The sequence below is a fragment of the Ptychodera flava genome, chromosome 1 (assembly GCF_041260155.1).
Source record: "Ptychodera flava strain L36383 chromosome 1, AS_Pfla_20210202, whole genome shotgun sequence".
In the NCBI taxonomy this organism is placed as follows: Eukaryota; Metazoa; Hemichordata; class Enteropneusta; family Ptychoderidae; genus Ptychodera; species Ptychodera flava.
In genome coordinates this window covers 9,340,968-9,401,915 of record NC_091928.1, presented here as the reverse complement: position 1 = coordinate 9,401,915, position 60,948 = coordinate 9,340,968, and the positions used below count along the sequence as shown (strand labels likewise).

General features: G+C 37.8%; 3 protein-coding genes and 3 long non-coding RNA genes across 7 annotated transcripts; 3 read left to right on the top strand and 3 right to left on the bottom strand.

Annotated features, from left to right (window-relative positions):
• The first annotated feature begins 1,345 nt into the window (after window positions 1-1,345).
• Window positions 1,346-23,600, top strand: LOC139129558 (zinc phosphodiesterase ELAC protein 2-like). The gene is made up of 23 exons (XM_070695208.1): window positions 1,346-1,635; window positions 2,808-2,864; window positions 3,725-3,795; window positions 4,793-4,860; window positions 7,742-7,796; window positions 8,196-8,264; window positions 8,702-8,815; window positions 9,505-9,569; window positions 10,152-10,210; window positions 10,724-10,784; window positions 11,783-11,834; window positions 12,975-13,134; window positions 14,063-14,213; window positions 15,238-15,323; window positions 16,045-16,515; window positions 16,953-17,091; window positions 17,806-17,844; window positions 18,522-18,631; window positions 19,013-19,100; window positions 19,566-19,686; window positions 20,848-20,926; window positions 21,438-21,587; window positions 22,282-23,600. Exons 1-22 carry the CDS (start codon window positions 1,418-1,420, stop codon window positions 21,493-21,495), a joined length of 2,391 nt encoding a protein of 796 aa, XP_070551309.1. The 5' UTR covers window positions 1,346-1,417; the 3' UTR covers window positions 21,496-21,587; window positions 22,282-23,600.
• On the bottom strand, window positions 21,025-36,700 carry LOC139129586 (uncharacterized). Its single transcript, XR_011551621.1, has 3 exons — window positions 35,921-36,700; window positions 23,591-23,695; window positions 21,025-21,540 (listed from the first exon to the last, which is right to left on the bottom strand). It is a non-coding gene; the product is annotated as an uncharacterized lncRNA (long non-coding RNA).
• LOC139129571 (uncharacterized) lies at window positions 27,380-33,939 on the bottom strand. The gene is made up of 2 exons (XR_011551618.1): window positions 33,523-33,939; window positions 27,380-27,661 (listed from the first exon to the last, which is right to left on the bottom strand). It is a non-coding gene; the product is annotated as an uncharacterized lncRNA (long non-coding RNA).
• Window positions 30,231-33,136, bottom strand: LOC139129577 (uncharacterized). 2 transcript variants are annotated; one of them, XR_011551619.1, is made up of 4 exons: window positions 32,454-33,132; window positions 31,570-31,627; window positions 31,296-31,351; window positions 30,231-30,491 (listed from the first exon to the last, which is right to left on the bottom strand). It is a non-coding gene; the product is annotated as an uncharacterized lncRNA (long non-coding RNA). The 2 variants fall into 2 exon arrangements; XR_011551620.1 differs by having other exon boundaries at window positions 30,418-30,491; window positions 31,292-31,351; window positions 32,454-33,136.
• A 1,265-nt stretch (window positions 36,701-37,965) lies between the features above and the next one.
• On the top strand, window positions 37,966-47,880 carry LOC139142774 (serine/arginine-rich splicing factor 7-like). The gene is made up of 8 exons (XM_070712895.1): window positions 37,966-38,106; window positions 41,836-42,087; window positions 42,852-43,003; window positions 44,092-44,423; window positions 44,538-44,590; window positions 45,252-45,362; window positions 46,463-46,525; window positions 47,214-47,880. The coding sequence occupies exons 2-8, from the start codon at window positions 41,876-41,878 to the stop codon at window positions 47,293-47,295; spliced, it is 1,005 nt and encodes a 334-aa protein (XP_070568996.1). The 5' UTR covers window positions 37,966-38,106; window positions 41,836-41,875; the 3' UTR covers window positions 47,296-47,880.
• A 6,748-nt stretch (window positions 47,881-54,628) lies between these two features.
• On the top strand, window positions 54,629-60,723 carry LOC139129547 (uncharacterized). Its single transcript, XM_070695199.1, has 3 exons — window positions 54,629-54,838; window positions 56,062-56,709; window positions 59,155-60,723. The coding sequence occupies exons 2-3, from the start codon at window positions 56,079-56,081 to the stop codon at window positions 59,610-59,612; spliced, it is 1,089 nt and encodes a 362-aa protein (XP_070551300.1). The 5' UTR covers window positions 54,629-54,838; window positions 56,062-56,078; the 3' UTR covers window positions 59,613-60,723.
• Window positions 60,724-60,948: the final 225 nt, after the last annotated feature.

The following is a 60,948-nucleotide window of genomic DNA, read 5'->3' as shown; positions in this document are numbered from 1 at the left end:
CACACAAAAAATAATATGTACATATTATAGTATGTATGTAGGCCTAGGCTTAAAGACTGAAAATAGGATTGTAGGAGGGTTTAATTATGTCCTGTTTTACAGTTTTAACTCGCGTTATCTATAAAGAACTTGAGTCGGTCTCTGGCTATTCATGGTTAGCAAATATGTTTGCACTTCTGTCAATATCAGTATTATTTTAACTGCTTTACTTTGCATATGTTATTTGTGTAGACAAATGTAGTCCGAAGTTAACCAGTAAGAATATTTTTATTTTTCCAACTGAACAAAAGTTGGATCAATTCGATTTTTTGACGAAAAGTAAAAATGAAATTAGACGAAAAGATGGCAACATCCGATGATCAATCACTGGAGAGTTGGAACAAAACTGGAAATGTTAGAAAATGAACGACAATAACTGAAAATTCGAATGTTTGCAATGACACTGACGCAGTTATGATACAGGGGGGACAACGGATTAAACAGACAGCTAGATGGTTATACCACAGTGATATGAGGAAAAATACCAGAGATTTCTAAAAATCAAAAAGTTTGTTGATAACATAAGGAAAGAAGCGAGGTAAGGCAGACGAAGAATATCTAAAATAATTTGAAATTATAATATAAACATATAAATGCCTAGATCACGTAGCATATTATTTTCCATGCATTAACACGTACTGTCAACATTTCCGTCATAAAATTATCTCTCCAGATGAAAATGAGTGAACTGGTGTGTACATGAATTGAGTTTTGCCAGACTTTGTGAACGATTTACCAAAGCGAAAGCAATGGCTTATTAATTGATCGATGTTGAACGTTAAATCTCCTTTCCACGTTTTACCCTTTGAGCGCTGTAATTTTCTCCCACCAAACTTTAGTGCAAAATTTTACCAATTGTATGAATTTTCTGTAATTTTTTGATAATTTTGGACCAAATCGACATCACATTTCATTGGCTACAGGTTTTTCCCAATTTTTTTTGCAAAAATTGGAGAAAAATTGACAGGGGTTTATTATATAAAGGGGACAAAAATAGACTTTGGCGCTCAAAGGATTAAAGTTCACGCAATGCGCCTCCAATCTAATACTGAGGAAAACACCATGAAACGTTACGTGTTGTTGTCGCATGTCGCAGTTGTGAAGTCGCAGGTCGCAGTTTGACAAACACGCAGGTCGCTGTTGTGAAGTCGCAGGTTATACACCTAGGTCTAAATGCCGAAGTCGCAGGTCGCATGTTTCAAACTCGCGGGACGCAGGGTCGCAGTTTTGAATGTCGCATGTCGTGACCGGTCTTCCATAGGTCCGGGATAAAAGTTCGAGTCTTTTATAGAGGGCGCTACACGTAACCTTTGACCCGACATCATCTTCTGTGCAACACATGTGCAATCGTCGGTAACCTACGAAGACCGTTGTTTTAATGGCACTTTCATCAATTGTCAAGAACAGCCTCGCTTTTTCTACAATAAGACGCTGCTTGAAAAGTAAACGCTACGTTTCTTGGACCGTGTCATGTTTTTCTAGGCATCAAGCAGAAGACATGAGAACGCAGGGAGCGAGTAACTGTTACCTTCAAGTGGTGGGGTCAGGTCCTCCGCACTGTCCACCATCGTTGTTTCTCTATTCGGATTTTGCAGAGTAAGTATCGTCAACTTAACCCACCGACTGCCAAATAAACAGCCGGGCACCAATTGGGGGGGGGGGGGGTCAAGCTACGATCTAGCTCATGTGTTATCGGCTATAGGCCTCCTGTAGGCTAAAAGCCGGTAACACACAGCTCTGTGAGTGCCACGCAGAGCTGGGGGAGCCGTCATTATGTACGGCCGGGGGTTCGGGGGTCGAAGGAATTTCATCGGAAACTTCGGAAACCCAGAAATTTTGACTGACCCTATTTCCCAACGTAGAAGAGTTAAATACCAATAATGCATTTGTAAAATTTATAAAATACAGCAATAGTAAAGACCTTTCAAATACGTACCCTGCTAGATTATTATCGTTTATTTCAGGACGGTTGAAAAAGGTTAAACCAACAAAATGACATTCAAACGTGACAACAAAATACAGATATAAAAGCTCACGCTATACCCAGTAACCATCCATATAATATTGTTTAATTTTGATGTGTGCAATGGTACAATTTTGCACCAAAAATTGAGTAACCTCCTTCTAAATTCCTCTCCACATTTTGAGCATCCCCTCTTGAAGTTTTCAATTTTTTGAGTGACCCCCTCACATTCCTCCGACCCCCCTAGGTCATAAATAATGATGGCTCCCTAGCTACATTGATAATGATATGACTATTTCGTGACTTCGTCAATGCAGTTTTAGCTCCAAATAAGAAATTTACTGAACATGTATATGTACGAAGTCGTCTGTTGTATTGTACCAGGAGATACATGTATGGCACAGATGATAAACTCTTTTCCAGATCTGGTAGATGTACATGTACCATGAACTTGGAGATCCCTGAATGTCGTACAACTTGATAATAACAGTTACAAAATACTCGTGAATATGCCTGTGAATGGAGGCAGTGAGAGGGTATATTACCCAAGCAACGAATACACATTTTCCCTGTGTCACTAAAGCTTCTTCCTTTCTCAATATTGGTACAGATGTGATAGTTTCATGTGAGAAATTTTTAATACATTATAAAACTGCATAAAATTGTAGGATAATAGCAACATGAGACGTAAGTTATCTAGTGAGTGTCACTGCGTTATTCCTATCATGAATCTACCATGCATGCTCCTTTGTTCCACAAATGAAGACAAAACTAATTTCTGTGTGTTTGTATTTGGATTGCGCAGTTGTCGGTATCTGATCAATTGTGGTGAAGGAACTCAGAGGATGATGATGGAACATGGGTAAGTAACTGATTGTGTTTGGCTGATTTGAAGACTCACCAAATATGTAGAACAACTTAACCCTTTGAGTCCTGTAGTTTTTTCCACCAAAATTTAAGTGCAACATTTTACAAATTTTTATGAATTTTACTGTAATTTTTTTGATAATTTTTAACCAAATAAATACCGGTATGTATCACATTTCATTGGCTGATACAGTTGTTTATCAAAATTTTGGCAAAAACCTGAAAATTGGATTGTGATATGTTTCATAAAGGTGACAAAAATTGACTTTGACGCTGAAAAGGTTGAGAATAATGTGTGTGGAAAGGATGCTCCATAATTTTGTCTATATTTGATTTCAATCTTCATTTTGGGCGTCCTGGTGTGTAGATTGGTATCAGTATCTTCATATTTGTGTGATAAGTATTCAAACTACCGTATATGTGAAAATTAAGGACTACCATACTTTGAACATGTCAAGATTTAGTAGAATAAAATTCATTTTGATAGTTTAATGACACCTTTTCAATTGAACACCCTCTTATCAGTGAAGTCAAGTTCTGAGAGCATCTCTTGATTGCTCAGATCAATAGGATGTCAATTTTCAATCTGATTAAAATCTGATGTAGAGATCAGATGGGTTGGTATTTTACGCTGCCATATTGTGGTCTTTATTTTTTCGCAATGGCATAAAAGACCAACCCATCTCTACATCAGATTTTAATCAGATTGGTAAATTTACCAAATCATTGAAATGACGTCAGAGAGGAATTAAAGATCACGTAAAAATGATTTGAAATTCTTTGAGTGATCAGATACATGTATATGATCTGGTTACGTTGTGATGTAATGTGCTTTGTTGTTTATTTACATTTCAGAATGTGGCTTTCAAAAGTTGAGAGTGTTTTCCTGACGAGTCTTTCATGGAACAGCATAGGAGGGGTGGTCGGTATGTATCATTGAGTTGTGGTTTTACTATATGCAGATGATCAGTCATTGAAGAATTCTCTAAGTGTTAAAAAGTGTTCTCGCAAAAATTCCTCTAAATGAACAGTAGCTGTAACTTTTGAAAATTTTCGTCTAAATTGTTGTTGCCAATGTCAACTACTGTTTCCTGTTCAATTCCCAAAAGCATGTTTAGGTATGCCAGCTTGTCAACTCAGCCTGCAGTGTACATGTATAAATTGCAGTGTCATTGTTGACTGGTGAATTCTGCTCCAGACTAGAATTCAATTGTAAACAACAATAACTGTGCATGCTACTCATATTGATGTTATGACAAGCTAAACAGTTGGTGTTTGAACATGCTTTAAGGAGTAGAACAAGAACTTGTAGTTCACACAGGAAACAAAAAGGTGAAAAAATTCACAAATGTAACAGATCCTGGCCCTTAAATAAAGCCCAAATGATATTGTCGAAAATAATAATGAAACAAACTATCGAATACATAAATGGCAGCTATACTGACCTCATCATCAAATGCGTAGAGAAGTAGATCGCTGCTAACACTGAAAAAACAAGTTCAGGACATTCTGAAAAGTACACAGTTCCTAGTCTGACTCAATAGATGCTGACCTTTGAAGAGAAAGCATAAATGTATCAGCTAAATGTTATAAACTGGTAATGGGAAAGTTGTCTCTTCATGGCACTCTTTAATCAGGGCATCTTTTTTGTAAAGAACAAATTTTTCAATTCCAAATTCATAAGTTGAACAGACAATGTGTCCGTCATTTACGTACACCTCCCGCTTAATTGCTTCTTTGTCATTCTTAGCAAGAGTTTCATCATATTGAAGGTTGTGATACATTTCAGACTTTACCGTAGCGATCACAATGTGAAAATTTTAACCTCGGTCTTGATTTGACAAAGATGGTGCATCTAGGCTTGGATGGCACGTCGACAGCTGACATAAGTACATTAATGCAATCTGTGCATTTTATATACAGGTTTAACCTTGACATTGAGAGACATAGGAACATCAAAAAAAGTGACGTACTATGGTCCACCGGGATTGGTAGGTTGATTAAACCACTAAGAAGTTTGTGGAAAATTATTTAGATCTCTAATTCATGCCAGGAAAACCCAAGATGATTTGACCGGTTGACCTCGCTGTTAATTTTATGCAGGAAATTACAATAACAATGCTTGGTCGAATGACGCAGTGCCTTGAGGGTGGGATCGCCAGTGGTATAGGGGGAGGAGTACCTTCCCGATGGTGATAAGTGGTGCAGATTACCGTTGTGGCTGGCGTATACGTGTGCCAAAAGACACCTATGGTTGATTTCCTGTTGACCAGTCGGATGGCAGAGTTGCAAATACCTGGACTGGTTTTTTGTGGGTGTCGGTGGTACTTTGACAATAAAAGTAAAGATGCACAGATATTGAGTTTATTGTCTTGTTTATGAGCGGCCAGTATTTCCAACAGCAGAATTACGTGCATTTGCCCAAGAAGAAATAAATAATTTCGAATAAAACATCGCGAATGTAACCACATTCCCTAAGCTTGACGTACACTTAAGTGCCCCAAAGAACCATAGAATCACCCAACTTTCGATCGAAGAGATGAGTTTTGCCAAACCGCGTATACAGAAAAAGTGGCAGATGACTTTATTTTTAGAATCATAGACAGTATAGCGAGATGTAAAAAATGTGAAAGAGGCTCTCAACGTAACTATCCTAAATGTTTTTGTGTCGAGTTTGTGTTGGTTCGTTTCGAAATGTGTTCCTACATTCTTATCCGATTGCGTGTGTTAATGAAATGTTTGTTTCGCTTTGGATATTTGTAGAGAAGTTTGGATTAGTGTGTACGGTAATGTTTTGTTTGTGTGGGGAAAGCTTATGGCGAGACGCAGCCGGACCTATGTTGTTACAAAAGTTGATAGAGTCGCCCTTTGACGCTTGCGTTTCGAAACCCGAGTGTGGTTTCTCATCAGTCGCAGTGTAGATTCTTTCCTTTGTTTGTGTTTGTGAAAATTTATTTTAATGCATTTTAGTGGTCTTGCTTTCCGATTAGCGAGGCAAGTATATTAATTTTGGTCACGTTGTGAGTCCGTTTGGTGGTTCAGTTTGTTTGTTTGTTCTATATTTCTTTACTTCGGTAAATTTTGTTTTGACTGGTGTGTCTTTTAGATTTTTGCGGAGGTTTGTGAATTTTTAGGCAATAAGTACCACTGCGGGGTACGGATTTTATGTTTATTGGATCAAGATACTTACAAGTATCCTGGTTGATGTGCTTGTTCTCGTACATTTTGATTAATAGTTCGTTTACTTTGTTTACTGTTTGTTCTGGCTTGTTGTGTATAATACTGAGTGTTGCGTAATTGCCTTTCGCATTCGAGTACGTAATCGTTTGTGTTGACAATAACGAAAAACCGACCCTTGTCGAAGGGTTATTTTCCCGAAATTTGTCCATTCTTTGCAAGCTGGTTTATCGCGATTCTTTTGGCACGCGACATGTATTGTTTCCTTGTTTGAAAGGGTATTTTTGTTTTTTTGTTGTTCGTGGAGTCCAATTTGACTTTTCTTTGAATTGGTGTTGCGATTGTTTGTGTCTCACGATGTAGCGTAGTCACATTATACGACTTTATTTGTTGAAATCCTGAGGTGGTTTTATTCTGTTTGGTTTTGTTGGTGTCCGAATACGAATGAATTTTAAGGCTTTTGCCTAGTACTATTTTTCGGAGTTTCATAGTTTGAGCGATGATAGGTTGTTGTTGAATTTCATGTTGTTGTCGGCTTTTCTTTGGAAATAGCTGATTTATTTCCACGGCCATGTTTTCTGTTACGTTACGGTGATTGTTTATTTTGTATTTAATGTTGTGTTTCAGTTGTTTGTTATGTGTACGATTTTTGTTATTTCTTTTAAGTGTTTGTGTGTTCTATGTCATTTTATGGGGTTTTTTGGTAGTTCTCTTTTTGGAGTATTTGAAAAGGGCCGCTTGGTATGGGTTTTTGTTAGCGCTTGGCGCGTTTGTTTTGGCGATGAGCCTAGCTTTTTTATGCTTCTTTTCGCCGATTCGATGTGCTTGGTGAGTAGGTGTTTGCCGCCTTCTTGTCACTGTGTGTGCGTACATAGACCCTCGAGAAAGTTTTTCTCGAGAGTCTATGTGCGTACATGGACAGTCTGCATAGCCCTTGAATGTGGTCTCGATTTTGATCAAACTTACAATTTAGGAGTATATATCAAAACTGATAAATGATTTATGTGATTACTGTAGCTATAGATAGGCTACATTCAGGACGGGCAGCGACGGGCAGTAATTAGTAGGCAAAACAGGTGGTTTTTACCATGGGCAGAACTCGGTGCAATGAATGATACTGAACATTAATAGTAAGCCTGTCACCTTGAAGGTAATGCTGTAGGTGAAACAAGGACTTCAAACGCACGATGGTAAAAACAACACCACAAGTGAAACGTACACATAGAAATACACGCGTTCCTACGTTGTGCCCACCCGGGCCACGCGATTAAAATATGACTGATACTGCTGGGTGGTGTACAGTCAATTAATAGTTTAATTGACTACCTGGGTGATTGGCAGGTCGTGTCCAACGACGCATATGCAAAGCAGGCCAAAAGACAAAAGCCCCCAAAGATATTGACAGCTGGCCAGGGTCACCATGAATACGTAATGACGCTTCACTACGCAGAAACTGCGTAGTCAAGCCCTTCATAACCGGTCAAATCCTCTTGGCATTTTCCCTCATGATATTCACAAGATCTTTTGTAACAAATACAGGCACTCGGAACCATACGTAGGCAGTTTGTGGTCATGTGTGCAGATGCAATCAAATTACTTTGAAATATTTAGTGATCAGTATTCTACAAGTTCCTCTTCACCAATACATGTATTTTCAACAATTGGTTAACTAGTCACTGTTTAATTTTATTGCAGTCTGTGATCATGTCAGCGGTGAAGATATTTGCCCAACTTGATGGAATTAATATTGGTGAGTCACCCTTTGACCTTTGACTTGAATTTGGACAAGAGCACTGTCCACATTTACCGCATATAAAAATGTATTTTGAGATGCACCATGTACCGTAGTTCATGATGCCTCAAATTTGTCACTTACGATGTTCCAGGGACAAAGTCACTATCTTTTGGCAGTATTTTTGTAGTACACGTATACTTGTTCATGTGGGAATTACCTGATGAGTATTGACCATCTGTTACTGCATGATTTCAGGCTGTGAGGACATTGCTTCTGCAGAATGCAAAAGTAATGCATGATAGTAACAACTGATATAAATAAATAAATAAATAAATAAATAAATAAATAAATAAATAAATAAATAAAACCTTATTCACAGATACGCTAAATTGTTTTGTTTTACTTTATCATTAGTATGCAAGAGTTATGAAGAGCTGGCTTTGAAAGATGATGTAATGTCAGTGCAAGCAGTGCCCATCCACGGTAAGTACCGGTATGCTTCTTTACTGTTAGCAATTCTGCAAATGATGAAGGCAATCAAATCACCATCATTCTTCTTTACAGGATAAAGTTACACATTCAAAAATTCACTCAGAAATATGTATTTTTGATATTGCTCATACACTCAAGTGTTGCATTTCTGCAATTGCTAAAAGTCAGAAGACAGTCTGAAATTACTCCTGAGATTTCGAACACATGGTTGAAAAAATTATCCTGCCAAAGCCATTCATGATCATGGTCCATATGAGATGCCAAGATTGCCTGAAACATATAATTTGTGTTTGATGAAAGTTGATTGCCTATTAAATATATCAGTAGAAAAATCCCACTCGATGTTACAAGAGTTTTAAATGTGCCTGTTATTTATGTAAACACCGATCAGGGTTTTGTGTTGACCTTGCCTTGCAATCACTTGACAGGGAAACAAGGAGAAGAAAGCGGCTCTGACCAGTCTGAAGGAAGTGAAACTTTCCTGTTAGAAAATGTCATCCAGGGAATGAAAGTGGAACACAGTACATCATTTGGAAGTCCAAGTAAGTTATCTGTATATATCCAGGAATGAGCAAATCCACATTATAGCTTGTTGTCCTCCTCTGGACCATTTTCAAGAAAAATCTAGTGGTCCGTCTGATAGCAATGCAATCCAAGAGCATTCAGATCTTGCCATTGGAAAAACTGCAATACCTTGTCTTAGCAGTGATCCTTAGCCACTGGGTGTAAGGCACATCTTAAATTTTGTGGATTTTCATATCCTCAACTGACCAATTAAGTAGAATATGCCTTTGGGACAGATATTGGGACTATCAAACTTTTACGATAATTTGTATTTTGGTCTACCACTTTTGGGCTCATTTTGAAGCCCACTGAGTAAGTTTTCACAGGCTTATTTCTATGAAAATCAAAAATATGATTTTGCCCCACAGAGTTAACACAGGGGTTGGGGAGGGGCATTTTGATATAAAATGTCAGTAAATATTAGGTAATTTGTTGCTCCAGTGACAAACTTTGAACGGTAACCCTTGAGTTTAATTCTTGATTTCTGAAGGGAATGGTTTGAAGTTTCATTGAGGAAAGTATAAGCAAAAATTTAGACTTTCAACTTCATGTGAGTACTTACTGTACCTTAATGACCTACATATACCGGTATGTCCGGAGCCAAGTGGATTTCGACAACTGTATGAGTGATGTGTTGATAATTTACCGTCTGCTTGCTTTGTTACAGAACCTAAGAGAAGGAAGCTGAGTGAGATAGTTGAAGCTGATACAAGTGTTGCGTATATTTTTAAGGTACGTGTGAATTGAGTAAAAAAACAATTGAACCAACAAACCAAAGTTCATGAACAAAAATTAGATGGCCAACTTTAATCTGCTCACCCCAATTCCCTTTTAACAGGTCCACAATCACCATTTAAACAATGGCTTTGGGCTGAACTATTGTGGTGAAAGGGTTAAACTGAGCATACGAGTAAAATAAAACCGATGTAAATGTTCTCATTTACTCAGATACTTATTGATATCTGATGTATATCACAGGTTACCAAATCTGTTAAGTCAGATATGTGAAATAGCAAATGAGGTGTCTTTGCAATAAAGTGATGGATTGTCTTGACCTTGAAAAAGAATAGACAATTTGGGAAATAAGTGAACCTAAACATGTATGTGGCAGTAATTCATAGACAAATTGTAATAGCCATGACACATTTCATCCCAATTTGATGTATGATTTTCAACTTCACCAACTATGGCAAACAAAGTATGTACCAAACTATATACCCTGTCTGATCTTTTCTGTTAGTACCGATTACAAAGTGTCCAGAAAACAAAATCATTTCCTTGCGATTGATGATTTGTATTTGCTGTTGATTTCAGATGAACGATAAACCGGGCAACATTGTTGTGGAAAAAGCTGTAGCACTGGGCCTACCTCCGTAAGTAGAAAGAGTCACTGTTTATCAGTCTCAATCAATGTTATCGGTATTATTGCAGCAAGATGTTTTGCTGTGTTACTGTGTTTAGTACATGTCTTGTGAGTATGTGTGTAACTGGAATTTTTACAGGTATTTGAGATGTTGCTCCTGGTACCTTACAACACATTTGCCAGATTTCTCTAACTGTGTACCTGTTCACTCCTTACTATTTGTACACAGGTCCAACATAACTACACACATATGTAGCACTGAAAAGAAATCATATATAAAAAAGAGGCACAGTCCATAATTTCAATCAGAGTTCATTGTTTTTTGTTCGGAGGTTATTTTAGAAAAATAATCTTCCGACCCTTGTTTGGCAAGACTGAAGATTGGTGGACATAAAGAAATTTTGTTTGAATAATTGGTAACATAGGGAGTCCACTCACACCATTTAGAGCCCCCTAAGAAATTCCCAGTTGCGCAAGCAAAGCTTTGTCCACTAATCCTTAGTCACCCCCTTTATTATTTCAGAGGCCCAGCATATTCAGAACTAAAGAAAGGCAATTCTGTGAAAACACAGGATGGAAAAGAGGTAAACTATTCTTGTTTCTGTCACTCACAATCGGCAATATTGGCATTTTTAAAAGTATTTTTTCAATCAAGACATGCATACATCTAAGGGACTGTCTTCAGTAATTATTTTTGTTGAATCATATTTATTAGACCATTTATGTCACTGAAACAGTAGCTGTAACTTTTGATGACTTCTTTCACTAAATTTTGTTTTGTATGTAAATCGCAAGATCTTGTTCTACTCCCAAAAAATTTCGGAACACCTGTGTTTAACTTGTCATCATACCGGTAGTGTCTATATGTGTGAAAGATATTGTTATTGTCGATATTTGAATTATAGTCTGGATCAGAATTCACAGGTAAACAATAACATCGCAGTTTCGCATGTAGAGGCTGAGTTTACAAGCTCAATGTATCTCTCATCACTGAACTACCTTCATTCTGGTTTCTATGTACATTGCCATCCCCAAACGGTCTATATGTAAACAAAGCCAGCGCAAGATTAGAAAAACGTCTTCTAGATTTAAAATCAGAGCCTGACAGCATATTCAATATAATTTAAGATATTTTATTCTTTATTGGTAGATGCATGTTGCTTTGCAAGTTCTACACATAAACAATTGACATCATAATATTTATCAATCCATGATGGCATGCGGTCATTGCTTTTCTGAAAACTCGACACATATGACGATAATTTTTGATATTGCACACAGTTTTATCTCATTGCACAGAGTATTATCTCCAAAATTTTGCAGATTGTTATTTTAACTACATTTTTATCGTTCCACATGGTATATTATAAAATCTTTATAGCCTTGATACAGGTTTTTCTGCTCTTGAATGTGTGGCATACAGGCTCTTGCACATTCCAGCCCTTCTGTTATTGCTGTAATAACACAAATACAGACTTTCAAATTTTAAAATTCAAAAGAATTTTAATGAAGCAGTTTTGAATAGTCGTTGTCAGTTTCAATTAATTCAACAGTAATAAAATTGCTTTGTGTTTATAAACAGATTTTTCCATCAGATGTTTTAACACCAAAGATTCCAGGCCCAATTTTTATAGGTAGGTATGACTTGTTTTTTTCATCTTCCTTCTCATGAGCTGTTGAACATGCAGTGCTGCTTTTGAATGTAGCATCACTGGATTCAAGATAAAAGGAAATAGATATTTGAATTACTGCAAGAAAAGCGAGTCTACTGAAAATTGTCAACTTTCACACGATAGAAAAAAAATGTGGTTGTGATAGAAAAAAAACTATGGTCATGGTGTCTCAAACTGAAAGATTCAGATGTGTGCGGTGCTCCCAGCACCTCAGACCATACAGTCTGTCAGTTCAGTAGTGTCTTTGCAATGTTGGTACTTGACTTGCAGCAGACAATGTGAGATTATACACGATGTTTTGTAGCATTTAACTGTTCATAGCACTCTTTGATTACCAAATTCTAACACCAGCAGTTAATATTTAATCTTGCAATCATGTGCAGATTTAGTGAGATTCAATAAAAACTTGTGACTTTTTCTCACAAGCTTGCATTTTGATGGCCAGTGTATTTGAATTTCTGAAGATCAAATTTTCATTACGGGCACTCATATTATCGGAGCTTGGAAGTATGTTGTACAATATACAGTGTACCGGTACTTGTACAATACTTGCATGCGCATCTTATGGATACGCTAGAGTAGTATCAGTCAGAATTATATCTTTTAGAGTGTATCCAATCAAAATTGGGAATAGTCATGAAGTGTAGAATTTTAACTCTTTTCCTGCCAGACAGTATCACTTCCCCATCAGCCAAGTCAGTAAAAAGGGGTATTGTACCAAAACATGACACATTTTCACCCACTTGGCTTGATCTGTTTTAGCATCTTTAGTCCAAAAAAAAATAAAGTTTACAGTATTTATGTTTTCAACAGCTTTCAAATGTACAGTATTATGTTAAAATACACCATATGGAATATGTCGTGTTTCATTAATTTTAACCATCTTGACCTGATGGTGAAATATGGACTTGGCAGGAAAAGGGTTAAAGGGTTGCGGCCTCAAGTCCTGCTATTTTTGTCAATTTCAAACAATACTTTTGTCAAATCAGGATTCAATATTGACTGTAGAGATAAAAGTAAGATATATGTAAATGTCACTAACGAAAACAATGCCACTTTATGAACTAATCAGCTGATTTGTCGTGATTTTCCGTCATGTAGTTATGGAATGTCCATCTGAAGATTTCATGGACAGTCTGGAGAACTCAGCTGAACTTTGTCAGTTTCAACAAGAAGACATTGAAAAACCTGTGGCATTGATAGTTCATATAACACCAACCAAAGTGTTCAACACAACAAGATACCAAACATGGATGAAAAGGTAGTTATAAGTAAAGTTTTACTGAAAACATGCCTTGTCTTGCAAGCATCCTATTTCAGTCAATTTAACCACATCAGTCAGTACACTAATTTGAGGAAACATCTACCTCAATATGACAATAGAGATGTGATATTCTCATTCACTAGATTTTGAAAAGAGAAGTTGAGTTTATTGACCATTTACTTTCTTCCAAGAGACCTTGAAGTTCAAAATGTTATCAACGTCATAAACATATTCTATCATGGCTTTTGTTAAAGCTCCATAAGCTGTATCTATTTGCTATTTTTTCAGAACTTTTGTTTTGTAGTTTCCCTACACTTTCTACATTGAATCCCTAAACTGTAATTTAATGCCAAGTATTTAGCATATCAACACAACCTATATGAGTATAATCTACATTGTTATTGTTGAAAATTGTATTCAAGTCTGGACTAGAATTCATTTGTAAACAATAAACAATGATCACTACACACATACAAGCTGTGTTGACAAAAAATACTCAAAATTTCAGCATGACAAACGGATTAAGGTCAGACAAGGTTGTTGATATACAGAAGCAGAATACTGAAAAACTTGCCACAAGTTACAGCGTATGTCCCTTTAAAGTACCTTTACACAGCGTCCAATTAAACTTATAAATTACACAACTCTTCATGCAACATCATTTAATATTTACTACTCGCCATATGTTCTGAGACTTTGTGAATGATGTGCGGTCGCGATATAATAATTTCTTGCTTTCAAGCAAGAAAGCATTTTGACTTATGGAAATATTTTTCTTTATTTAAACAAAGGCATCTGAAATGTAAATCATTGGTATAGCTGATTTCAGAATCATTTAAAGTCTGCTATTTTGCTTTTTTCAATAGAAGGAGGTAGTTTGTTTAGAGATCAGTAAGTTATGCGTATTTCTTTTTGCACTATTTAGGTTTGGCAAGAAAACAGATCACATGATAATGAATGAAGACGCTGAAAGTCATGGCCTTTTGAAATCCATGATAAATCAAGCAAAACTCAACATGGTTCATCCAGACATTTTTCCAAACTTAAAAGTTAATTTTCCTATCTCGCAAGGAAAGGTAAAATTTCCCTTATATATCTCATCTCCTTCCTAAAATTAACTTCTCTCATTGTTAACATCACCACGGATGTTTGCAATCACGGTGGTCCTATCTATTGATGAAATTATTATTATATGTGTGAACTGCACTCAAATGTCTTCACGCAGACTGCTCTGTTTTATGTGTAAAGTAAACTGGTGAATCTGATCGTCTTCTGTCGTAACCTCCAAACTTTTAAGACGTTTTTGTCTTCCGTTCATAAAGATATTCTGACTTATAAAAGCTGTCAAGAAGTCAAGTAACAATGCAGAAAGATTTGAAACCGAAATTTTTGGTGAAATTGATGAAATTTTCTTTTATTGCAATTTTTTAAATCCTGAGGCAAATATTTGATGGACTGTTTTACACGATATTACCAACATTAAAAGGGACAAAGTCGGCCATTTTTCATGAATTTTGTTTGATACAAGATACTACTTATATTGTTTGACATGTTGGAAGATAATAATAATAATAATAATAATAATAAGATAATAATGCGAAAATGAATTAATGGTCATGACCATTAATTCATTTTCGCCGTGGTTTCATTTTATTTGTCTAAAACCAGGGTCGAATATATGCATTGTCACCCATTTATTCAGTATCTTCCAACATGTTAAGCAATATAAGTAGTATCTCATATCAGACAAAATTCATGAAAAATGACGACTTTGTCCCTTTAACATTCCATTGCATTGCAAATCTGATATGATGGCTCTCCCTAGTATATTTTGCGTTACATTATGCTAAAAATTCAACAATTTTTACATGAGCAAACTTTTACATTTTGCTATAAACAAAATGCATGAATTTGTCAGTACAGAATTCATCAAACATCCTTTGTTGTTTCAGTGTTGAATCAAACTGATGGAGTCATGCCAACAAATACTGAAGTAGTAAGCCAAAATAGTCAAAGGTATCTGACATACAGACCAGTCATTTTCTTTCGATGTTGAGTTCAAAACAGTTTTCATTTGTGTGTATCTGATTTCTTTCAAAGCCGGAGACAGAGGGTGAAGATGGCGCCACCAAGTTTGCAGAGTGTTTACTGAAGTACTCTCTCAGGCCACTTGGCAAATGGGACAGGTATAGACAGCATGAAATTATTTATCCCCCCCTTCCCCCTCCCCAGTCACTTACCTGTATCTTTCAAGACAGATATCTTCGGACCCTTCTGAAGAGATTTCCATGCTGTTACAGAAAGTGTGTATTGGTGTTTGACTTTGCTGACATGTATATCATTTTGCCTCATATTAGTCCAGTACACTGAGAGATCCATCACTCTAGGGTGCTGTCTACGCTCCTCATAGAGAGTGCCCCTGAGGCAACAAATCTTTCAGTCTATTTTTCCAGTTGATGTACCAATGACTCAAACAAGTCCTCTTTCTACTGTAGAAAATTTTGCATGTCATATTTATTGTCATAAGTCTGGCTCGAAGAAGTTTCAAAAAGTCATAAAACGACTCAAACAGTTTTGAACTTTTAAAAGTGAGAGGCTGATTTGATTCTAACATTGAGAATTAAAGTCCTTTGGAATTCTTTACCCCTTGACATAAAAATTTTTCCCAATGTCAAAAATTTCAAAACACACTAAAAAATTTACATCATTCAGAGAGCATATTTTATTTATCACTCAAAGCACCACTGACTTGAGCATTGTTTTACTTTGGATATTAGGTTTGGATATAATTTGTCAGATGGATATATAGATAGATAGGTAGATAGGAAGGTAGATAGATATTGGATATTTCAATTTTACATATTGTGCCGATGAGGCCACTCACTACATCCAAATTTGTTTTCTCAGGAGTTCAGTACCGGTGCTTGCAAGGGAAGACTTAGAAAAAGAAGTCCATTCCATTGAAGGATTTACTCAGCATTTACAAGAGTTTAAACAGTCTGTCAATTCAATTGGCCAGGAGGACAAAACTGCCACTGCATGTGAAAGTGAGTCAGGGGCAGATGGTGTTGCCAAGGAAACTGCCTCAGCAGACAATGTAACCACGGATACAGCAGCAAATGAAAACAGAGACTCTCTAATGAAAGTAGAACACGCTGATCAAATTCTGGAAACTGATAGGACAGAAAAATCTAAACTCTCTGATTGTTGTGTAAAAGGACAAAGTGACTTGTTAAACAGTGGAATTTCAAAGAGTCAACAAAGTGGAGCAATATCTGTTTTATATCAATGTCCATATCCTAAGGTTATTTTCCTAGGAACTGGATCAGCGTTACCAAGCAACACAAGAAATGTTAGCTCCATCTTGCTTCTAACAAGGTATGTAGATTGGATGTGTCAGAATTCCAGAGTTTAGACCCGTTCACATTGGAGTGTGCCTACCACCACTGTCCTTATAGGATGAACATTAGTGGAGAACATTTTTTCGTGTATTGCCCATGTATTAAAGGATAAGTTTACAGAACTCTGACCATAACTTTGAAATGATACCATATTTAATACCATATTTAATACCAGATCATTTGAATCCAAACTTGCGCTATCCTTTGGTAACAGTTGAGTATCTTACTCACAAAAATCCCAACAAGCACCCCTAAAGTTTGAATAAGAAAATTGTGATATTGTGCTACCATTGTTTCACTGACTGAAAGCCATAGCAAGTGTCTGTTACACTGGAGGATGTGATAGTACTACAAGCACATCAAAGTCCATTGTTTATACATGCATCTGACTTGAAATTTTTTTCACTTTGACAGTGAAAGTGCAGCAGTGTTGCTTGACTGTGGTGAGGGGACTCTGGGCCAGCTTTACCGTCACTATGGTAACCAGACAGTGGATGTTCTGACCCGGTTGCAGTGTATTTATGTATCTCATTTGCATGCGGATCATCACATGGTATATGATTATGAAATGATATCAATCAATAAGTGATCGATCAATCATTTTATGCTCAGTTCATCACCATAATGGTTATTGTTTCTTTAAAAACCAAACAGTTCTGTTACTCAATTTCACCTTTGGGCAGTGTCAAATATCTAGCAGGACCTCTTACTGAGTAATTTCACCTGAGAGGGCGCTGTTTAAAGTCCAGCAGAATATCCCAGAGTTGTTTACTTTGTCACATACTAACCTGCATCAAATCATTGTCGATATCCACTGTTCTCCGTAGCAATCACAGTTGAATTGAAAGGTATGATCACGATGCTCAAATGAAAGAAGATTGCTTGATGTGATCCGAGAAATTGTGTAAATGCATTCTGTCGAGCCATGTCTTGACATGTTCGGACGACATTGTGAAAGTACGAAGACTGAATCCTGAATGTAGGGCTTATGGCAATCTTGATGATCCCCTCAAACAATTAGACACATTTCAACTTTATCAATCTACTATCTAATTTAGTAATCTACTCACTGTGGCATTCTTGCTAGCTTATTCTTTCGACAATGAAACTTATTTTTCCTCAGCACAGTGAATGGTTGTGTAAGTGTTGATTTGGTTAACAAATTAAGTTGTTTGTAATACACTGTGCATTGATGACAAAATGGCTTTCCAGTTGATGATGCTACCTACCGCTGTTTACATAGATACCCAATTACTTTGACTTTCAGGGTTTAATCAATTTGCTACTTGAACGACAGAAAATTGCGGTAAGTGTGTAATATGTATGTCAACACGCCCAACATCTCATATTTCATCCACTTTAATTGTTTCAGTAAGTTTTGTAGAAAATCTCTGATTTAATATGCATACCTATCACGAGTCTGTAGCAGTTTCTTTGTAAGATGACACTAAAATTGTTAAAGAGGAGACTAACCAATTTATTAGAGGCACAAACCTGTAGGACTTTATATACTGTAGTAATTCTTCTAGCCATGTAGAACCTTTTCAAACCGTGGGAGGTTAGGACTAATGGAACATATTATGTGCAGAACATCAAGGGCAATGATACTGGCAGTGAAGCCCACAAATCAAATTTGCATATATATTAGTGGCTACAGGACAAAGTTATGGTATAATGCCGCCATGAGCTTGTTAATGAGCGTCTTGCAGTGAACATTTGTCTTTCTATCAGGAATCATTTTACAGACATTTCTGAACATACTTCATTTAAACTTGTCCCAAGGACAACTTTGACATGAGTTACATACGTACATGCTCAATTTGTTTTATGATGTGATCAAATGTGACTGCCTGAACTTTCTCACAAAATGTTTATATAATCCATATACCATAGGCTGCTGATTGGCGTTTAACATTTATTTTTCAATGTTCTGCTTGGTAATTGTGATTTGCTTAAGTGTATCCTTCACTTCTCTGTTTGCAGGAAGTCTCAGGAATTAATTTGAAACCACTGAATTTGGTGGTTCCTACAAAATTAATCACATGGTTAAACAAGTATAACAGGGAATTCCAACCAATATTGCAAAATAGCAGGTAAGATTTACGCTGATTTAACTTATAGGACAGACACCCCCTTGTCATTACCTACCATACTCTTAGCCTTAATTGCCATATCCATAATAACCCCAGTCCCAACTGATGTGTAGAATATGGCTGGTGTGAAATATCAGGGGGTAACCAACCTGAAATTGATTGGTAGCTGTGGAAAAGACAAAGTCGTCCACTCTTTCTTATCTTTGGTCTTGTTTCCTATCCATTCACCTCAAGATTTCTGAGTGAGACATGCAGGTTGAGTGTTACATTCCGGTAACTAAGAAACCCCCTCTTTGCATACCAGATTATACCACCCAGGTATCATTCATTGTGACTTTCACCTGAAAAATAACAGTATGATTTTTGTTTTTCTAATTACAGGTTTATCCCATGCAAAACTTTGTTGAGAGTTGGGACAGAGAGCAGTGAAGAGATAAACAAAATGCACACCCAGCTACAGCTCAGTAAAGTATGTGATATGCTATACAGTATGCTGTTCGATGAATTTTTTGGTGATTTTACAGTGCTTTTTGCTAAGATTTAAAAATTAAAGGCATCAATTTGGAAGACAGAGTAAAATATCTGCTGGCCCTAAAATTCTTAATGAATTTTTATGACTCGGTAAAGGATGTGGAGAGCTCAGGTAGTTGTACCAGGCTACAGCTCTTGCATACGGTACATGTAGACATGCCTCTTAATGCTGTATAATTATCCTGTTACTGTAGCAGATGTTCTTTCTGATCTGCCTATGAGAAATGCAACAGAATTGTTACACTGTGGTATAAAAGACAAAATCATAGGAAATGAGAATATTTTGGAGGATAAAAATATGATTCTAGATTATGGAATTAAACAGATATGGTATTGTGTATGAGGTTGTTTTATGATTAGAGCTAAATTTGACAGATTCCTATCTTTGTTTTGATCGTGTCAGATGGAGACAGTTGTGGTGAATCACTTTTCACAACCCCATGGTGTTGCCTTAACTCATCAAGACGGATGGAAGATTGTGTATTCTGGCGACACGATGCCATGTCACGGCTTGATTGATATCGGTGAGTAAGTCAGTCAAAGTTCAACTGACCAATAGTCTAATTCTAGCCACCCATGAACGTTAGCATTGCTTTGCCTCTGCTGTGTGGCAATGAGAACAACTGCAACATATGGTCCTGTATCTTAAAGTGATGGTGTCAGACAAGATGAAATAATTGCCCAGAGAAGACACTATCTGTTGAAAATCGCTCGTGCAAAGTTTAAATCAATTCAAATGGACAGCAGTCAGATAATATACCTTGGGGGGGGGGGGATACTGAGTTCATGTATGTAGAGGTTGTTGTATTGCAATGTTGTGTCATGTAATGTCACTGTGTGGGCAATATCACTTACCTGGAGGTGACACACAGTGGGCTAATGCACAGCTTCTTGAAAGGTTGCAGCTTATTGGCTGGCTGAATACTAGCCCTAATGAATCATTCCTAGAAAGTCAGTCAGCTACAACTTGTTTGGCCAATGACATTCTGTCTTGTTTACAAACAGCCAATCAGCTTCAAGATAGCCATTGCATATTCTATTTTATTTTGAAAAACAAACAATCGGCTACAATATATCGAACCATTGCACATTTTATTGTATTTTCAAATAGCCAATTGGCAACAACCTGTTGAGTTATCGCACGTTGCACCAACTTAGGTTATGGCCCACCAACTTTTTGGCCACTACCATAGATAGCCCATCAAAAATACTTATCACATTGGCAGTTTCAGCAACTGCTTGATGATGTACAATGTGGTCCTGGTATTTTTATCAGTATGAAACCTCCAGTACGGCAGAAACTCTGCAGCCAGTCAATTATATTCGCTGAACTCTGTGCATAAACGATGACTTGTTATCACACAGTTTCATATTCAAGTGAAAATTTGCATATTACTCATAGCTAGCAAAATGTGTACTTTTTGAATGCCAAATGCCACAATAATACCAGGATGTGATGCTTAACAGGTCATGTGGGTGTCATGAAAATAACCCACCATGTGTTTTAAGAATGCGTGTGGAACCATCACACTAGATTGCAGGTTGACACTGCCATAATTACAAAACTTATAGGCAATCACAGGGTTTACCTATATATTATGTTCAGTGTTGTTGGTTAAAACACTCTGATGAATTTTGTGTTTGTCATATAGCATAGTTCCTTTCAATGGTCCTTTCATTCACAGGTAGAGACGCCGACATCTTGATCCATGAAGGAACCTTTGAGGAAGGACTGGAAGAAGAAGCTCTGGAGAAGAGACACAGGTGTGTATGCAAGTTGTCAGGTGTGAGTGAGCTCACAGCGTCAAGTGCATTGGTTCATAGATAGATGGTAACTTCAAGAGTGTTGTCACAGTCAGGTGTGAGCGTACTCACAGAATCAAGTGCAATGGTTCGTGGATACATGGAAACTTCACGTCACACAGAATATTGTAAGAGTCAGGTTTTGACAACGTATGGGACAATGTCAATTGACTTTAGACAAAGGTATATAGTGATAAGAATACAGCTATCTCTCAATGAGAGCATGTGAGATGGTGTGCAAAATGCTTTAATATTACCCATAAACATGATGGCCTTTAGTTCCCAGTGATACAGATACAAATTGTATCATTTCATTGCTGAGCACTGCTGTGCTCCAGGTTGACTTCAACTTTGCCCCCTGATTGACCTCAATTGACCTCATTCTAATGCAGATAACATATTTTTAGTGTTTATTCATATGGCAATTTTTTTTTCTCATCTTGTTTTTGTCCTTCCACATCTGCGGTCTCAGTACCATACCACAAGCAGTTGACATCAGCAGGAAAATGAATGCGGCTTCCTGTTGCTGACGCACTTCAGCCAACGATATCCCAAGATTCCTATCATCAATACAGCTGATGAGGAAATGAAGAAAACGGGAATTGCATTTGACCACATGGAGGTATGTAAATTAGACTGTAATACGATGGCTTTCTCAGAACTGTACACTATACCAGAATGTGAATGGCAATTCAATCAACAATCGATCAATCAACAATCGATATCCCAGTACTGTGCAATATAGTTTTTGCAATAAACAATAAACAAACAACTCAAACTCTCTAAATGCGTTTACTTGTAGTACTTTGAATAATTTGCTGTTCAAGTGAAATGTACCGATATTAATATTGAATGCTTCAATACATCAAGCCATGAGTTTTCAGAGTGTTCATTTCAAAATGTGTAATTTACATGTAAACACTTATCATGCTTACTCATTACCATATCAATAGGTTAACAAGAAAGTCTATCAATGCATAATGCTACTAATGGGTATATTATTTAGCAGGATAAGTCGAGCAAATTTCTGTCAAGTGAAAACATCATATGGATTTTTTTCTAGGCACCAGGCTAATAAATATTTTTTAGGATTCCTCAGGTACACATCAACAGTCATGTATGTATTTTGCAATGATTGTTTTACATTTGAACTCTCAGTCAGAAATTACTGAGAACTGCTCTCAGTTATCGATTTGAAAAGTGTCTTGCTGCAGAAATCTTTGTTACAGCATACACATGTACACACGTCAATGTGAGATGACTTGCTTCATCTGAAAATGTGGTTTGACCTGGGAAATTTGTTATTTCATTCCCAGGTCACACTTGGCAACATGCGGATATTGCCGAAGTCCCTGCCCGTATTGCAGTGTCTGTTTGCCGAATCCATGGCTGATATGGAAATGAGGTCACAGAAGCGCTCGCTTAGACAAAATAGATCTCTGAAAAGTTAACAACATTCTGTAGCCTGATCCTGCTAAATACCATTAGTTTCCAGGAAATATGACAATCAATATTGACAGGGTTTCTGAAGTTCCAATTCATACCTTCTCTATGTGTCATATTGAAGTTCACATTGGGTCACAGTTTTCACGTAAACCCATCTAAATTAATCTGTTCACCCCTAATTTCCTGTAAACAGGTCCACACTCACCATTGATGACAATACGTTTGGGCCAAACCATGGTGGTGAAAGGGTTGAGAGATAAAGTCACCATGTTGGTATTATTTTAGTTGTTTCTCACATTTGTTTAGTTTGACAGCTGACATCTTAGTCTGGTGAGATACATCCTTACCATGAGTTAGGAGTTCAAACCTCATGGAAGATGATTCAATTCAGAACTTGAAATTTTTGAATGTCGGGAAGAAAAGTCTGTGATCTGTAACTTTCTGAAAATTCCACAGTCTAGTATCTTTAATGTTTATTTGGGGTTCTGTAAACACAAGACATTTGCTTTGAGTTTGAAATTAACACATAGATACCAGACAACTTTTTCAATATTTTGGTCTGGTGAATTTACTGGAGTTTCCTGAGTGACTGTAAATAACATGATGAAATATTCAGTATTTATTTATCAGCACACAGCCCTCTTTGAATATGAACATGTAAACTATGCAAATCACATAAATGAATTATTCAATAAAAATGTGTGAATATTAAATTGAATACCAATTAGTTGAAGTATTGATTTTAGTGAGCTTATAAGATTAACAGATCTAGAGATTTCAGAGCTTTTCTGCAAAATTAAAGGTATGTATTTTGATCCCTGGATCTAATTATACAATGGGAAATTCTTTTCCAATCATTAACCCTTTGAGCGCCAAAGTCAAATTTTGTTTTATAAAATGTACCCCGGTCATATTTTTTCAGGTTTTTGCCAAAATTTTGATGAAACACTGTAGCCAATGAAATGTGATGTCTGTTTGGTCCAAAATTGTTAATAAAATACAAAAATTCTTAAAACTTGGTAAAATGTTGCACTAAAATTTTGGTGGGAAAAATTACAGCACTCAAAGGGTTAAGTTTCCATTGTTTCTATTGCATGAATATCATCAGCAATTTTGAATGCATAAAACATGAAACACAAGTGTCTGTGTTCACTCTGAGAAAGCACTTTTAAAACGAACCTGTAGAGATGTACCAGTACACCAAAAACATTTGGTATTTGAGCAGTCTGGCCACCAAAGAATCTTGTTCTACTGGAGCTCTGTCATGTCAGTGTAGTCAAATCTCTGATGTAGGAATGTACAAGGAAGACTCGCCATTAGAATTCTTTAAAAGAAACACTTGTCTTGAAGAAAAAGATATGAAAGATAAAAAAATATCAAATGTAGAACAGAAACAGGATTAGTTCAAGACTATACGAAACCGCAATTATTACTCAACTCGTATACATTACCTCACACACTCAAAGTACCTGTCAATTAAGGCAGTATACAGTAGTGGATATAGGTAGAGAATGTCAAGACACATTACGGCCAGTAATTTGAGAAACCATCTGCGACTACACTTGTAAATATTTAATGCGGATGTCAAGTTTAAAATGAATTGTGAATTGGAATAAATGTACATTTTTCGGATGTCATGCTGTGTCAATTCAGTTGTGCTTTGTAGCTTTTTGTAACAGAGACAGAGACACAGAGACAGACATATATATATATATATATATATATATATATATATATATATATATATATATATATATATATATATATATATATATATATATATATTCACTTAGTACATGAATTGTGAATTGGAATAAATGTACATTTTTCGGATGTCATGCTGTGTCAATTCAGTTGTGCTTTGTAGCTTTTTGTAACAGAGACACAGAGAGAGACATATATATATATATATATATATATATATATATATATATTCACTTAGTACATAGAAAAAGTAACAGAAGACACGGAAATGCAAAACTTGGCAATACAACATATACATGGAATGGTCAAAGTTGTTGTGTTCTAAAAGCTGTCAGTGTTATAGCTGAAATTGAAGTGATCAATTCAAGTGTCAAACTGGATTGTTCCCTCCATGGGTTTTATTTCAAATCTGACATATTGAATGTTGAGTGCCCTGTAGAATTCAATGGTAGCTTGTTGATGATATATCTTGCTGTGTTGTTATAGCACTTGATTGAAAGTAACCCACAACTGTTTTAGTCTCCACAACTTTTGATTTTAAATGATCAAATTACATGTTTTACATAATCCATTTTTTGAAAATTTATGTAAATATTGATAAACTGCCAACTCAATGAAGCATTTGATGATGAAAATCGTTCTTTCTTTTGGAAAGATTTTTGTCTATCATGGAAACAAGGCATTGTCATATGCAAATTAACCTGAAACTTTAAGGAGTGAAACTTTGTATGGGAGGCATATGTACTAAAAACATAGCCAAAACAAGGGACTATGTACCCTCGAGGCAGGAGACTTTGCCCTCCTGATGTCAGGCAAATTTTCACCATACAGCAGGCACATTTAGTATGGTCCCTTGTTTGGGTAAAAGTGCAATATTTGTATGTGCTATACTATGCATGTACACATACATATTTAATTTACACACTAACTGTAACAGATAAACAGTATTGATCAATTCTTCCATGTAATATATCCCACTATGCAAAAGAAATAAATAAAAACAAGGCAGTATTGCTGAAGGCAATGAGTACTTGGGCCGTGATAGAGTAATTTTGAGGACAATATATACTACTATTCAAATATGGTCTTGAATTTCCTCCTGTCAATGAGGCATTTGATTAACTGGTTATTAAACGAAGCAATGGCATGACAACGGCAAAATATGTCTAGCAACTTTTGTGGAGTTTGAGGCAGGGGTTCTTTATTTATAGCGGGAATTGCTTAAACTCCTTAAATATTCAAATTACAGCAAATTTCTTTTGTTCTCGATGGTAGATGTCTAATATTTAGATGGGCATATTTAGATTTCTACCCTATAGTTATCCCTATATACCAAAAATCGGACATCCAGCTCTATTGGCTTGCTCAGAATTAGATATGCGCATAATTAATGAGGTACAATATGTGGTGTCATAAGGTGTCCCATCATACCATTTATGAAGGGTGTAGCACTTGTGGTTACTGAGTTGTGGACAAATATATATTTGAGGTCAAAGGTCATGGAGGTCACGTGACATTTTGTCAAAATAATTGTATTGCTAAGTTATTCCTAGATACCAAAAATCAGACCTCTAGCTCTATTGCGCGCTCAAAATTATATATGCGCATAATTAATGAGGTACAATATGTGGTGTCATAAGGTGTCTTATCATACCAAATATGAAGGATGTAGCAAAACTGTGATGTGACCTCAATGACCTTTGACCTCAAATATATATATTTGTCCAAATAATTGTATTGCTAAGTTATTCCTATATACCAAAAATCAGACCTCTAGCTCTATTGGCTCGCTCAAAATAAGATATGCACATAATTAATGAGGTACAATATATGGTGTCATAAGGTGTCCTTTCATACCAAATATGAAGGGTGTAGCACTTGTGGTTACTGAGTTGTGGACAAATATGTATATTTGAGGTCAAAGGTCATTGAGGTCACGTGAAGTTTTGTCAAACAAATTATATTGTTAACTTATCCCTATATACCAGAAATCAGACCTCTTGCTCTCTTGGCTTGCTCAAAATTAGATATGCACATAATTAATGGAGTACAATATGTGGCATCATAAGGTGTCCCGTCATACCAAATATGAAAGGTTTAGCACTTGTGGTTACTGAGTCATGGACAATAATGTATATTTGAGGTCAAAGGTCACCGAGGTCACATGATATTTTGTCAAAATGTCTGAGATATCTGCGTGAACCGATGGACTCACTGATGCACTCACTGACGGATATGAGCCAATCTATAAGCCCCCTGGACTTTATCCGTGGGGACAAAAAAAACTGTGTCACTGCATCCTTTAGGCAATATGAATACGATGAGAAACTAAATTTTTATTTTTCTTGGCATCATACATGCGAGTCTATGGAGAACTGCCTTATACATGGGAGTCTATGGAGGTGTAAACTAAAAAGTTCTCTAACACGGCCAAATTTGATAGCATTGTGAAACAAATCGACGTGCATCTGTATGGGGTTGGGTACTGTAGGCGTGAACGGACGGACGGACGCACGGACATGACCAAACCTATAAGTCCCCTCGGACTTCGTCCATGGTGATTAAAAACAACGCAACAGTTATTACAGCTACACCGGCGGTAGGTTCATATCCAGAGCCCCGTACGGTCTGCCGCCGTCGCTTGAAAACAATCTCATGCACCCGGCCATACCCTTACGAAAAAATATGGCTTCTGGCACATAGTTGTGCATGCTAACCCACAATAGTTGTGGATACCAAGCTGCAACTGTTTGTGGCTTATAAGCAGGTTATTCATATTTTATCATGCAAAGATCTGTTCTGGCACAGTTTTGCGGCATACAGGCCGCTGTGATTGCAGACGATATGCCGCAAAAAATGGGATGGGGCTTTTAGCGGCATATAAGCCGCTGTGATTGCAGACAATATGCCACAAAAAATGGTGGGGTAAAAGGTTTCATGGTAAAATGCTGCTATGCATGCTTCCTGCGCTACCCCCCCCCCCCAACCATACCTGCATTTGTACCTACCTGTTTTATACTAGCCAGGAGATTACCATACACTTCACATCTTCATTTGTTTTAAGGGACAGTAGCTGTAACTTATGATGTTGCTCTTTTAACTTTTGTGTGTTGAGGTAACTTTTCACTTTACTCACTTGGCAAAATAGGCAAAAATCAAGACACATAACAGTATAAAAATACTGCATAAAAATTAAGTTACAGCTATTGCCTTTTAAACCGCCTACTCACATATGCAAACAAAAAAAAACACTTACCACATATCTTCACGATAATACCCCATTGTTTATTTTGATATGTAAAACAATGATGTTGGTACACTAGGCTGGACCACTAAGAAATTAAAATAAAATCAAAATTCAATAATCTAATGAGGTTCATGTGAAAAACATAACAGAACACGTCTAAAAGTCTGCATTTGATTTTTCACATTATCCAAAGTTGTTTTCGATGCCATCCTAATGTTTACGATCTTGTTCTGAAACTTCAGATTGAATGTTCCTGTTGATCCATTGGTCTGTTCAGCTTCATGGCCTTTGCCCATACACTGAGAATAAAAATGATAAATAACAGACAAGGATATTATTACATGTGCAAAGTGAAATTGCTTGTATTTTGTCGACTACCCTTATATATATATTAATACAAAAATTCACGGAAAAGAGCATTCATGTGCTTGAAAGAAATTATAATAATTAATATTAAATAATTTACCCAATGATACAAACTCATGACATATCTATACATTATGTTATTGTGATTACCAATCATTGCTTTTCAGCCTCATTTTCACTATTTACTTGTGACACACCACTCAAACTACAACTATTGACCAGCGGTGATTGATTTCAGCACATCTCAAACAGAAGAATTGTAAATGGAAAACTGTCTCATAAATTGTTTTAAACAAAAAGTATCCCTTTATAATAGCGCAGTGCACGGCACAGTACGATATATTTCCCAGAATGCAAAACGCTTTGTTAACACGAGAATACGCTATGCGCGCAATACAGACATTTCAGCAACGCACTGCGCAGGTATTGTGAGCGTCCGCTCTATTTTCATATCAGCTTATGATCGCATCGAATACGGACGCGTATCGCGTATCCGCTGACGATTCTAATCAGAAAGACTGTGTTTGTGTGAAATCTCACTGCAAGTATTCAATTTTTAGATATTGAAACTTGTCTCTACTCTCAAATCATGCCGAAGTTTTCCAAACGACGAAGGCAATCACGTAAAGCTCGTGTCTGTGAGACTGATAGTGATTGTGAAGTCACTGGCCATGTTTCCACAGCGGCCACGTGTACTGAGGACGCGATCGTGACGAGCTCAACCGATAGCGATCGAGATCGAGCTCCCAGACTGGCTGACGATCGTTCTTATTATCATATCCTCGATCTTTCATCTGAAGTTTTAATGAAAATCTTTGGTTTTCTCTGTTATTTCATTGCTGATGACGATGATGGAGAGCAGTTTCAGAAGGTTAAAACTTTGTGTTCGTTACGCATGGTCTGTTCCCGATTTTATGCAGTTTGCTGTTGTGATATTTTCTTGACTAAAATGATTAAATGTTTTGACCCAAATACATCTAAGCCTAGTGTATCGAAATACTTATTTCGAAAGTTCAAACTCATGAAGGCAAGGGTTGCGGCTGGCAATGAACTCAGCAGCCATGTCAACGCTATAGTTTCCATGGGACAAAATCAAGTTCGAGCAGGGTTGCGGAAATTGCTGAACACGCAAACAGGTGGTCCCGATCGTGTTTACGTTGATGCGGCAACTTCTGTTTTGTTTAGTTCAAATCGATTACCGATATCAAAATCAAAGACTAAAGCCTATGTTTCCAGGATTGTTAATGAACACAAATCAATCGGAGTTAAGATATCGGGTAATGACGAAGTAGGGCTGTGGAAGGCACGTCTGAAAAATGACAAGGACTTTGCAAAAAATCTTTTGACTGTTGATTTTTTCAAGCAAGCTACGACCTCTAGCGAATTTGATGTGCTCCCTCTTCCAATTAAAATGGCTATTTTGAGAGGTGTAGACATTGACAATGCTGATAATAATGTACATGGAGATAGCACTGGATTTAATTTGTGGTCAGATAGAGAAGCCGAGCATATGTTCATTCATTTAGGGGGTGGATTATCAGAAAACGACTACAATTCTTTAGAAAAATCACTCAGGTCAAGTGAAAATGTGTCAAGAATTCCAAAACTCTCCAAACTTAAATCTAACCTTAGGCGTTTTTACGACTGTGTAATAGAAACTGCTAGTGGAAATAAAAAAGGATGGCGGGTAAAATCAATTGAGAAACAAATATTAGACCAATTGAGGGGAATTTCCAATGATTATAATTTGAACATTGATGTAAATAAAGAAACTGATTTTGACAAACTCGAAATTGTAGTTGGGGAGGGAGGGGACACATTCCAGGACACAAAGGGCATAACTCAAAATTTCAAGGTATTTGCAGTGAGTGCAGCCATCAGAATAATAAGATACGATGGCAAGGAGATATGGCGGGATCCAAATCCCCAGTCTGAGGACAGCCGTATTCCCTTGGCCATCATTAACGCCGCTGAATCTGACCAGGTCATGAAAGAGGAGATTCTGCCCATCTTTCAAGCCACAGAAAAAATGGCACAGTCTGGTCTTAGAGGCATCACATACAGACGAAAATTAGAAGGTGATGAGAAATACAAGTGCCTTGTTTTACAACGAAAAAGTACAAAATTCTTTTGTAATTTGTGCAATGCCACGGCAGACCAGTGTCATAATGTGAACCTCTCCTGGGACATGACAATAACATCATCAATCATGAAAGAATGGGCAGAATCTCATAAGTACGGTCAAACTGGTAATGCTATCATAAGCTATGACCCCAAAAATGAATATACTTTGGATCAATTGCATGCAAAGCTGCGGAATATGGGCAAATTCTTGATGAGTTGTTGATTGAAGCAAGTGTCCTTGACAAAAAAAACAGAGTACTTGCTAAAATTTGCTGAACTGCCGACTGAAATGCAAAATGATGTAAAGCGCATGAAGAACATCTTGCTGAGCAATTTAATTTAAAAATAGAACTTCACAATGAGGGTATGAAAAAGATCTGGCTCAAGGAAAGCAGCATGACATTAGTGACAAGCTGCAAAAAAAACTTGAAGCAGCTTCACAGGTCTTTTCCTTTACTATTAATGAAAATTTTGAACACGACACACAAGATTATGCTGAAAGATATATAGATACTTTAATAAACCAAACAAGTAAAAACAAAGAGTACAAATGCAATGTGTGTGAAAAAACCATATAAATCACGATCAGGAGTTATCAGCCATGTACAGTCTGCTCATGGGAAAATGACCCTGAAATCTCTGCAAGAGAAAAGGAAAGAGAATGAGTTAAACCTCTTTGACCAAAAAATGGAAATTTTACATGCAATTGAAAATGTCATAAAGACTGAGGACTCCAGTGCAAAACAATCATGTCAAATAAAATTAAAAATAACACATCCTGAAAAATTACAAAGTGTAGCAGCTGAGTTTGCTTCTATTGACATGGAAATGATGGAAAAAGGAAAAGCTGCTGATATACTGGCACTTGATTACCATAAAAGAGCTAAGTTAATTCATGACAATAACATTGAAAATACCATTCACTTATTAGTCACATACATAGTAAAGTTAAATATATTCCCCCGTCAAAAGATGATGCGGGAAAAGTAACAGAAAATACAGCAAGTGGACAACAACGGATCTCAGCAAATAAACAAAGGAAGGAAATTCAGGAGAAACTAACTAGCATTGATCAAGTTATGCAAAAAGAGAATGGTAAAGGAAGTAAACTCCAACAATTAAAAGCTTTTCTGAGAAGTAAATGTATTGTGAAAAAATATGGTGGTGGTTTTGAAGGTGGTGCTTGCACCCGTTTTATGGATGAAGATGTGCTAAGAGGGTGTGAAAGAATACTCTCTGAATCAGAACATGCACGTAAGATAACATCCATTGTCAGAGAGTACAGGGCACTTAACCATATAATGGGTATTACTCACTTTACTGATGATGCATTACAGAGTTTAAACAAGCAATATGGTATACAAGTAACTTGCTTTGACCAGCTCTGTCAAGCATTTGAACGTAAGTCAAAAATGTGGTTAAAGCAAATAGTCACTGACCTACCACACATAACACTAACTCACTACATGCACTTCGTTGCACACCATGGTCATCAACTCCTAAAGAGAGACAAGGGTATTAACATTCATAGTAGCTCTGGGATTGAAATGTCACATCAACGAATGAAGATGGATATTCGTCGCCACTTAGGGGGAGGATACTGGGCCAAAACATTATTGGTACGTTGGTTGATGAGGACTGACAGGGAAATCCTAGGAAATTCTCCCATTTCAGAGTGATGAAAAATCCTCTTACCACAAATAATTGATTAACTTACCTGAGACGTGATACGAAAATGGCCAAAACATCAAAATCCTCTTCAAGTTCAATTCATCCTGCAAACAAAGGTTTATAGTAGAGTTATATCATCAGCAATAGATCATTGTTTACATGTTGTACAATAAATAAAAGACACAGGAAAAAAAACAAAAAAAAATTGAAAAAAAGGTAAAAAAGCCAAAGATAAAAGTACATTCAGCATATAAAAAGCAGAGTATTTATTTTCAACACTATATTTTACGTAAATACTGCTGAAATTGTGAATACTATTACATCTCATGTGTTTGCTCTAAATGCCAGAGTATTTTGTACACAGAACCATATCCACAGAAAAATAAATGACTTGACAGACTGATGTGTTAAAATTACACATGAACATGGATGCAATAGTTTTTAGCGCTACTTTTTTCAGCAATGATTGATATTGTTTTCGTATGAAGTTTTCCTATATTTCTAGCATTTTTAACATTTTTCTACGTAAGTTATTATTTATTGTCGAGGTTTGTGTTTGTTTTCTGTTAAAATGCAGCAACCAAAGTCAAAATATAGCAAACAAGCGAAACGCCCCTATAGTGTATACAGTTAACGTTCAAACTGCACTGTCCATGATGACAAATTAAGCACTGCATTTTTCGGAATTCAATTTAGAAAATACATCGACTGTCTCTAATGCTATCTAGTCTGTGGAAACACATACGGAGTACCATGTGTCGTATACCGTTTGAAAGCTCCGATTTTACTCTGTAATAGTACGATCCGTATAAAAGAGTAACTGCCTTAGTATCGCAAAACAAACCCCTAATTTTGGGCGAAATCGTCGCTTTTTACGATTTTGTCTATTCTGAGATAATGAAGACATTGTAAACAACAAAATGATCGTACCTTGGTCGCCATTGCTCCAACCAGTCGAATCAGCTGACCTTTGCCGTGATTTAACTTAATTTGGCGAAGTAGATAGCAAAAAATGTCCAAAAATGGTGATTTTTACATACTTATTTGCATAACAATAGATCATCAACCCAAAAACGGAGAAGAAAGAGGCAAATATCGATAAAATCGGGAAAATCTCGTCCTTTCAAATCTTTTACTGTGAACGAGGTTACATGCAATCCCCTCTAAGTTAGCGCCAATTCTTTATGGACACCCCGGTTATGTGGCATTTTAACATGGCGCCCTCGTTTGACAGATCTGGGACATTCGTGTTAAGGATTTGTGATGCATGTTGGGATATATGGAGTCCAGTGCACGGTTACAGGTTTGTTACCGTAGCTGTACGCGCGCAATATCGGACACGCAGCTTGAAATGCGGACAAATTTTATCAATGTTGCATACATTGCTGTTTTTGCAGCTTGTACTCTGAGTCGTGGATATGCCTATTGGTATTCATTGATACACTAGCAGTTAGCCCACTAAGTTGTATTTTCGTCGTTCTTGCATTCGTAATTTTCAAAAGCGTAATCTAAAAATGCTGACGATGCTGTGTGTTGGCCGCTACAGCTAACACACAGCATCGTACGCAGGGCTAGCGAGAGTTGCCGACATCGACGGTTATTTACGAGAAGTGAATAAAAGATTGGCATTTTTGGAAGTGATCGAGTAGCTGAGGTAGGCAGGGATACGACTTGGGCCCAAGAACGCTGAATTTCGGCAGTAATTTGGCTTTTTACGTCAAGTCCCAAAATGGATTTGAAGTCACCGACCCTACCTACGCTATGGGTCTTTGCAGGGCTGTGGTGAGCGGGGCGATTAACTGTAGCGGAACACACAGCATCGTACGCAGGGCTACCAACCTCCATGATTAACTACCGGTATATTATTTTTGCCAATACCGTACGTTCATTTGGCATACTTGAACAGGGTTCGCCAAGAACAACATCAATATAGCACGACCAAAGACAGTGAAAACTGCGAAAATTATAGAGACAACTCGTGGTATTGAAAATTACTTACCGAATTTTTAAACGATCTGTCGCTCTTCGATCAAACTATGGGTGTGTCCGTGACCGTTGTTCTTCGGGACGATATCTCGGTCTCAGAATCGGTCATCCAAGGGCCATCAACGCATCGCAAACGCTGTTTGTTGGTTTTAAATTCATAGCTAACCTTACGTACCCTGAATGATAATGTCCTACGGTAATTTTACGCTAAACTGTACAAAAATCAGAGCGAAAAAAACAGCGACGATATACTCCTCGCTCAAACGTCCTAACGGCCTACCAGTGCATATCAGATTTAATTTGCCGCTCAGGATTTGACCCATGACCTTTTGGCAATCTGACCAATCATAAAGAAATGTTCACATGATCTACAACAATCTGACCAATCATAAAGAAGTCTTCACATGATATATGACATCATCAGGCGTGATTCTAGAGTTCAGGGTTCAAAGTCTGTTCTGACCCACGCATTGTTTCAGCAAGCAGCTTGATCCAAATCTCGCGAGCTTGCGTTTGAAAACCAAAACGACACAAATACATGGGAATAACCTTTCTAGATCAACACAAAACTCTACAAAAACGGCTCCGACATAGCAGTCTCGTGACTTACAAACTTTGCCCGACGATGACTTTCATCGCGCACGTCCGTATTTTGAAGCCCAGCGTGATCAATGTTGAAACTATGCGTACATTATTATACGCTGGGAAAGCTTTACCGTACGTACCTCCATGCCGTACGTACGCTTTCAAGACCTACTCCGTACTTGCAGTTCATTTAAAACCCGCGTGTGAAAAGGGCGTAAGAAAACACAAAAGAACAAGATATACGTTATTTTTGAGTTGCAGTTCTTTGAAAGACTAGTCTTTTCAAGGGAGATATGCACGTGTAAAGTTCATTATACGTCGATATTAGCCCTGCGTACGATGCTGTGTGTTCCGATCCGCTACAGCCAATCGCCCCGCTCACCACAATTAGCTGTAGCGGAACACACAGCATCGTACGCAGGGCTAACGTCGATATATGGTTCGCCAGAGTTAATATTTTGCAAAGCCTTTTTTTCTGTAGAAACAGTTACGCTGTCAGTGAGAACCAATCATTTGCAAAACGTACATAAAAAGTCAGTGATTGATTTATTGCACCGATCAAAGTCAAATGGTAGTTTTTCACACAATTTGTGAAAATCAAAGGTTTCCTGCTGTGCCAGCTGTAGTGTCACTGTCAATGGATATCTCATCTAAGATCAAGTGGAGTGTCAACTCAATGTTGTGGCTTATAGTGAGCAATATCTTGCTCAAACTGTGTTTATTTAAATATTTTAGCATATCTGCCACAAAAGATTTGACTGATTGTCTTTGTGTGCCTGTTAAGTGCCTCTAGTGGCACATATCGGCACATAATGAAAAATAAGTTCTGGCAGCCTTTTTTGTGTGTAGCTTATAAGCCGCAAGACACTGGGACATATGCCACAAAAAAAAAAAATTTCGTAAGGGTATGGGCAGCTGGCCGGATCACAGTCGCTCGAGAGCTATTCAGCTCTGGGACTATTCGCCCCATAGACGAGTATACAGAAGCGAGGTATTTCTCGCTTCTGTATACTCGTCTATGGGGCGAATAGTCCCAGAGCTGAATAGCTCTCGAGCGACTGTACATGTGGCCGGATGCATGACTTGCCGGAGAAGGCGAGCTGTCACGTTCAAGCTCAGGATTATTTGTCGATCAAATTTCAGTAAATTTACCTTACCTAGATGAAATTTTGTCTATAGGCTGAAATTTCGCCGAAGTTTGACAAAATTACATCGATTTTTCAGGTTCATATGCGACATTTTTGAGTTTTGAGTGCAGACAGAAATAAGTTTTGAGGCAACATGGCTGCGACCCCATGTTGACCCCTAGCCCTGCGTACGATGCCATGTGCTACAGCTAACACACAGCATCGTACGCAGGGCTAGCGAGAGAGTTGCCGACATCGACGGTTATTTACGAGAAGTGAATAAAAGACTGTCATTTTTGGAAGCGATCGAGTAGCTGAGGTAGGCTGGGATACGACTTGGGCCCAAGAACGCTGAATTTCGGCAGTAATTTGGCTTTTTACGTCAAGTCCCAAAATGGATTTGAAGTCACCGACCCAACGTACGGGTCTTTGCAGGGCTGTGGTGTGCGGGGCGGTTAGCTGTAGCGGAACACACAGCATCGTACGCAGGGCTAGTTGACCCCCAAGTGAAAATGTGTTCGCGATCAAATCTTCCTATATTTTTTTCAGAATTTTCAACAAAATCATTGCTTCTTACATCTTTTGTAAAATATAAAATACTAAAATAAAACTGCGATGTGCCATGTCTCCAGATTTCTAAAATATCGTTCGTTGACCGTTCGACGCAAACTTGTGACGCAGTTGAAATTCAATACTGACCGCCAAATAAATGAGACGAGATCAGTCTAGACATCCTCCAAATTATCCAACCATTCGCATTGGAGTTCAGCTCGCTTAGAGTATCATAACATTTTTCGGCCTTTTAGATCGACCCTAATATCTCCCATTTAGGAAATAAATACACAAGCTTCCTCGAGAAAACTTCGTGCACCATCCAAGACCAAACGCACTACAAATCTGTCTTGACGTCATCATCTCCTTACATGGTAATCGGCATACCGTATTTTTTAGCAAAGGGGACACAGAATACGTCGGGGTATTCAGTTTCAAAACGTATTACATTGTGTGATGTTGTCAAAAAAAAGTCATGTTACTGCAGTGGTATAAATTACAAAACACAAAAGTTCAAATCAGTTTATTTTGGACTGGCTTTACCCAACATTTCATATTGTTTCTTATGCCAGATTTGACCACGTGCTTACTGGCGACCCCTTTTCATGCAAATTTTGTGTCAAATGATGTGTTCCCCTGGAAAAACAAACGTACGATTTCTAAATGAAGGAGGCGAAATTTGCCCTCAAGACTCGAAACCACCCCTTATGGGGTGTACCTAGCTATTTTTAACGAGCTTCTCGAATCTGCAGCTCTATTTCGAAATGATGGTCTGGTTTTCTCAGCTCAAGGATAAGTGTTCTCCATCGCTGTGGGCGTTACTATTCTCAACCGGGGGTACAGTTTCCAGTCGTAATGTTTTTCATTGTGTCCGGGATATAAAACCTTTCCTTTTCAAACTTTCTCTTTGATTAACATTAATCCACATCTTGTCAGTGATTAAACATGTTTAAATGTTAAATTCTGGTCTCGAGCCCTCCTGTTCGACCAAACCGAAATTACCCCTCCCACTTTGGCTCGTCCAGTGGGTGTAGCAAGGGTCGTGCCATCGCCTAGTAAACGGAGGGTGCATTAATTGTTGCATTTCGATGCACATTTTGATTATATTCAGAAGATTTGTGGCAAAAACTCAGATAGAGAAGCATTTATATTCACATCTCACTTATTCAAGACTGGCTGAGAGCAGCACTTCCATTCAGTTAACATCATTACGCCATTTATTATGCCAAGAAAGATGAAGCCAATACATTTTGCCCTCCCTGGTCTCAGCCAGAAATGGTTATACCTTACAGTTTTTTCCCACGGAATGAAAACAAATGTACTTGGGCTGAGGCCAAGTACAATAATCAAGTGGCAAACAATTGTTCATGGCAAAAAAACTCTTACCTATCCCAGAGTGATTTTGTTGAATAGTTCAGTGTGAAATCCTACACAAACACAGTTTAAAGATATCATTGTCTGTTGCTTAATTTTCATCAGTTAATCTAAGTTATTGAAGGTGGCTTGCACCTTTGGGACAGAAAAATTCAATACAGCCTAATTATAGTAAGGCTGTATTGAATTTTGCAGCATATGTTTATAGGCTGTATTGAATTTTGCAGTGCACGTGTATAGGTATGCTGCATTGAATTTTGCAGCGCATGTGTGTAACTAGGCTGTATTGAATTTTGCAGCGCATGTGTGTAACTAGGCTGTATTGAATTTTGCAGCGCATGTGTATAGTTAGGCTGTATTGAATTTTCCAGCGCATACTTTGTTCTCTTCTGCAAATACTATTGACAAAAACAACAACAACAACAAATTTACTGAGTCCAAATATATTTTTATTTTTCTTCATTGTTTTAAATATTTAATCATTATCATCATCACCATCATCATCATCATCATCATCATCATAGGAGAATGAGGCCCTTGTGGTTTAACTATTAAAATTCCCGCTGCAGTACATGGAAAAGTCACATTATAGCCACTGTCCAATATAGCATATGCATACTTTATTTGACTTGCCGTGTAAGGTTTTTTCAGGTGTGATCAATAGGCGTTCAGTGAGCGGAAAGAGGACCAAATCGTAATGTCACCCTCCCAAATAGTGAATTGGGGGGTATATACCAAGTGCACAAGTGTATTCAAGTTAGCGACGTAAAAATTAGCCTGGAACGAGTCTAATCTCGGAAAGCGCCCTCGACGTCTCGTTCAAATCGACGCCGTTATCGTCAGCGCCATTTTGTTTGTGCCAGGCCAAGTTTCTTCACACGTATATTACTTGGCCTCCGCAAACACATCTTTGCCGTTTATGTCGGTCCTCACCGGCCAGAAGGTGCATTAGATATAAGGTAATAAGTTGTTTGATTGATAATGATGATGTGTTCGATATAGTGTATGGCGCATCGACTTAAAAGTTAACCGCACGTGAAGGCCAAGCCAATGCTGTAGCTGTCTGCGCGTGGGTACTCGCTTCGGCTCCTTTGTCGAGAACAAAGAACCATCCTTTGAACGTTTTTGGCGATCTTGATCTCAACATTTCAATTTATGCGCTTTAGATTTCTGTCGTAGCAGTGTTAATTTTTGCCCAGGGTAATTCAAATTTTGGCGAGATGGCAGTGTTTGGAATATCAGGATAATACAATAATAGTTGTAGAAATCGAACGTCTCGTATTTGCGAACTACAAAATGCTGGCCTATATTATCTGTAGTAAAATATAACGAGGAATCCTTTTCGTAAAAAGAATCTACTGAACGTCACGACTGATGAAGAGAGGCGGCGGTAGAATTATTCATCATGTAATATGCGAAAATTGTGCTGTTTAGTTTTTCTTATTGTGCTACTTGTAAGTTGTAATTTGTATACTGTGGTTTGACCTCCATCCATTGTTCAGTGACTACAGTAATTATGTCGTGTCACAGCGAAGTCCTATTGAAAGGCAGACTTGATATGAGTTGATAGCGAGACGTATAAAGTAAAAGATTTGAGTTTTATTGTCAAGATATAATGTTCAAGCTGTCCAACTGGAACATGAAGGGGTCATTATAGGACCACATTCACTCAAATTGCCCATTCTGATGGCTGTAAGGGAAAGAATGGTTTTTGTTTCGTTTGAACACAACGTGGAACGTTTTAGGGCTTCTTTAATCTTTGGCAGACCACAGCAAGCAACAAGAGATTGTGCATTACCATGGTCGAAAGAGACAGGGATCCAAGTGACTTGCTCACGTTTTTAGAACATGTACTGAAATGTACATATTGGCAGAATGTCTACAACATTCATGATTAAGTAATGCAATTATGAAAAGACAGTAACTGACATTAAACAGACTGTTTAAGAAATTTAGCATTTTCTGAATGACAGCTAAGATACCATGGTAAAACCACAGTTGGGATGTGGTTAGGTACACCGCAGAGGCCCCTGTAAACAAGAAACAGTTTGGAAATTACTAAACAAAATGGCACATAATTCTTAATCTTAGGCTGATTTCCCTCACAACAAGGCACAATTTATTCAAGAATATACCAGCATCAATGGCTTCCACTCCTAAATTCATGCCTAATATTCTCTGTGTCAAAATTGATTTTCTTTGCATATCGAAGTGTGATTTCTAGGGGGAACCTACAGCGAAGTGCTATATATTGAAAGGCAGACTTGATAGGCCGCATCTGCCGAACATTTACAAGTAGCCATGCTGTGATTGTCTATCTCCTGTGAAGTGTGTGATCAGTTGAAACACTTGAATTTGGAAATGCTGATTGAGCCAATCAGTGTGTAAAGCTAATGTGACCCAAAAGGATTTGTTTAGAGCAGATGTCCCCTTGGAAATCACACCCAAAATTGCACAGGAGGAGGGTGGCAGGTATGAATTTAGACAGGAAATTTGAAGACATTTATGTTGGTTTGCTGAATAAATCGTGCCTTCTTTTTGAGTGAAATCAGTCTCAAAACTCTCCAATATGTGTGTGTTGTGGCCATTTTGTTTCCTAACTCGCCCATTTTTATGCTACACAGAGGATTTTGCTGTGTACTAAACCTGCGGTCCACCTCAATAATTGTTATAAATCATGTTACATTAGACAAAGATAATCTAACCATTATCAGAATATATCAGGTGCTTCCAGCTGCAAGGACTGTGGTAGATTTACCTGTACCTAAACTGGTAGTTGATGACTTTTGACCTTGTCTCTTTGTTTGAATATATAATTGTCCTTTTTATCTCGGAGGTAGTACTGGCTTTGTACATTTTGCCTCCATGACTACTACAGTGTACATGTAGTATACCTTGGTTTCCAAACTACTTTATTGGTACATGTACATACGTGGAGGTTAATATGCATAATACCTCAGAGCTACTCATATCACACAACAGCTTTTCACAGAAAAAATTTCCTCAACTTTGTGTGAATTTTATTTCCAATTTATTAAAATTTGAAATTCATTTTCACTGAGCATACACATATAAATTTGATACACATGGACATACAAACAGGTACACATGCAGGGTTTGAAATTTATTTTTTTGTTTGATGGTCAAGTTTGACCACCAAATTCAAATTTTGGTGGTCAATTGCAAAATTTGGTGGTCAAAAAATTGGTCATATCAGAGTAAATCTTGTGCAGGTTGGGGTCCATGGGGGTGAATAGTGGGCTGTACCACAGGTTATCGTAATGTTGCTTGGATAGTCGTTCGAGGCGGGCGGCCGCAGGTCGCCGTTTACTTGGAAAAAATAGAAAGGTCAGACACCGATCTCAGACAAGCAGCCTAAAAGAAACAATCTGGCATCAAATAAATGATCCCCGACTATCACAAATACCTTCAAATGTTTATTGCTCCAGTATGGTCGGCCTAGAAACGTTACATGTGCCGAAATTTGGCAATATTCACTTCCTGGGGATTCCGCACACTTGCCCTGTATCTGCCATACTGAATTTGAACTACCTTACCCACAATTCAATGCGAATTCCAATTAAGTCAGTATGGCGGATACAGGGCAAGTGTGCGGAATCCCCAGGAAGTGAATATTGCCAAATTTCGGCACATGTAATGTTTCTAGGCCGACCATACTGGAGCAATAAACATTTGAAGGTATTTGTGATAGTCGGGAATCATTTATTTGACGCCAGATTGTTTCTTTTGTTTCTTTTAGGCTGCTTGTCTGAAATCTGTGTCTGACCTTTCTATTTTTTCCAAGTAAACGGCCACCTGCGGCCGCCCGCCTCGAACGACTATCCAAGCAACATTACGATTACCTGTGGGCTGTACATGCTGTTTTGGAACCATTTCACCATACTGCTACACATGTTAAGTTGGTTTACATGTATGTTGGATGCCCAGTAAATCCACTGAAAAGTTTTCAGTCATTTACAGATCAACTTGACTGCTGCATGGGTGACTGACTGACTGGTTATATGCAAAGGACTTGAGATACAGATTTTAAGTTTTTACAGAATTACTGTGTAATAAAGAAATGACAATTACTGCTGATAACATGACAATTATTGCATTTTTTTTGGACTATTACAAAGTTTTGTAAGAGTTTTGTACATTGATCTGTGTCACTTTAATGACTAGACGAAATTTGCTAGGAGATGTTATTCAATGTTTGCAGACTTTATCACAATAATCATAGCAGTAAACAGTAAAACAAAGAGAGACATTGTCTATCCAAAGAAACACTCAGTTGAGTATTTAGTGGAGTGGGGTTGAAGGACTGACATTGAACCACGATGGAGGGACTGTAATTGAACAGACAAGATGTGTACTACATAACTGCTAAAATATCTATCTCTGAGGAAAATATATTGTTTCTGGATACTCCTAGCAATAAACTGTGAGAGGCATGTAAGATTTACAGCTCTGCAGTGCACTATTGTGACCTCCAAAAACTTGGTGGTCAAGATTGACCACCCAAAATAGAATCTGGTGGTCCAAATAAGATAATTGGTGGTCTTTTGACGCATGACCACTGGGTATTTTGAACCCTGACATGTAACCATATTTTGAGCTATGCCTGAAAAATTCATTTACCTAAAGTTTACCTACAATATATTATATGTATTGTTGTTTTTTTGCAGGGACTTTACTAACACAGAAAGGGAGGTAACTTACTACACCATGTCTCACTGGCGGGATACCTGCCCCTTGGACTGTAAAGTCTACGTCGGAGATCTGGGCTCTGGAGCTGCCAAACATGAGTTGGAGCGGGCATTCAGCCACTATGGACCTCTACGCAATGTATGGGTGGCCAGGAATCCTCCAGGTTTTGCCTTTGTGGAATTTGAAGATCCCAGGGATGCCAGCGATTCCGTTCGAGCACTTGATGGAAGGTAAGGATGTCCATGTCAGTGTAGTGTCTGTGGTTCTGAATAGCGATTCATTGCACATCTTAAGATCAAGTCAAACACTGTGCTTGAACCCACCACCCTTCCCCATCTGCCTAGTCAGCAAAATGTTGTATTGAGCCAAAACAGTGTGCATTTTCACCCACATGGGCGGTGCATGTTGTACATGCAGCAGGTTCAGTAAGTGAAAATCATGTTTACAGTATCGGTGTCTTTCAAATCTTTGTCACACTACAACATATGGGACAAGTAATTGCCTCACTGGTTTTAACCAACTGCAATCATGGTGACATACATATGAACTTGGCCAGATAAGATTGAACAGGCAAACAAAATCAGTTTTCACAGTTTGTCTTTACCCTGATTTTAAACTCTAATTAGGATTACTTATACTATTATAGTAATTATGATATCGGGCAAATAGTTCAATCAGGTATACAGACTGTAATGCTTGCCAAAGTTATTGCAACACTGCCTGGAGTAGCTAGTAGAGGCATACATATGCGTATATCACTTTTTTACTTCCCAAACTGATAGAGGCTTGTTGCTTTCTTGCACTCCAGTTCTCATCATTTGATATACAGGAATGTCACTTGTAGGAAACTTGTCTGTCTTTATTGAGAAATTGAGCAAAGTTTTTGTTATGGCTAAACTGACTCTACAACCATATCCTAAAGTACCTCTTGTGTGTCTTATCAGTGTGTGTGTGCTGATGCATCAATCTTTTTTTCAAATTTTCACAATTTTAGAATAATTTGTGGACGTCGTGTTAGAGTTGAACTGTCTTCTGGCAAGACCCGTCGAGGTCGATATGTGGGCAGACCGCCTCCACCTGCAAGGCGCTCGTATTATGATGACAGAGACCGGATCGAAGCTTCGACAGATACGATAGATACAGAAGGTAGGTTAGGAAATGGACATGCACCATATTTGTCTCAGCGATTCATTTCAGGAAGTGCAAAACTTGGATGAAGTTGATGAAAAGATGAGATTTTGTCTCCTTTCAAGCTGTATAAGTACATTTTGATGACCAAAGAGCATAAGTAGTTTGATGTCGTTTTAGACCAGAAGGAATATGTAAAACCTGTCAAGAGATCATTGTGCAATTATGTAAAACTGCAGTAATTAATCTTGCAAAGAATCTTGAAAAATTGTTCACAGGGTTGTGTCTCAGAATGTTTCAGCCTAGAGTTGCTCTGAGGTTAAAACACACTCAATCGAACGATGATAATTATCTTGTCACCGTATGGGTTAGGGTAGACTGATAACACGAAGCAACTATGCTGACACACCAGTGATTATGTTTGGTATGCCTGTGTAATGATATCTCTGCCACATGCTGCCAGGCCATCGGATACTTTGATATGAAAGAACTTTATCACATACATGTATGGCAGGAATTTGTTGATCTATATGTTTAAAGTAAAAGTTGGTAGGAAGGTGTGCTTGTCAATGTCAAAATTTGTATAAGATGGTGTTTAACAGAGAAATTCTTTCAGACACCCCTGGTGTAACTTTCGAATACACTTTAATAGTTGCAAGCTTGATATTACTGGTAAACATCAAATTTATCCAACCATGCAAAGAGAGAAGATAGGATTTTGAACAAACGATTGAGACCTAGAGAACCAAAGTTTTGAGTATGTGTAGAAATCAGTTGTTGCATGGCACCAACTTGAGCTGACTTGATTTGTACTGTTTTGTAGTTTTTTCAGAGACAGGTTGATAGGTGTATGAATATTTGCAGATTTGTACAGGATGATTTGAAACAATTTAGTCTGTTTTATAATTACACAAGTTTGAAACATCAATGACATATTTTCATAAAATTTGCTTTCTTAGACTTTAAATCAAAGATAGTAGATTTTAAGTGTGTGCCATGTATATTTCAGTTGATAGGGTCAATTTTTCCTTCAGTTATGTTTGGGTAATTTTTTCTTTTCTTGTACTATTTGTTTGAAATAATAATATGGGTGCACACCTTTTCAGGGACTAGCCCTCCAACAACAACTAGTTCTCCAACAACAAGTACGTACGCAGCTCATGCAGTACAACTTCTTCGACATGTTCCAAAAATGTTCAACTCAACTTCGACCTTCGACCTTCGGCCCATCACCTTCACCTCCACCACTTCAGTGTTCAACATCATGCAACATTTACGAGCATGCGTAAGCGAATTCTGCGACAAGCCACGCCACACCGCCACCACCACCACAACTACTACTACTACAACTCCTCCAGCCCTCTACAACAACTACTACTGCCACCTTTTGTTTTCTATCAACACTGCCATCATCAACCTTAACTTAAGTTGTAAAGGTTGAACGTTTCTGACCCCCATATGATGAAATCTGCGCCGCGTGTGTGTTTCTGAGGCAGGTAGGAGGCTTATGCATAGCCCACCAAATTCATACCTGGTAAGCCTGGAACTCTAGGCTTTACTGAAATCGAAAAACAGAAGTATCCTGTTAAAGACTTCTAGATCTCAGTAGGTGAAAGTTAACAGCAATAATTAATTGAAGATTAAATACATAGTAACATGTTTTGATTGTGCCGTGAAAGGAAAAAATATCAGGTTCACTTTCAGCACGGAAGTTTTACAGTGCTGTGTGTACTTATAAAAAAACAAAACATCTCTTAACTTTAGATCTGCAAGATTTTACATTTTGCCAGAGTTTTACCTCATGTTTTTGTTTTGGCGTAAACGATATCTACTTGTACCTGTACACGTAGTTTTACATGATAGAATTTCATGATACAATCAAAACAGTCTTCCCTTCTAAGTCCTCTGAATTAACGTAGGGGTTCAAGCCGGAGAAGACTGCAAAAGTTTTCTGCATGTGGTGGTATCCGGTGTCTCCAGAGCCTGAACACAAAGCAGAAAATTGTAATAGGGCATGTCACATGGAAATCAACATTAGTTTCTATCTCTCACAAAATTGTACAATTCAAGTAAGAGATGATTTGAGCCTTTGAGACAATAACGGTTTACTCATATATTGATTAAAAAAACAACAGCAATGCCCAGGAGGGATTGCCAAGCTTACTGAACGCTGATTTTGAAAAAATGAAAAAAGCCATAACACGTACAGGTTTTTGAATTGAAACTGGGGGTATGTTGTTGTCTAACATATTTTGTTGTTGTGTAGGTCACCAAGGTCACGCTCAAGATCTCCAGTTCATAGGCGCAGCAGGCCAAGGCGCAGTAGGAGCCCTCGCAGTCCGCGCAGTCCAAGAAGTCGTAGCCGAAGTGGAAGCAGGTATGCTGCTCTTTCTATGTTCATAGTATGACAGATCTACAACATTTCATTGAAGGATGAGATTTTAGTTCTTAAATACTATATGTTTAGTTGGGATAAAATCACAGGCTTGAAATATGTTTGTGGTTACAAATTTGCAACATTTAGCAGCAAGATGGTCCAAATCGCTTTTCGAATATCTGTCCAGGACGTGAAACACTGTTTGTACATCACTGCCGAATCACTGTCCCACACATGTCAGTAACATGACATAACAGCCTTAGGCAGTGTTAGATCACTGCCGTAGTTCTTTTCTTTGCCTTGGTCAAACCAATTCTCAGAATTGCAAGATCAGTCTTCGATGTGCCGCAGTGCTGACTTTCCACAAGGTCAATGAATGTGTAGTGACATGATATTTAAATTTTTGTTCATTCTATGTATAACTTTAACATACAATTACGGTGAAGATTAGGTTTTGATAGTTACTAAAAACTCAGAATGCTGACCAACTTTTATGTGATAGGTTCCGGTTACTGAATGTTAGCTCTGTAATACTAAATAGTATGTTACCAGCATGTTTGTATAAATCGTTGGGGAATTTCTGTCTCACATAAGCCACACAATTTCAGTCTCACACTCTCCTCTTTCTTGTGTAAAACAAAAATTTCCCATCTTGGTTGACACTTTCCACTCATCTCAGCCTATGGGTATTGGGATTATTATTTTCGTGTCCCTTTGATACTTGCAGAAAATCACAGCTACTGTATAATTGTATTGAATGGCAGAAAACACTATTATTTATCATCAGTGGTTTTCTTTGAGTCATATCATTCCTCTTTGAAAAAAACATCCCCCAAAATGCAATGAAAATATTGATAAAAATTTTCTCATCACAAGTGTACACCTCTAATGGCATTAGGGGGTCATTGATCATAAAAGCTGATGCACTAGAAATGTAATTCCAACACTGCTGTTCTTACATTGCCAGCATACCAGGGATGTGAGAATGTGAATCCTTCTGTTCCTATCTTTGCAAATCAGTGCAGACCATTACTGTTCATTGGCAAAGTAATAAACATTACAGCTTCTCACCAGATTTTCACATGTGGTTTCCATTTCAGAGGTCGAAGGTCTAACGACAGGAAGAGGTCTTACTCTCGCGAACGTAAATCCCGTGAAAAGAGGTATGTGTGTGCAATATCTGATGGTACAGTTTTAATACAAGGTATTTTCAAAGGGCAGGGTCTGTACACTCTTTGAAAGCCCTTGTATTTTAAATCCTCCTGTGAAGTCCTAGAAAGTCCTTGAAAATTCTTAAAATGAAATTGAGTCCTTGAAAGTTCTGGAAAATTCATGATATGCCCACCGTTTTTCAAAAATGACAAGATGATCAGCCATGATATCATGAAAATGACATGGCAAAAGATATGAAAACGATATACCATGGAACTGCCCAGGAATTTCTGATAGCACAGTGGCTAATATGTATAACAATATAATTGACTGTTATGTTTATGGTTCTATTGTTATACTAAAATTAAAGAGTATTGGCCATTATGCTTGAATTATTCTTTAGAGAACACTGAATATTGTCAAAATGATATCTTGAAAATGGTAGTTTGGACCTTAACAAGTCCTTGAGTAATGCTGAAAAAGTCCAAGGGGATTTCAGTGTATGGTCACTGTAAGAGAGGGGGGTTGAGCATTTGCAAAATGTAATAGTGTTGCCAATTTCAACTCAATGCAGAATACAATGTATGTTGTAAACTTGAATGTCACCTTGTATGCTTCAGTCTTGTCACGGAGAGAAACTAGACACTACCCAGAATGTCAGGAAGACCAAGTAATTGAATTTTGTTTCTTTTTTGACAGCCACTCTCCAACTCCTGAAGCGGAAGAGAGTCGGAATGGAGACGATTCCCCTGTTAGGGAAGTGTCCGGAGATGAGGATTAGAGGCCAGAGAATACAGACACCCTTACCCATGGAAAATTAAATATCCGGAACACATAGTAGGACAGTCTTAGACATAAAGGGTACTACCAGTAGATGTCTTATTGAATCATTCATTGTGCCATTTCAACAGATTTTTTTACACGTAAATTAAACATTACATCTACATTATTTGTTCTTCAGTGTTTAGAGAGAGGTTTTATGAATAAAATGAAAATCCTTTGACCTATATCAGTGATACTGTGCGGAACTAGATGTCTATAGGATCAGTAAACCTTGCTAAGCCACTTTAGTGTCAACAGAGGAATGTGCCACTACATATTTTATTATTTTTTTTAAGTTCTCCTTTTCACAATACAGTGTTTCCCCTTTTCTGTTCGAAAATGACTCTACTAATTTTTTGACCGTATGTTACCAGATGAAATTTTTTCGAAACAAGGTGCATATTTTATTCATGACTAAACAAAAGTGTTTTAAAATTTTTGGTTACCAGCTTGCTACGGGGGGAGTGTTTCCTGGTATGTGGATGTTTTATAAAGTGTCATGCCATGCCAGTTGTCGATGTTTAATAGAAAAAAATTATTTTGATCTCAAAACTTTCTGTAAAGTATGGCCACCTTTTATGCGTAATTCTCTAAGTTTGACCCGAGCATTAGGCGCCGCTTAGGTCTCTTGTGAAATGTACACATGCTGTAATGCACGACTGCAGAGTAGAAATAAATTTTAGTGTTCAAATGAAACTATGTGGCATTTGTGTATCACTGAAAGAAAGAATATGAAGAGGCTGTCGAGTGTGGAGCCCGTAGCCTATTCACACACAGATCAATGGTATTAGCTCCCATTTGTTTATGTACTTATGCAGCAATGGGAGCTGCTGGGGTTGGTGGATGAATGTCTCTGTATCTGTATGTCTGTCAACTTCAAAAACTTAACCCTTTTGCCACCATGGTTTTGCCTTAACCCATTGTTATCAGTGGTGATTGTGGACCTCGTTACAGGGAATTGGGGGTGAACCGGTCAAGGGCTGCTAGGTGCATCTCCCCTCAGTATTTGATGTGAAGATCAATGAAAGGTTACAAGTGGTGGTTTCTTCAAGTGACCATGGTAGTCTAACACATGCTAACGGTTTTAGCAAATACAAAAATGTCAAGAACATCAAATATTCAAGATCTCCTCCATGTAATATACGGTACACATATTCCTTGGGATGCCCCATTCAAGTTCACGTTATTATATAAATGCAAATATTTTACTGATAATAATGTTCTCAAAATTTTTGAAGCTGCTGGTCTAAAAGCTTTCAAATTTAATTCGAAGGTTCTGATGACCACACTGTTTTTTCTTCAAACTCTGAACTGACTTAGCTGATGTTAACTTGGGGGTCCCATTGCAGTATAGCAAACCCCATAGGTTGTTGGGCGAGTAAATATGCTCAGCCAGGAAAAGTACTATAATGTGCAAGTAGGTTGTACTGGAATTTGTATTTTTTATGGCCCTTCATAATACATTTTGAAAGGAGACAAACTGCAGCATTTAGCTTTCTGTAGAGATGCTTGACGAGGAGAGAAGTTATTAATAAATCTTAGCTTGTGTTTCTTTTTCATTTCATAGATGCTTATTCAAAATTTGTTACATGCAAATTTTGCTTTTTTACAGCTATATGTACAGTAGGAAGAAAGTGATTAAGTAAAAGGTGTTGCTGTTCATAGTTCGGTTGTTCAGTCAAAGTCATACTTTATAGTTTGAAGAATATTGAATGCAATGTGGTCATCCAAACCTATCAAGTAAATTTTTAGATGAGCTGCTTGAAGTTTTGAGAACATACTCTAAAAAAAAATCCTCTCTTGATTTGGCAATCACTCAGACTGCGATGGTTTAGGCCAAATAAAAAAGTATGTGCTGTTCCGATTACATGGTTTTAAAAATAGGGTAGGTAGGTAGGGAATTTTTTTTTCAATTTTTTTTTTATTCCTCAATGTGCATTTTGTACGCGTTCAAACAAACTATCAGTAATAATTTCCTCATGAAACACACTCAAATTGAATATCAAACTATTAAAATAAATAAAATCGCGTGATTTCATGCGTTCATGTTTTTTCATATAGTTATGCTTACTTCCTGGTTTATGAAGCTAAAAAAAAGTCTAGGGTCGGAGGATAAAATTGGGGTAGGTCGGGTAATCGGAACAGCACATATTTTTATTTGGCCTTATTAGAAAACCTTTCCATTACAGCAAGGTTAAAATAAAATGTGTTGGCGTTCTCTTTTGTGTGTTGTATGCTTTCACTGGGATGAATGAAATGTCATCATGTTCAATGTTTATTCTGGATGCTTGCATCTGCATATGACCTTGTTGGATGTCCTTAGGTGTTTGAAGTTACTTCTGGAATCTTGAGACAAACTCGACTACGTCACATTACATGTAAAACCAACCAGTTGAGCTTTCTCTATTGCAACCCTGGCACACAAAGAGGCTTGAACAAAATCAGGGATAAACTCCTGTGTGTTGGTTTACCCATTGAGGTACCACCTGCCGTGCCTCTCACTTCCTTCCCCACGGAACTGGAGGCATCAGGTAGTACTTGTCTCAAGATTCCTATGCCACTCTCATCCTTGCTGCACTCATCCGATCAGTGGCTCATCCGATCAGTAAGTGAGGCTACCCACAATTCTCCATGATCTGTACACACGGAGATCACTCACTGATCTGAAGGAAATTTCTTCTGTATACAGAACAACTGGGTCCATATTTCAAAATTCTGGCAACATAGTTCTGATAATCATAATTTTCTGATTTCTCACTGTGAATAATGAGAAGATCAACCCCTTTTCTGTGGAGGAGATAGCAATTTTGTAATTTTGTCGATTTTTGACAGCCATACACAATACTTTCAAGGAAACTAAGGGAATAAGTTGCATCTGTGTTGGCAAAAGAAAGGGTATTGATTTTTTTTAATGTTCTTAACAAAGGAAATTTGCATGTCTGACAGGTGGTATAATGAGACCATCTTAGTTGCTGATAACTTTATCTTGAAAAGTGTGCAATTTTTAGAACCTCCAAACATCGACTTCTCATTCAATTTACTTTTGAACTTTAAACATAATCTATAATTTTAGAACAAAGTTTAAACAAATAATCTTGGACTTAAATTGTAAGTTAAAAATTGTTAAGAAACTGATAAAAATGTCTGCGTGAACAAATCAAGGGTAATTGTGGGTAGCCTCACTTACTGTGCGTGGCATTATATCATCAAAGCTGGACAAATGCAGTGCTTTATTGTATGGCTTGCCCATTGGTCAATTGCAGCGCTTACATCATGCTCAAAACACAGCAGCAAGAATTGTTACAATCAATCTTGTGATCTAAGAAATCTGACCACAACACTCCTGTTCGTAAACAGCTTCACTGTCTTCCTGTGTGTCATTGCATTGTGTTCAATCTTCTGCACATACATCTCCTTGAACTCTCTCCACTATGGAGATCAATACATCATAGTCTTCTTCACATTCTCTTCCTTCATTGGATAAACGGCTTTTGCACACGTTATATAGAATCTGTCTACATGTTTCAGAGAGCATTTCAATTATCAAAGTGCCAAGCCTTGTAAATGGTATCAGCAATGGATTGCAAAGGAAGATGACTCGACCGAAACAGAAATTCTGTATTAGATAAGTTACAGGATGTCTGCTGCTCAGGTTTCGTTAACTACATCAATTATAATTATGACGGTTACATGTCTAGCTGGGTTCCACATTAAAGTACAGTATAGTACCATTGCTGTCAGTGGAATATGTAGAAGTCCTAAATGGCTATATCACTGAAATACAAAGTCTTAGCATTGCCAACAAAACGTGTGCGCCATGCAGTATTACTGTACACAAAGTAATTCTAGTCCGGACTGGAATCCAGCTGTTTGCAATAACATAGGGCATGACACACAAACAGGCTTCATTCATAAGTTGAAAACTCGGCTTTTCAACAGGATTTTTTTAAAGCAGGACGAGAAACTTTTTTTTTTTTTGCAAAAGTCAAAATAACTAGTTAGGCTGTGGTGCTTCGCATGAAAACATGCTGGGCTTCTGTTACTGCAGTCCTCAAGGGATTCAGATTTATGTAGCAGGAAAACTGCCTGGAATCATCGACCATGTAGAAGTGGTAAAGCCAATTGTTGATGACGTCAAAGTCACTGTACGCAAAACGTAGACGCCTTGTTAAAATCAAATGAATTTCCACTTCCTTCCAATCGCTTTCAGAATTTCTGACTGCTTAGTTTTTATGTCAGGTCAAGCAACGTTGGGGATGGGGGTGTCAGGAATTGGGGTTAGCTGACCGAATTGTCAGAACGGAGCCAGCATAAGCGAGTGAAGTTTCACAAGATCAGGCAAATGAAGACCAACACACATTTTAGGGTTAAGGTTAGCATGCAATCGCAGCAGTAATTAGGTGTCATTCCAGGCCCAATATCACCTTTCTTACATTTGACATTTTGTACATCAAATTTGTTGTCATGCACTAGCTGACCCTGGAAAGTGAAAGACTTAAACTTTTGCTCAAACTTTGCTCAGGCAATATTTCATCCATTCTCTTTCAAAATCAATAAAAATCGAGGGTTATCAAGCAAATTTTGGTACTAGAGAAACCAATAAACCAGGATTTAGTGATACTTAAAATTCAAAATGGCTGCTATCCATGTGTTAAACCTATGGAGAAAAATGAAATTTTCGATTTTCGAAAAACTATGCCGATGAAAAGTTTTCTTACATCAAGAGCTTTAAAATGAGCCCCCACAAGTGATAGATCAGAAAAGAATTGTAAATCTTTGAGAGTCTGAATACCTAGTACCTGTCCCCGAAGCGCATTCTACCAAGTCAAATACTCAGTGCAGTTGCTAAAGAAGGCAAACTATTACGTAACAGAAGTCAGCGTATATTCAAATGTATATAGCATTCGATATGACAGAAAAAACAACAAAAAAACCAACAACAACTAAAACAAAAACAAAACAAAACAAAACTTTGTATGTTTTCATTTGTATTACTTCTACAAACCAAAAATCACATCTGTGTATTATTTCAAATCTGTAATTGATTGGATTAATTTTTGTCGAGTCATTTGTTTCCTTATCTCCGCGATCATCATGCGCCGAACAGATTGAGTGAAAATGCAACAAATGATATGACAATATATTAAACAAATTATAAACCTGCACAACAAATACGCCAATGAAGTAAAATAAAGAACCAAAATAAAGAAAGAAATAAATGCATGGCCAAACACTGGATAAAAAGGAACCAAAATGTCCAATACAAGTGAAGAGTATAAATCAACAGTGCCAGCATAGCATTACTATTCTAACCTTTGTATGTAACATTGTATCCCCTTCTTGCAACTTGTTCTCGTGGAGTGACAGGTTATAGGTCGTGCTTCACATCTAACAGATGCTGGGTTTGAGCACCAGCAGGGTATTGGTTATTACAGGAAAAACCAAAACAAGAGCAACAACAACAACAACAAATATAATCAAGAAATAACACCTCTCCTTGTTTATTTTCTTACATACAACTGAAGAAGACGGAGAGAGCTCGGATCAATGACACAATAGAGGAATGAAGTGAAAATTTAGACCCTTCTTTTCAATAAGGGATTGGTCAGTTTCTTCGGCCTTTGGGGCTGGTGGATTCATGGGGGGGTCACCCTGTTTTTGACTTTGGTGATAGGGGGTCACCATGTTTTTGAACTGCCCAATAGGGGGGGTCAGTGTGTTTTTGAATTTCGACACGGCTCATCCTTGCGTAAAATGCATTTTGCCAGCCACAAATTTCATCATTCAGTTGCATTTTTCACCGCGCCCTTCGGGCGCAAAACTTTAATAATAATAAGACATATTTTCAGAGCCCCGTCCTAGTGCAAAACTTTAATATATCAGGCATATACATATATGAGATATCTGTATGTTTAAAATTTTTCGGCGTGCCCTTCCGGCGCATTTCTTTAAAATATCAAACAATCTTTTTCAGCATGCCCTTCAGCTGCATGACTTTCATACATCATATATATATATATATGTATATCAGAGATATCTGGATGTTTAATATTTTTCGGCCTTTGGGCGCAGTAAATTAATATATCAGAGATATATGTCAGAAATATCTTGATGTCTGTAAATTGCAAAGTGTACTAATCATTATGAAATCTGCAGTTCATATGAAAAGCATGACAAGTTCCTGATACTCTTCTGTTTCCTCTATGAGAATTCAGTATCAGTATTAGAAAGCAACGTGCACTAATATTTCACAATCACATTTGTCTTACAACAGTTCTGGGCATATGCTTATGCATAAAAAGAGTGGAGTACATTCACAGCTCATTCACTATATTCAAACTTTGAGAATTGACACTTTGAAATTCCTTTCTTACAGCTGACATGACAACAATTTAATTAAAACACAGAATGACTGAATGTTTAAAATATACCCCAAAAATTATATATATATAATATATATATATATATATATATATATATATATATATATATATATATATATATATATATATATATATATATATATATATATATATATATATATATAACATACATACACACTGAATTATTCAATTTATATTCCGCCATTTATTTTACCTTTGTCGCGCGGGGGGGGGGGGGTCACCCTGTTTTCAAAAGTTGGAATGGGGGGGGTCACCACTTTTTCACGTCGGCAAAAAATAATCCCCCCCTCCCCCAAGGCCGAAGAAACTGACCAGTTCCTAAGTCCCCTCAAGGTTACACGTCCCATTCCAATCTGATTATCAGATGTAGTGTACGGCGACGTTTTTTACTAAGCGGTATTCTCTTGCTGTCGCCTGGTAGTGAGAGGCGACAGCAAGAGAATACCGCGTAGTAAAGACGTCGCCGTACTCTACATCTGATATCAGATTGGTCCCATTCCTCTTGCAACGAACAAAATTCGCTCAGTTCAGAACGTAACCTTTGACCTCATTTACATAAGTACACAGCTCTTTCATTTATTGGTATGCCTCTTCTACGATGTTGCCCATGAATCGAGATCGATCGTCAGCACAGGCTACAGGTTCTAGGAGTGTACGGTGTAAAAGAAACGCAGAGAACAGGACAAGGTGTACCGTGAAACCCCCAGCGCCCGCCGCCGTGTCAAGCACCGGGTCAACCTCCTATGGTAGTGAGTCAGGCAGGACATTACGCCCCTTTACCCACTTCTACGTCACCAATGTACATACGTCATTGGCTCAATTTTCGGACGTCGACCTTTTGATTGGTTGATAGAAATGACGTCGAGGGGTGTGTAACCCAGCTAGCCAGTTCATTCATCGATAGTGGAAGGACTGTGATACACGTCAAGTTGCGACAGTCTTGTTGAGAGTTCAGTGCTAACGTAAGGAAGGTTCTCAGCTGTGTATGTTCAGAAAGCCTGTACTGTGCTGATAATATCAAGACTAAAAATCCTAATAAGTCGGAGATTGGTTATACCAAAGGTTTCAAGAAAACGCGCTTTTAATAAGTTGTTGAAGGTAAGACACGAGACAAGAACTCTTCCATTCACAGTGTCGCTGTCAACTCCCTTTCCTTACAGGAACCCGTCGCCCTATCATTCCATTAGCTAGTGGTTCAGATTGAACCACTGCACTGATCGCAGTAAACCCTTTTACATGACGTTTGGTTGGTCTGCTGATCAACGGTAAACATAGCCGACTGCTAGTTACTAGGGGATTTGTCAGTAGCTTGTCAGCTCGCACGTTGTCAGCGTTTTCTTCGATCAAGTTGGGAACGGAGCTATGTTGAGCTGGCGAACCCGGTACTTAGCTTGAAATTGCACTGGCAACTACCCACTGTATGTCAATCTGCTCTCCTCCACAGCATAAATTTGATATTCTTCTCTACATAGTTTCGCGTGGTCACAGGTCATGTGTGAACCAAGGAGGTAGGCTATAGGCCTACGTCGTATACCGTCAGAAACGTGCTCGTTCCGTAGGCCTACTACATACCTCGCTCCTAGATGCGACCCGTTATTGACCTACCACAACTTTGTATGTCATGTCGACCAATACGACACACCGAAAGGATTGTGTCGGTCTACCGATCGGTACAAAATGCTTATGGTGTTTGCTGTGTTAAAACCACGTTGGCTAAAATCCTTTATATGCCTGTGGACTAATGTCTTGTGGGGATAATGAAGTACATGCATTGTACGCATAGACATGTAGACTGTGTCGGGGGGGGGGGGGGGTTCAAGTTAAGTATTCGCCATTGAAATTGCCAGTGACATTTGGTTGCGGCGTAACATGGTCAGTTTGACATAGACGGCACGACAAGCGTGACGCGACAACAACACCAGTGAACTACACACCTTTAGTACGGCTGTTTGTAGTCTTGACAACACGCGCAAAACAGGCTGATTACCGTGACGAGAGCTAGAGATAAGATCTGGTTCATTGACTCGTACTTTGATCAACACTGTTGCATAAAGATTTAGGTTAATGTTTGTATTAAAGGGGTCCTACAATATATTCTGTCATTCTTCAGTTGTCCTGCAATAAACTGAGTGTCATAACCTTCTATTGAATCTCTTCTAAGTTGTCTGGCCTCTGACAAACCTTTAAAATATCCATAGGAAGTATCAGAGTTTTTTTGGTGCCCTAGTATTTGAAAAATGTACGACCTGTGCACCTATTGTTAAACTTGCGCAATCTGTAGCTTTTCAGTAACCACTTCTATATCAATCTACGAATTTCAGGCACATTACACGGCAATATGAAATTCCAAGCAGTCACGATCCTCGGCGTCGTCGGCGTTGTACTTCTCTCAGTGATAGACTGCCAAGCACGAAGCCAGTCAGGGCCATGTGCAGATGATGGGTGGTACTATGAAGTGCGTACATTCCGCTGCAAACCATGCACAGTTTGTGTAGAAGAACTTGGAGAGCGCGAGGAAAGCCCATGCCAAGATTTCAAAGACACTGTCTGTACCGCTACACCTGTAGTTACCCGGCCTCCACCAACAGAGCGCGCCAAGGTGGAAATCCCCAGCAAACTGCCAAAAAAATCACCCACCGACAGTGTCACAGACAGAGAAGCAGTCACCAGCGACCTCGGTGAATTCAGGACTTTTCTCCCCTTTGATCCAGAAGCAGGCGAAAGCGCCACAGACATTGATCAAGAAGTCGAAGCAGAGGAACTGCGTATACCATGCGAGGACACGACAGATCAACTGAACAAATGGAAAGTCATATGTTATGTCCTGGCTGGAATAGTCATCGCACTTGTCACCATTGTCATTGTCCTGATTGCGTACATCTGTTGTGTGCAATATCCTGTAAAACATGTCTCATTCAGCGACGCAGAGAAGGCACAAGGCATGGAGGATAGTGTCTTCTTAGAAACAGGTGAGAAAAGTCAGTCAAATTACCGTAAAATGTAGAGTTGTTGTCATATAATTCATATATTTGAGTGAGTATAATATATATATATATATATATATATATATATATATATATATATATATATATATATATATATATATATATATATATATATATATATATATATATATATATATATATAATACAGTATATATGTGATTATGTATGTATGGAAGCCTAAACGAAACTAGAACTGCCAATTGTTCAATAAGCCACGCTGGCTGTATTGAAAAGACAAGGTCTCCAATCCATTCATGTGCACACCTACACACATTCCACCAGACAATGCGGACAAATTCTTTCTCACTTTCTCATGGACTTTGACATGTGACATATTCCGCATTGCAAAGAGTGGCAATATCCATTATCAATGAAAAAAACCGCCAAAATTATACAGTCTGCCTGTCTTGTTTTTGAACTCTATTCATAATTCTAAAGTGATCTGAAATAGTAGTTTTAAAGCTGTCGCAACATGCATCTGCTGATTTTTCACTTATATGTATATGTATATGAAAAATTATAAATGAAAAAACCGCCAAAACTAAAGTCCGCCTGTATCGTTTGGACCACGAAATATTCATACTTTCAAAGTGATCTGAAATTATAATTATTAAGCTGTCGCAACATGCATCTGCTGATCTATCATAACTGGGCTGTGTTGCTCCCGTTGCTCTAAGCTAAGTGGTGAGTTGGCGAAAAGTGAGACGAAGTGAAAAGTAAATTCAAAAAAAGGGAATCGACATGTGCAAGTACAACGCCAACATGTTCCCAAGGTGTTGACTCTTGGGCTATGGTCAATCATCATTTCCGATTCGCCTTTGAATACAAGCTGACCAATGAAAGACGGTTTGTATTTCGGCAAGTTCGGCGTAATATCCTGCCACGGTATTCGTTCGATTCGTAGGATGTCTATTAGCATTATGGATAAAGCCAAGAGGAAGTACAGGGGGCAAACACTTCATGTGATGAAAAAAGTCACGGGTTTAGAATCTCTTTCTCGGCTAGTAATCAACTCTCATAGCCTGCACACCGACTGTTAGCAGTAGGTACGTGTAGAAACAATTTACTTAGATATAAATATTTTTGAAAAATCAAAATTCTGAATTTTTGAATTTGACTTCTTGGCATTTTGTTGATGACGTATTTTGTATGACCACAGAAAAATTTCAGAGATAGGCCTACTGCATGATACATTTTCTTCAATACATAACACTCAAAGTTGAAATTTCAAGTGAAAAGCTTTCAATATTTGAACTAGGTCAATCCACCTCAACGCTAACTCACAATTTGGTCACTGCAAGATCGTGAACTGTAACATGCGTCAAACACCATCTTTTTTCATTGTTAAGAAATATTGACACAGCAAAAGTGCAAACGATTTGCGTCAAATACCAACTACATATTGTTTAGAATTGTTGCTACAGCAAAGTTTGTTGGCCCATTGTGACATCAGAGATAGTGGTGTGACGTATATTAAAGTCGTAGGTGTGTCCATATTTGGAGTGGCCTTGTAAAAGGTCCTGATACAGACTTATTCATATTTAAATAAGATGTGACGTCTGCTCTTCGACGTCACGGCGGTGTTGATAAAGTGGGTATGACGTGGTCACAGGTCATAAAAGCCATTTGAAGCCAGTAACACTCTGCTGCAGTGTGGAGTGATCTTTATTTGCAAAAGTAAACCTAGTGTTATGAAGTCTCACAGGTTAACGTCGTGGTCGGGAGACACGACCATGAAACGTAACAACTGTATTTGCAGTCATTCCAAAATGATCTAGCACACTTAGGAACGTCGTCAAAGTCAAACAGGTTAAATAAATTCTTTCACCTTTGACCTAAATGTAATGAGGTCATGCGCTCTCCTGTAAAGACGGGGTAATGCTCTCCACTCTATAAGTGTAAAGACACAGCGGCCCCCTTTTCAAATAAACTGAGGCTATGTAGCGGTCATTAGACACCACGGAGAACCCTGATCAGACCCTTATAATACGACTACAATCAAGGTGAAGTTCACATCAAACTTTGACGTTCACTGAACATACATACATTGACAACTTACAGACTCAGACGATATTGAACTCGATTGGAACGAATTTGGGATAATTGGATAGTGCAGTAATGTTTGTGTGATCTGCAAATGTAAGCTCATCTGCTTTTCTTTTGTTGTAAAAAAACTTATTTTTATGGATAATTTGTATTATTGTAACTTTGAGTGACAGGGCGTATAATGCTTTTGATAAATTTGAACCATTAAAAGGTCCAATTCGCCCCAAATTAGTTCCAATCGTGTTATAGTCAGTATAAATGATTTTGATTGAGAATAGAGAGACTGAGTGTTCTGCAAAGAGTATTGCTGTAGATTAATTTTGTTTGAAAATTCTAACCTGGCACTGTTCTCACCCTGAACAGATAACAACGGCTACACGATACGTAGACCACGTCTGTTTTCAAGACAACGGTTGTCAACAACGGAATTCCTCCGGTCGCTGAATTGCAAAGACACGAAGCCGTTGGGTTCCAAAGAAGAATTGTTCGACAAAGTAACTCTCAGTGACAGCACTGCTGCGGCATATACCGAGAGCAAATTTACTAAAGACAGCGATGTTACCATAGAAACCAGTAAGTCAATGAGCACGAGAGAACCACTGTTATCTGCTGATGGGATCATCGTAACTACTGAAGAGGATTATTCATCAACTAGAGGACAAATGCAAGATCCAACGATTTGCACACAGGCTGTTGCATCAAACTTTATTTTCAGCAGTCCACAGAGTCCACGGTCAACGTCTCAACCAAAGCAACTCGTTGTTAATTTCAGAGAAGGCAGAGGGGGTTCAGTTTCAACAACGGCTAGTTTTGAAATATGAACTACAGACTATGACTTTTGAATTCTTGTGCTCATCGACCACAATTTCTGGAGAGCGCCCAGAATGAATGTGTCTTACATGTTCAGTATTAGAAAAGTGCCTTATTTACATTACCAAGAGGTAACGATGTGTTTCCTGTTACCTGACAAACCACAATTATGAAACCAGTTTACAGAAACTTTTTTTACTTACCAAATGAAAAAAACAACGCATTTCCATAGTGTATTTTCCGCACAGTGCCAAGATATATTGAGGACTACATATTGACAACTACAGACTCTGTTTTATGTGATTTTTTCTTTAAGTGACTTTGACTGAAAGCGATGTTTTCCTTACCATGCATATTCAGTTCCCTATGCACTGCTGACATGCGAAATACCCAGTATTCAGCTGTCGCATCACTGCCTGTGTTGTTAACATGCATTATTGTCACGGTCGAACATAATATTTCAACTGAAATTTCAATAGTATTCGAAATTTTTGTTGAAAATTTTCAAAACTGTAGATAATATGTTCCATGCCTATCACTGCTGGTAAGTTTAGGCATTTCAAAATGAAGAAGAAAGAAACGTACGCCAATTCTCAGACACTCATATACAGATACTTGACTGAGTTGCAGAACAACTCAGCGACACTGGGGATTTAATGCTGTTTTGTATTAGAACTTTTTTGTGATAACAATTATGAGCGTTTCCACTTCGTTTGTTACAATCTATCTCATTGTAAGTTTATTAACAATAATACAAAATTTATTTCCATAGTGTCATTTTTTCATGGAAAACCTTACAATATTGTGTATGATTATATGCATTTACCGCAATAGTTTGATTGAGTGAACATTGTAAAACAAAGAATTTTTAGTATTTATTTATTTATTTAATGCCAAAAATCCCAACTTCCCGAGTTAATGTGGACATAAATATTACCGTCTAATAATTTTGCCTCCTGTCATTTGAAGCGACCACGCTACATGACAATATACTCAAAACAATGCTTGTCATGTCATGAAATATCGTTATGGAAACATTTTATGAAATATGCAGTTACACATGTAAATTGTTTACACTTTGTTGAAACGTTTATTTTTTAATAAAAAATGCGTAAAATTTAACATCATGTAGTTCACGGTGTTTTCAGTTACATCAACACAAATGTTCATCCGTACGCGCCTTGAAGTTTATAATCGTCATCATTATGGCGATTAAAACACAGCCTCGTTTTCAAAGTAAATTATACACCCTTACAAAATTCAAAGGCCTCTGTATCAGCCTTTGTATTTGTAAGGTTGTATAATTTACTACATAGGTTTGTATCTAGCATCGCTAAAGCCTCTGAA

What these genes read in the sequence shown, in the direction of transcription:
- LOC139129558 (XM_070695208.1), top strand. Translation starts at nt 1,418, where the DNA reads ATGGCACTTTCATCAATTGTCAAGAACAGCCTCGCTTTTTCTACAATA. An exon ending in TACATCATTTGGAAGTCCAA is followed by an intron (nt 8,816 to 9,504) that starts GTAAGTTATCTG and finishes GCTTTGTTACAG; the next exon opens with AACCTAAGAGAAGGAAGCTG. An exon ending in TTCCTATCTCGCAAGGAAAG is followed by an intron (nt 14,214 to 15,237) that starts GTAAAATTTCCC and finishes TTTCTTTCAAAG; the next exon opens with CCGGAGACAGAGGGTGAAGA.
- LOC139142774 (XM_070712895.1), top strand. Translation starts at nt 41,876, where the DNA reads ATGTCTCACTGGCGGGATACCTGCCCCTTGGACTGTAAAGTCTACGTC. An exon ending in AGATACGATAGATACAGAAG is followed by an intron (nt 43,004 to 44,091) that starts GTAGGTTAGGAA and finishes ACACCTTTTCAG; the next exon opens with GGACTAGCCCTCCAACAACA. An exon ending in TTAACTTAAGTTGTAAAGGT is followed by an intron (nt 44,424 to 44,537) that starts TGAACGTTTCTG and finishes CTGGAACTCTAG; the next exon opens with GCTTTACTGAAATCGAAAAA.
- LOC139129547 (XM_070695199.1), top strand. Translation starts at nt 56,079, where the DNA reads ATGAAATTCCAAGCAGTCACGATCCTCGGCGTCGTCGGCGTTGTACTT. An exon ending in TAGTGTCTTCTTAGAAACAG is followed by an intron (nt 56,710 to 59,154) that starts GTGAGAAAAGTC and finishes CACCCTGAACAG; the next exon opens with ATAACAACGGCTACACGATA.